The 72,089-nt window shown below is 36.5% G+C and overlaps 2 protein-coding genes across 2 annotated transcripts; both read left to right on the forward strand.

The window, feature by feature from the left end:
* The first annotated feature begins 17,245 nt into the window (after nt 1–17,245).
* Nucleotides 17,246–20,891, forward strand: LOC143619101 (uncharacterized). The gene is made up of 8 exons (XM_077091119.1): nt 17,246–17,370; nt 18,416–18,484; nt 18,577–18,606; nt 18,860–18,892; nt 19,036–19,106; nt 19,752–19,833; nt 19,974–20,043; nt 20,832–20,891. Exons 1-8 carry the CDS (start codon nt 17,275–17,277, stop codon nt 20,846–20,848), a joined length of 468 nt encoding a protein of 155 aa, XP_076947234.1. The 5' UTR covers nt 17,246–17,274; the 3' UTR covers nt 20,849–20,891.
* A 4,154-nt stretch (nt 20,892–25,045) lies between these two features.
* Nucleotides 25,046–35,010, forward strand: LOC143619197 (uncharacterized). Its single transcript, XM_077091193.1, has 15 exons — nt 25,046–25,173; nt 25,319–25,459; nt 25,554–25,682; nt 30,606–30,813; nt 30,919–31,065; nt 31,434–31,508; nt 31,637–31,708; nt 31,803–31,874; nt 31,968–32,039; nt 32,138–32,209; nt 32,655–32,885; nt 32,974–33,117; nt 33,453–33,524; nt 33,624–33,770; nt 34,738–35,010. The coding sequence occupies exons 1-15, from the start codon at nt 25,114–25,116 to the stop codon at nt 34,920–34,922; spliced, it is 1,827 nt and encodes a 608-aa protein (XP_076947308.1). The 5' UTR covers nt 25,046–25,113; the 3' UTR covers nt 34,923–35,010.
* Nucleotides 35,011–72,089: the final 37,079 nt, after the last annotated feature.

A 72,089-nucleotide genomic window follows, 5' to 3' on the forward strand; every position in this document is an offset into this window, starting at 1 on the left:
TAACTTGTCATTGGACCTGTTTAAAGACACAATGAATAATGCATGTGTAATGAAACAAAAAATTTTTAAAATGAGCATAAAAGTCTTAATTAATACATAATCCATGACATACTTGAAACAAAAAACCACAAATTAATAACATACTTGAAGCAAAAAACCACAAATCTATAATATACTTGAAACAAAAAACCATAGAAGAAAATCATAACCTCCATTAAAAATGTAATATTCGGTTTTGACGGGCATGAGTGAAATGTTGTGTGTAAATATGACTTTAGGTTTAGGACTTTAGGAGTATATATATATTTATTTTATAAATTTAAAATATACACAGGTTACTAACAGGTTAACAGGTCTTTAACCTGGTTAACAGGTCTTTAACCTGTTAAGACACGAATTTAAACATGTCTTAAACAGGTTGACCTGTTTAAGACACGAACCTGTTAAGCTCATACCAAAACCTGTTAAAACCCGTGTCGTGTCGTGTTAACAGGTCCGTGCCATAAATTGACAGCCCTAGTAAATATCTTTCTGATCGGAATTATTCTAATCATGTTAGGCATTTCTTTTAAATACATGTATATAATCATTAGACAATAATCTGTGACACGTCTAATTTTGCTTGTTTATCAAACTTTACTCTACTTCTTTAACTTATTTAACTAAATTTGTCGAATGAGCTAGATAGTAATCAGGTTGTAAATATGGCAATGAGTTGTAAAAATTGGGTTAATCAAATTAATGATTAATTATAGTTAAACTTTAAGCAAGTCAACTCGTTAATTAAACAAGTAAACCCAAACACAAGTAAACAATTCAACCCAAAAATAACACGTTTATTAAAGAAGTTAGTCTTTTTTTAGAATGAAAAAAGTTAAGAATAACAACCCAAAACATGTGAAGAATTTTTAGTCTGCTTATACCAAAATAACATCATCTAATCCCCCCCTCCCCCCAAACAAACAAAAAAAATAAACAATCTCTCTCTCTGAGATAAATGCTTATTTTAGAACAAATTATGTAAAGATATACGAGAATCACATTATGCACTTGTACGTATATTATGAAAATCACATACAAGACAATTACGTGACCATCACACTTTTTTCTCAACTATTTTGATTATCTTCTATGCAATGTGTTTTTTTATAACAAAGTTACAATACTCCTAAAACCCATATTTTTGATATTATGTGTATATAAGTAACATGCAAAATATCATAGATAAGCTATCAATTAAACAGAAGCATTTAATATATGCATGGAGCAGTTTCATTAACTTTTGTATTAAAACAGTTATTATTATTTGTTGTCTTAAAGCAGCTATTAAAAAAACTGTCTTATACATATATCAATTTTTTATTGTAGGTTCTATAGGTGATCCAACTATAAACAATCTTTATTGTGTGTGCATCCTCATTCTAATGTTAATACCTCACCATGATCAAGTTGTTAAGCATTCTAATAATCTTAATGTTCTTGATGGTGGTTGCTACAGGAGACGAAGAAAAACTAAAATCACGAGATTGCTTCGTCAAAGATATAAAGGATTGTAGACCGTCAACCGATTACTACATCCACCAACCCCTGAATGTTGCGATGAGTTAAAACAAAATATAGATTGTTTTGATGATTATCGTCAAGTTTATCCTCATTTAGGTTATGTTTATGCAGCTTGTTATATCAACTTTGATGAACTTTATTTACATGGCATTTAAACCGAAAACATTGATCTTTGATTCTTTCGATATGCATTTTATATTGAGATATAATCTTGAAACGAGTTATCGAAAGTTGAAGGGGCTAAGTGAAAGTATTTTATTACGTTTATTTTGGTATGTTTATTTAGTATGGTAAAAATATTAAGAGTTATTTAGTTTCCTAAATATGTTTTCTTGTTTTGCAAGTTGTTACTTTAGTATAAATAGATGGTTAGGGTTTATGTAATTTGCAAGAGTCAAGAATTATAATAAGAGAAGAGTCGATCTTGGTTGAGATCAAGTTTTGTGTTCGTGTTCTTGGGCCTGATTTCCAACAACTGGTATAAGAGCAAGCAAGGAAAAGGGTGATAGATGGAAAAGAAGTAGAAGTAGAAGCAAGCAACCAGGTGAAGCTAACCTTGGTTAATTTAGAGCCGCCATAAAAAAAGATCGAAGCATGCAGACAGGCAAGTTGGTGAAATTGAAAGCACGCCTAAGATTGGAAGCAACCTGTATGGTGAATTAGTTTTCAAAGAAGCAAGTACCACACACCTTACTTAATTAATTAAGGTTTGTGTGAAAAGTGAAGCAAGCCGAGAAGAAAGTAGTTTTCTTAGTTTTGTTTTATTCTTTTAACAAAAGTAGCCGTTGCAAGAAGGCAGCGGATTCGTTTTGAATCCATGTTTTAGAAAGCAAGTCTGTTTAAGCAAGTGGTAACAAAATCTGATAAGCAAGTAGGTCAGTCAGATCAACAAGTAGGTCTGTAGCAAGAAAACCCGACTAGCAAGTGGGTCAGGAGCAAGAAAGAAAACCCGATTAGCAAGTGGGTCAGGATCAAGAAAACTGGTTAGCAAGTTGGCCAGAGCAAGTTCGGAGCAAGTAACTTGATCATCTAATCAGAAGCAAGAGCAAGAAACCCAATTCGGGTTATAGCAAGAGCAAGAACGAATCACAAGAATTCAAGCAATAGCGAAGTGTAACACCCCGACCGATGGCGGATTATACATCGGGGCGCCACGTATTGTTTCATTACTCGTGACACTATTTGGGTGTCAATATTTATTAAATACATTTACCGCGCACGCGCAACACAATTTCACGAAGTAACATAAAATTAATCATATCATAACTCAAAATATTCAAATAACATAAACTTGTCTTGTTACATTTTAATCTAGGTCCAAAAGAAAAGAAAACATCCTATGTGTCCTCAAGCTTCCAGAAACAGCTACAGCAAACCTGAACATGTGTTAAAATAAAACGTCAACACTTGCGTGTCGGTGAGAAATCAAGTTTAATACATATAAATAGATAACAATATCTGCGCGCATCATGTGTATAACTGGTGTTCAACAAGGGTGTAATCAGATTGTGATCAAGCCTAATAGATCATAGCTCATAGTTCAACCCGTGCTCCCAATTGAGCACAAAAACAAGAAAACTGTGCAAGTGTAAACAAAAGAGAAATCATAAACGATAGTTCTCCCGTGTTCATCTAATGGATCCATGAAAACTGCGGAATAGGCCGACAAGACGGTTAATGATCCACACATACAAATAAACAGCCAAGTCTACGTCCATAACACATGGGGTTTTGCGCGACAAAAGTTTATAAACAAGTTTAAGACTCAAGTTTGTACGAACACATGAACATCCCAAAACATTAAAAATAAAAAGGGATTAGGTACGAGATTACTCACATGTAAACGGTGCGTTGAAAGGTAACGCAAGAACCAAACTTTCAACAAGCGAAGTTAACCTATAAATAGAGATTATTGGTTTAATGAATTGTTTTATGCCTTGAATATATGTTAGCATAGTAATATGTATCTTTAACAAATTATTATATATTATATATTACCGGAAATCTGGGCAGGACAAGGGAAAAGACGAAGGCAGAGAGAGGAGGCGGCTGAGGAACAACGGCAGAGGGCAAGGAGAAGAGAGCAGAGGAGAGTTTAAGTGTTTGTGTGTGTAGTGTTAAATAACAAGAAAATAGTATTATATATAGGGAAACCCTAGGGAACACAATCCCATAAAAAAAGAGGAAAAGATCTTATCAAATCAAGCAAAAGATATCAAAAGGCAAAAGATTCCAAAAGCAAAAGATACCAAAAGATATGGCAGCCGGGGAACAGGAAAAAGGGCTGACAGGTTACAGAATAAAGCATGGGAGGAGTCAGATAAAGGTACTGGTCAAGGCATGCAAAAGAAGATTTCAAAAGATTATGTCAGTCACTTTTTCTGCCAACCAATGGGGTTGGTGCGCATGCTGCGCCGAAAGTGACTATTCAGACAGAAGATAAGATATCACAAAAGAATACAGGCTGACCTAAACAGAAGAAAAGACTTAAGGTCTAGCGCGAGAAGACTCGAGCGCACGCGCGAGGGCGAAGGCAGACAAAACAAGCCTTAGCGCGCCGCGGGAAGAACTACAAATCCTTAGCGCGTCGCGGGAAGAACTATCATTCTTAGCGCGCTGCGAGAAGAACTACCATCCTTAGCGCGCTGCGAGAAGAGTTCGTCTCGCGTATCGCAGGAACAGCCGGTCTTCACGCAGGCTTCCTTGTAAGGAGTCTGGCGCGTGGAGCTGCGCAGACATCCTTAGGCGGGAAGAACCAAAGGACAAGCAAAGGGTTAAGAGAAAAAAAGGGGGGTTCAAGGCTTAAGGGTTAAGCAAAGAGGCGGGACGGCGACAAGAGAGAAGAAGAGGCGGGACGGCGGAAAGAAAATTATTATTAGTAAGTAATATAAAAATATATATTTATTAAATGTTAAATTTACAAAGATTAATAATCAAATTTTAAATTATAAAAAGAATCGGATTCGAAAACGGGTACCTGGGTCGGGTCGGACTGGGTAGTTGTCACAGTCTCCCCTACTTTAAGAAATTTCGTCCCGAAATTTATCTCGAAGTAGGATGCGCAGAGAAAAGGTGCGGGTACTTGATCTTCATTTGATCTTCCCTTTCCCAAGTGAACTCGGCTCCGCGCTTGGACTGCCAACGAACTTTAACAATAGGGATGCGACTGCGCTTGGTTTGCTTTACCTCGCGATCCATAATCTCAACAGGCTTCTCAACGAAATGCATAGACTCATCAACTTGAACTTCATCAAGTGGTATGTGAAGGTTCTCGTCAGCTAAACATTTCTTGAGATTGGATACATGGAACGTTGGATGCACATTGCTGAGCGCGGGCGGCAGGTCCAGTTTGTAGGCAACTTTTCCCACACGCGCGAGAATCTTGAATGGACCAACATAACGAGGCGCAAGCTTACCTTTCTTCCCAAAGCGAACAACACCCTTCCAGGGCGACACTTTGAGGAGAACAAGATCACCAACTAGAAATTCGAGAGGCTTCCGCCTGCGATCTGCGTAACTCTTCTGTCGGCTTCTGGCAGTCAGCAGATGATCACGGATCTTAGCGATTTTATCGGTTGTCTCTTGAACTAGTTCGGGTCCTGTGATTTGAACTTCACCCACTTCGCTCCAACAAATCGGTGAGCGGCACTTTCGACCGTAAAGTGCTTCAAATGGGGCCATACCGATGCTTGAATGATAGCTGTTATTATAAGAGAACTAGATCAGAGGTAGGTGTGAATCCCAATTACCTCCAAAATCAAGAACACAAGATCGAAGCATATCCTCAAGGGTTTGGATGGTTCGCTCAGACTGTCCGTCAGTCTGCGGATGATATGCAGTACTCATGTCCAAACGAGTTCCTAACCCAGTTTGGAGGGATTTCCAAAAGCGAGATATATAACGGCCATCGCGATCGGATATGATGCTCAAGGGAGTACCATGACGGCAGACAATTTCCTTGACATAAAGATGCGCAAGTTGTTCAACACGGTAGGTTTCACGAATGGGCAGAAAGTGGGCAGACTTGGTCAATCGATCCACTATTACCCAAATGCTATCATGTTTGCTTGCGGTCAAGGGTAACTTGGTGATAAAGTCCACTGCTATACTTTCCCATTTCCACGCAGGAATTTCAGGTTGTTCGAGCAAACCAGATGGGCGTTGATGTTCAGCTTTTACCTTAGAACAAGTTAGGCATTTAGCTACGAACACAGCAATATCCTTTTTCATACCAGGCCACCAATAAGAAAGGCGCAAATCTTTGTACATTTTGTCAGCACCAGGATGAACGGAATACCGAGATTTGTGCGCTTCACTCAGTATGACAGAGCGAAGATTCTCATCATTGGGAATCCAGATGCGATTGAGATAGCAGAGAATTCCACTCAGATTAGGGACAAAATGCGCTTCCGCGCCACACGCTAACTCGGCGCGAAGGTTGCCATTGCTGATGGATGCGCGCTGCGCGTCACGAATGCGTGATTCAAGATTGCTTTGAATCGGCGCGAAGTGAAGCTGCGTGCGCGACAAGATACAGTTAAGCTGGCAGGGTTTGCGGCTGAGCGCATCAGCTACCACATTAGCCTTTCCAGGGTGATATCGGATCTCACAATCGTAATCGCTGATGAGTTCGTTCCATCGACGTTGTCTCATGTTAAGTTCCTTTTGATCAAAAATATGCTGAAGGCTTTTATGGTCTGTGTAAATGATACAATTAGTCCCATAGAGGTAGTGTCTCCAGATTTTCAAGGCAAATACAACTGCACCAAGTTCGAGGTCGTGAGTCGTATAATTCTTTTCATGAATTTTAAGTTGTCTTGACGCGTAAGCGATAACCTTGCCTCGTTGCATAAGTACACAACCGAGACCTTGGTTGGAGGCATCACAATAAACGACAAAGTCGTCAGTACCCTCAGGTAACGCTAGAACAGGAGCTTCGCACAACAATCGCTTGAGCGTTTGAAAGGCTTCTTCTTGCTTCGAGCCCCAAACATACGGTTTGCCTTTGTGCGTTAATGCTGTTAAAGGCAAGGCGATCTTTGAGAAGTTCGAAATAAATCGCCGGTAGTAACCAGCTAAGCCCAAAAAGGAACGGATTTCGGTAGGAGTGGATGGCGTAATCCAGTTCTTGATTGCTTCAATCTTGGATGGGTCGACATGAATACCCATCTTGTTTACAACATGACCAAGAAACTGTACTTCATCCGACCAAAACTCACACTTGGAGAGTTTGGCAAAGAGTTGCTCGGTTCGAAGCTTTTGCAACACCAACCGAAGATGTTGCTCATGCTCGGCCTTGGTTTTAGAATACACCAGAACATCATCGATGAACACGATCACGAATTTATCCAAGAAAGGCCTACACACCCGATTCATTAGATCCATGAAAACGGCGGGTGCGTTGGTTAAACCGAAGGACATGACCAAGAATTCAAAATGGCCATAGCGGGTTCGAAAGGCAGTCTTGGGAACGTCCTCTTCGCGGATACGCAACTGGTGATAGCCAGAACGGAGATCGATCTTGGAGAAACAAGAGGCACCTTGGAGTTGGTCAAAGAGGTCGTCAATACGCGGTATGGGATACCGGTTCTTAATGGTGAGCTTGTTCAGCTCGCGGTAATCAATACACATGCGAAACGAACCGTCTTTCTTTTTAACGAACAACACCGGAGCACTCCAGGGCTAAGAGCTAGGGCGAATGAATCCTTTAGCGGTCAACTCTTGGAGTTGACTTGCTAATTCTTGCATTTCAGCGGGCGCAAGACGATTAGGAGATTTGGCTACGGGGGAAGCACCAGGAACCAGATCAATACGAAACTCGACTTCCCGAGCGGGAGGTAAACCAGAAAGATCATCGGGAAAGACTTCAGGAAAGTCACGCACGATGGGAATTTCAGAAAGTTTCTTCTTTCCTTCATCGGGTTTGACCACATGAGCTAAGAACGCTACACATTTCTTCCGCAAAAGTCTTCGGGCTTCAGTGCATGACATAAGTTTAAGACCGTTAGATGGTTTCTCGCCGTAGATATGCAGATCACCATTTTCTCGAGGAATGCGAATCATCTTTTTGGCGCAAATAACTTCGGCACGATTTTGCGAGAGCCAGTCCATGCCGATAATAACATCAAAGCTTCTAAGCGGCATAGGAATGAGGTCGATTAGAAAATCGTTTTCGTTAAGGTTAAGCGTGCAATCTTTGATTACGGAGTTTATTAAAATAGTTTCACCATTAGCCAATTCAACTGAAAAGTTTTCGCTTAAGTTTATGCGCGGTCGCGCAAGTTTTTGTTCAAATGCGCGAGAAATAAAACTTCTATCGGCGCCAGTATCAAAAAGCATAGATGCATATTGTCCGTTAAGTAAAAATGTACCATTAACCACGTCATTATTCGCTTGCGCTTGGTGCGCGGTTATATTAAAAGCTCGTCCGCGCGTCACTTGGTTCGAAATTTGGTTAACTGGGTTCGCTTGCGTAATCTGAACTTGTAGTCTCGGGCACGCGTTCCGGAAATGACTGGGATCACCGCAGTTATAGCACGACCTGGGTCGTGGATTAGGGTATGTTGGTTGTGGGTTCTGCAGGTAGGTTGGTGGTGTTTGCGCAATTGGGTTGGAGGGAAGGACTCTACAGTTTTCCGCATTGTGACCAGCGCGGCCACATCGGTAACAAAGTCGACACGGGACTTGAGTTGGGTGATGAAGTCTACAGGTTGGGCAAAAGGGTTGGTTTCCTGTGTAAGGTTTCTTAGTTGACGGGGCAGGGAGTGCGGGATTGGTTAAGGCATAGTTATGGACTACAGGGGGTGTTGGGTAAGTTGACAGTGGGTTAGGAGCGTATACTGGAGGTTGATAGGCGGGTTGCTGGACAACGTGCGGGTTGGTAAGCGCATAGGTTTGATGATTGGGTCTGCGCCTACGTTTGAGGTTGTTATGGGTTGAGGGTTCTGGTTTGGTTTCTGTTGGTTCTGGGACAGTCTTGGTGAGTTTGGTCTTCTCAGCTCCCCGCAGGAACAGGGTTCCTGCCCTGACATGGTTGTCGCTGAGCACAGCGGCCAACTCGATGGCGTCAGAGAGGGTTAGTGGGTTCCTGGCCCATACAGAATCTTGGATTTCCATGGGGAGACCCCCAAGGAACTTCTCGATGGCTCGGCGGGAAGGGGTAACTAGGTGCGGGACAAGCAAACTTAGTTCGTGGAAGCGCATAGCGTACTCGCGCGCTTCGCCACTGTACTGTTTCAAGTTCCAAAATTCCTCCTCAAGGCGCTTTATTTCGTTGGGAGGGCAGAATTCTCTAGTCACAAGTTCCTTGAATTCCTCCCAAAGCATGCTAGAAGCAGCCTCTACGCCACGCGCATGAGCTACTCCGTTCCACCAAGTAAGCGCCCTTGATTCTAGGACACTTGAGGCGTATAAGGTTCGTCGGTCTGGAGGGCATTGGGTATGGAGGAAGGTGTTCTCAATTTTCTCGAGCCATTGGAGCATTACGGTAGCTCCTTCAAGCCATGTGAATTTCGGAGGGTTACCCGCATTAAAGGATTTAATACTGTATCCGGAGGGGTTGGTATTATTTTGGTTTAAAGCTTGGGCTATCGCGGCGGCCATTTCCAGGGAACGTTGCTGCCTACGTCTGCGCGCGGCTTCTCTCCTCTGATGACGGCGAGATAGCGGAGGCATTCTATAAAAGTTTTAGTTTTTGTTAATATCTTGGTATGGGAAATCGTTTTAGCGCAAAGTATATCGTCGTAAAGCTTGTTTCGCGGAGTTAAATACTATCAAATTTTGAAGTAAGATATGAATTAAATGCAAACTTAATACAGGTAATAAATTCGAATTGAAAATCGACAATTCATGCATCACCATGACTTTCCGAGTTCTCAATTTAAAATATCGAGTAAACGAGCATTGAAGGTTGACAATTCATGTATCACCATGACTTTTCAAATCTTCAATTTAAAATATCGAGCAAATGAATATTGGAGATTGACAATTCATGTATCACCATGACTTTTCAAACCTTCAATTTAAAACATAAAGTTAATGGTAATTGAAAATCAACTATTCATGTACCACCATGACTTCTCGGATTTTCAATCCCCACAACAAACGAATATGCAAGTAAAGAAATAAATTGAAATTTAATAAAATCGAAATATCGCGAATAAACATGAAATCATGTGTTGCGTAAGCGCCAGCATATTTTATAAATATCGAGTAATTAACAATTAGCGCGCAAACATGAGATATTTCTCATGCGCGAGAAGGGACTCTGAGGTATTCTAGGTCGTTACGTCTAACCACCTATCCTAAAGTCACGGAGCTCTGATACCAATCTGTAACACCCCGACCGATGGCGGATTATACATCGGGGCGCCACGTATTGTTTCATTACTCGTGACACTATTTGGGTGTCAATATTTATTAAATACATTTACCGCGCACGCGCAACACAATTTCACGAAGTAACATAAAATTAATCATATCATAACTCAAAATATTCAAATAACATAAACTTGTCTTGTTACATTTTAATCTAGGTCCAAAAGAAAAGAAAACATCCTATGTGTCCTCAAGCTTCCAGAAACAGCTACAGCAAACCTGAACATGTGTTAAAATAAAACGTCAACACTTGCGTGTCGGTGAGAAATCAAGTTTAATACATATAAATAGATAACAATATCTGCGCGCATCATGTGTATAACTGGTGTTCAACAAGGGTGTAATCAGATTGTGATCAAGCCTAATAGATCATAGCTCATAGTTCAACCCGTGCTCCCAATTGAGCACAAAAACAAGAAAACTGTGCAAGTGTAAACAAAAGAGAAATCATAAACGATAGTTCTCCCGTGTTCATCTAATGGATCCATGAAAACTGCGGAATAGGCCGACAAGACGGTTAATGATCCACACATACAAATAAACAGCCAAGTCTACGTCCATAACACATGGGGTTTTGCGCGACAAAAGTATATAAACAAGTTTAAGACTCAAGTTTGTACGAACACATGAACATCCCAAAACATTAAAAATAAAAAGGGATTAGGTACGAGATTACTCACATGTAAACGGTGCGTTGAAAGGTAACGCAAGAACCAAACTTTCAACAAGCGAAGTTAACCTATAAATAGAGATTATTGGTTTAATGATTTGTTTTATGCCTTGAATATATGTTAGCATAGTAATATGTATCTTTAACAAATTATTATATATTATATATTACCGGAAATCTGGGCAGGACAAGGGAAAAGACGAAGGCAGAGAGAGGAGGCGGCTGAGGAACAACGACAGAGGGCAAGGAGAAGAGAGCAGAGGAGAGTTTAAGTGTTTGTGTGTGTAGTGTTAAATAACAAGAAAATAGTATTATATATAGGGAAACCCTAGGGAACACAATCCCATAAAAAAAGAGGAAAAGATCTTATCAAATCAAGCAAAAGATATCAAAAGGCAAAAGATTCCAAAAGCAAAAGATACCAAAAGATATGACAGCCGGGGAACAGGAAAAAGGGCTGACAGGTTACAGAATAAAGCATGGGAGGAGTCAGATAAAGGTACTGGTCAAGGCATGCAAAAGAAGATTTCAAAAGATTATGTCAGTCACTTTTTCTGCCAACCAATGGGGTTGGTGCGCATGCTGCGCCGAAAGTGACTATTCAGACAGAAGATAAGATATCACAAAAGAATACAGGCTGACCTAAACAGAAGAAAAGACTTAAGGTCTAGCGCGAGAAGACTCGAGCGCACGCGCGAGGGCGAAGGCAGACAAAACAAGCCTTAGCGCGCCGCGGGAAGAACTACAAATCCTTAGCGCGCTGCGAAAAGAACTACAATTCTTAGCGCGCTGTGAGAAGAGTTCGTCTCGCGTATCGCAGGAACAGCCGGTCTTCACGCAGGCTTCCTTGTAAGGAGTCTGGCGCGTGGAGCTGCGCAGACATCCTTAGGCAGGAAGAACCAAAGGACAAGCAAAGGGTTAAGAGAAAAAAAGGGGGGTCCAAGGCTTAAGGGTTAAGCAAAGAGGCGGGACGGCGACAAGAGAGAATAAGAGGCGGGACGGCGGAAAGAAAATTATTATTAGTAAGTAATATAAAAATATATATTTATTAAATGTTAAATTTACAAAGATTAATAATCAAATTTTAAATTATAAAAAGAATCGGATTCGAAAACGGGTACCTGGGTCGGGTCGGATTGGGCAGTTGTCACACGAAGCAAGAAATCGCAAGAGCAATAAAGCATGGCAGAAGACAAAGAAATTGGACCAGTTCGTGAGCAAAGGTAATGTATCCCTACAATGCCCTAAGTTGACAGAAACAAACTATACCATGTGGCCAATTCTGATGGAGCAAATCTTGAAGGCTTATGGCCTTTGGGGGATGGTTAATAAAGCAAAAGAAGATGAGAATAAGGTTGCTACAACAAAAGCAATGATTTTTCAAACATTACCGGAATATATCTTGATGCAGGTTGCACAATACCCGAGTGCAAAAAGGTGTGGGAATCAATTAAGGTTTGGTATATGGGAGAAGATCGGATTCAGAAAGCACGTTTATCAACGTTAAGGAACGAGTTGGAGACGTTGAAGATGAAGGAGAATGAGACTGTGAATGAGTTTGCAAGCAAGTTAAGTGCATGAGAGCAAAGTTTAGAACTCTCGGTTCTAATCTCAAAGACAAGGTGATTTGCAAGGAAACTAATTAATTTTGTTCCTAGGAAATTCCTACCAATCATAGCCTCTATGGAACAATATTCAGATATTGATAGTATGCCTTTTGAAGAAGCTGTGGGGAGGATAAAGACCTTTGAAGAACGTCTTAAATCCCTTTATGAACTATAAGAGAATGATCAAAGTAAGCTACTACTAGGAAGTTCAAGTAATCCAAGGGTTGATGATCCTGAAAGTTGGCACTATGGAAAGGGAAGAGGTGGTGATCAAAACCGTGGTAGGGGAAGAGGTTTTGGCAGAGGAGAAAGAGGACGTGGAAGAGGCATGGGACGAGGAAACAAAGACAAAAGTGGCTTTAGGTGCTATGAATGTGGTGAACTCGGTCACTTTGCATACGAGTGCACCAAGTGGGAGGAAAAGAAAGATGACAAGAACGAAGAAGCAAACCTTGTTCCAGATGATCACGATCCGGCTTTGTGGTGAAGAATGAATGAGTCAGTTTCAAGACTAAGGGGGAATATTGAGATATAATCTTGAAACGAGTTATCGAAAGTTGAAGGGGCTAAGTGAAAGTATTTTATTACGTTTATTTTGGTATGTTTATTTAGTATGGTAAAAATATAAGAGTTATTTAGTTTCCTAAATATATGTTCTTGTTTTGCAAGTTGTTAGTTTAGTATAAATAGATGTTTAGGGTTTATATAATTTGCAATAGTCAAGAATTATAATAAGAGAAGAGTCGATCTTGGTTGAGATCAAGTTTTGTGTTCGTGTTCTTGGGCCTGATTTCCAACATTTTAAGGTAAACATGTAATAGATTAAAATATAACTGTGGGTAGAGTATCTGACAATTGCGTGTGTTGTCTGTTGTGTTTTACGTATTTGCTGAAGACTTTAGCAACCAAAAGCATAACATGTAACAAATTTAATACAAATATCTCATCAGCTAACAGTTGCCTAGGAAACATCCATAGAAAGTAAAAATTTCATACCTTATGAAAACTTTGATCTTAATGAAGTAGATATACTATGACTAACGATATCCACAAGTCAATGTGGCTCACGGGTTGCTAGCCCGAACACGCGACACACAAAACTGATCCGAGTTTGGTTTTCTTTGGCTAATAGCTAACGCTTGGTTAAAAGTGTAACAAAAACTAGTTTCGGGTTAAAGTTTTGGTTTCGTTTGGTTAAAAAGTTTTTATGAAGTGTCGGGTCTTGTTGGTTAAAAAGTGTAAAAAAAAACAAGTTTTTTATTACTATAATTTTATAAAATTTTTTGAGGGGCAAAAATGATTTTTGATTAACATTGAGAGGCAAAAATGATCTTTGATTAACTTTGAGGGGCAAATAAAAAAAAAGGTTTGTTTAAATATTGGAGGAAAATTAAACCACAGGGTCACAAAAATAAGATTTTCTATAGCACAGGGAGACAAACGAGACCATCAGAAAGGAGCATAATAGTCATTACAACATCATGTTGGACAAAATACTGACGGCAACATTGTTTTAAAAACCGGTTTTTTACGCATACCAGACCGTGCTAAAAAATGGTAGAACTGGTTGAACCGTATTGTATCGGGAGATTCAACCAGGTAAAATAGTTTACCTTGTAATTTTATATAAATACAACTTTAATTCAAAGAATTACCCAAATGCACATGATTCCATAATAAAAATAATCTAAAATTTTAATTCATAATAAAAAAACAATACAAAAACACTCAATTTTCAAACAAAGGTTTTTCTTTTCTTTTATTTTATTATATATATATATATAATTATATATATATAAAAGTGTGCAGTAAGTTTATGACATAAGAGTGTTGTATGCATCGAGTTCACGATCGACATTCTTAGTTTAGTGGTTTTAGTTTTAATCGCTGGGTTAAAAGTAATTTTAAGAAATTATGGGCAGTAAATAAAAAATCTTTCGGGCTTAACACCGGTTTGCCGGTTTAAACCGGTATTTTAGAAAAAACAACCGGTACGATACTTAGTAAACCGTCCAAAGATACCGGGCTAAAAATACTGGCATGTGAAATTTGATATTACCCGTTCAACTGGCTGGTACGAACCGGGGACGGCCGGAAGAGTTTATCCGCGGGAAAACACAAATCATAATTTTCTCACAAAATCAATTCAAATTAGAGAATTCATAAACTCCCGCTTCCAGAACAAAACCTACCACCTAAGTTACCATTTTACCCTCCATTTCATTTCAAGAATTAGGGTTGTTTCCATTCAACCGCATACACTCATTATTATTCCGGTAATAATAATATCTCTTCTCTTTGTTTCGTTCTGCAATTTAGTCTTATTATTGTAGCTTATTAGGGCAATTAGGTCATTTTCCTTGGGGTTTGTTATATGTTATGATTATCTGTAATTATATGCTAATTTGGCTATAGATTAGTTCAGTGATGGGTTTGATGTTTGCTGCTTTGAAATTAGGGCTGAACCGAGCTAACCGGAAGTAGAGGTGGGCAAATAAACCGGTTTGAAACCGATTATATAGAAACCGATTGAAATTTGAAACTGTAGGTTCTGAACCGGTTTGTAATTTTTTTTATCAAAACCAGTACCAACCCTGAAGAGGTAGGTCCCAGCAGAGACCAGTTGGTCCCGCAAGACTCACCTTGAACAGGGACGTCTGCGCAAAGGCCATCTGCTCCCGCAGGACCCACCATGCTCATAGAATCTTACGCGCAGTACGCAAGCTGTACACGCAGGGAAAGCCTCCCAATGGTGAAGTACCCCGCCTGTTCCCGCAGTTGCGGATACAAGCCATCAGGGAAGGCTACCCGCAGACAGCAGGGCTACACGCACAAGGCAATAGCTACTTCAGTAGTCACATGAAGGAATGAGCAAGGCGGGAACAATCCCGCCAAAATGAGCCAGTCCGTATGATTCTGAAAGATCTTTTGTACTATACCTACCAAGGTATGGGTAGGACAGACGATCTGACCAGAACAACCCATGAGCCAATCACAGGGTGACAGCTCACCGACAACAGTACGAGGAGGAGCACCCTCTAGTACTGTTTGTCACTATTAGCCGCTGCCTACTCACCAACCCTTACTGAGGGGCGTGCGCAGTCTACAGTTGGTAGAATAGTGTTACTGTTGGCCGTAACCTATTCACCAACCAGCATGGCCTGCGTATAATCCACAGTAGGTGGGACGTGCATAATCTACAATTGGTGGAATAGTGCAGCCGACTTTGTTACTGTTGGCCGTAACCTATCCACCAACCAGTATGGCCTGTGCATAATCCACTGTTGGTAGAACAGGAATACTATTCAGCCGGCTGTACCTTCTAGGAAACCTACCTTCGGCTATAAATACTCCAACATCTTGGAATGGTAAGATCTCTGCTATCCAGTTATCTAGCAATCTCTTAATATACACTTATATTCAGAGCAATCTAGTCTGATTCTCACGCCGGAGGGTGGTCACAAGGAGGAACCCCCCCCCTTCTCAGTGACGAGCTTACGGTGTTTGTTTTGCAGGTCCCCTGAAGAACAACCGTCTCTGTTGGACCTCATTCTCGTGGGAAACATTACTTAACCCCCAGATTATCTATAATCTGTCCAGGGTTCACTTAGTGTTTCTTCAAACCCGAACTGAAACTGACAAGAAACCGGTTTCAAACTGAACCGAAATCGATCATAAACTGGTTTTGACATTTGTTGACCAAACCAATCCGGTTTTGAGTTTTAAACTGGTTTGTGCACGTCTAACCGGAAACACCAAACCGAAAACACCGAACCAAAGCATTAACCGGCGGTTAATTTTTGTTTTTTTTTGAAAAACTGAATTTTCGGTTTCGGTTATTTCTTTGTAAAAAACTGAACTGAAGCATTAACCGGCGGTTAATTTTTTTTTGTTTTTTTGAAAAACTGAATTTTTGGTTTCGGTTATCCATTTATAAAAAGCCGAAAAAAACCGAACCGAAGCATTAACCGACAGTTAATTTTTTTGTTTTTTTGGAAAAGCCGAATTTTCGGTTTTTGTTATCCATTTTTAAAAAACCAAACCGATTGATGGTGATGAAGATTATGAAGATAGAGACTAAACTTTGAAGACGAATAAGATGATGAATGAAGATTAGGATTAAACTTTTAGTGTTTTTTCGATTAAGAACTTTTGTATTTGTATGGTTCAACTTAACACGCGCCTATTTTTGTTTTTTAATTCGATATATATGTGGTGCTCTAATACGTTCTTACAAGCTTAAAATCATCATTTTCATTTTTAAAATATTTTTGCAGTGTCTACACAGAATTGGAAAAAAAACCCGACTATAACCGAAACTGAAAAACCGAAAACCGATCGGTTTGCATATTCAAAAGGCCGATGACTTCGGTTTCGGTTTCGCCTAATAACCGAACCGAACCTTGCTCAGCCCTATTGTGAAACTTTCAAGTTTCATATTTTGCCACATGGTCAAGAAGAAATGTTTCACATAGTAATTGTGAAACTTGTAATTTTCATGGTTAATTATCATACGTGTGTTCTTGAGCTGTTATGTTCTTGAGGGGTGTAAACGAGTTGAGCCCAAGCTCTGCTCGTGAGTTGTTGTATCAAGCTTGGGCTCGACTCACTTATTATTTATCAATTATATCCACTTTTTATTATTTTTATATATTTTAAGAAGAACCTTAAATGAGCCTAAGCTCGGCTCGAGCTCGTTTAGTACCTTAAACGAAATCTCGGCTCGAGCCTGGTTGTGAAGTGTTAACATAATACATAGAAGTCCAACATAGGTAAACCTTAACGATACACAAAGTTCGTTAAGGCTCAACGGGCCTAACCGAGCTTCCCATACAAAGCTCAAGCTTGGGATCGATAACCATACGAGCTTTATTTGAGGCGAGCTTCAAAAAACTCGGCTCGTTTTGAGCTTTTTATCGATCCGAGATTGAGCAGCTCGGCTTGTTTGCACCCCTAGTTGTTAGGAATCAAGATACAAAATCACGTAATTTCATTTATTTTTTTTTAATTTTTTTTGGTGAGTTTCAGATGGATAGTGCCAAACAAAGTGAAGGTTCCATGGTGAAGAAAGGTAGTAGTAGTAGTGGCGAAAACAATTTGAAGCGGTCGTTTAAGCTCGGTCTGCACGCCATTCTCACCACTTGCTCCAAAGAGGTAGTTATATCTGCAGTCTGCTTAATTTTATATCAAATCCAATGAGATTGGTTTGACAAGTTAAATTTCTATAGATATGATTGATTGATGTTGAGAGTCTGAGTTATATTTAGGGATTCCAAACAGCCAAACTATAGTTCACTCGTAGTTTTTAGGGGTGTAAACGAGACGACTAGGCTGGAGCTCGGCTCGTTCTGACTTACGAGAGCTCGAGCTTGAGCTCGGCTCGTTTTAAGCACTTTTTTTAAAGCTTGAGCTCTGTTGGGATCGGCTCGTTTATTATTCATCAATTAACTTATATGAATTTTTAAGTATTTTTTATACATTTTGAGAAAAAAGTTTAATTTAAAAGAGTCTAAGCCTGGTTCAAGCTCGTGTAGTACCTTAAGAAAGCCAAAGCTTGGCTTGTGCTCAACTATGCAGTATAAAGATAATACATAAAAGTCCAAAATAACTAAAAAATACACAAGGCTCGATCTTGGGCTCGGGCTTGATAACTAAGCAAGCTTTATTTGATTCTAGCTCAAAAAAACTCGGCTTGATTTGAGCTTTTTATCCACCTGAGGGCCGAGCTCGAGTAGTCTGCAAGCAGCTTGGTTCGTTTGCACCCTTAATAATTTTGCACATCAGGATATCGTCCATTGTTAGCAACTGTTTGCATTAAAAATTTAAAATACTGCACAAGTCTTAAAAAACAACTCCAGTGCTAGTAATAATAAATCTTTACACTATTATAGTTATAGGCAGTTGTGCTAAATTTGGTGAAACACTCTGTACATTACACTAATACTAAAAAAGTTTCCTTTTTAACATTTGATTAACTGTACAAACATTATGTGTGCATGCGTTTAATGTGTAATCGAGCTCTTTCGATTGAAAATATGATGTATAAGTAACTTTAAAGCATTATTTTAAAACCTAAACCTCGCAAATGTAATTTAACTGGTACGATATTTCTAGTAGCTATACTAAAAATATGAAGTGTTCGTCGAAAGAAATGGTTGGTGAATTTATGTAACATCTGGTTTTGTCTAATATTATGAAGGAGTTCTGCAAAGCGTTTCCAAGATTTAATCAAGCAGAGAAAGAGCTTCTTCATCGACTGTATATTCAGGTCGCTCTTTACAACCATTTCTGTCTTCTTATTCCAAGTACCTTCCTTTTTGCTGGTTGTTTAACTCGGATTTGTGGTTATTAATATCACAGGTTATTGTGTCTGTGCATCAGAATATTGAGGTAAAAGTGTTTCTGTTCATCAAATGCTCATTATGTTCTAGGTCGATTTTGTTATAATATTTTTTGTTTATTAACATATAGTGAGGGCAATTTAAAAAAAAAAAAAACTAGTTCTTTCATGAAACTATGATATATTCATATAATGTTTAAAAAAACTAGAAGAAGGCAATGAAGTAATATTTTATTCTTAAGAGCTATGTATGTTTTCGGTTTGTTCAAAGCCTTATGCCTTATATTACTTGCCATTTTGCAGGATGAGTTTGAAGCTTTGTGTGAGGAGACTAAGGTATTTTTTCTACAAATACAACTTCATATTTGCTAGAAAATATAAATATTAAACAATAAGAAAGCCACTTGGGCTGTAAAATTATAATAATAATAATAATAATAATAATAATAATTATTATTATTATATTTGAATTGATGCAGGTGGGAGACATTCTAGGTAGGGTAGAGGAACTTGTGGAAGAACAAACCCTTGATCCTCTATATCCGGAAAAGTATGCATCTCATATTTTCGATCATAATAAACGCTCGCTGCTGCTTACTTACATACGTATATTCATTCATTCATAGGCATGTAAACGAAATGAACGAACACAAACAAGGGCATGTTCGTGTTTGTTCATTTAACTTAAACGAACATGAACACCTGATCAGATAAATATTTGTGTTCATGTTCGTTCGTTTAAAAAATGAACATGTTCGTGTTAGTTTATGCTTCTTCATTTAGAATCTAAGCGAGCAGTTCAAGTTCATGAACATAATTGAACAAAGATAAACGAACATAAATGATTATACGTAAACGAATGCAAACAAGCATAAATGAACACAAACGAACAAATATAAAACACATTCGGGCCATATAATTTGTAAAATGCAAACAATATTTTATAATCTTCTATTAACATGTAAACGAACATAAACAATCATAAACGAACGTTCACGAACATAAATAAACGAATGAAACATGTGTTCATGTTCGTTCGTTTAATTAAATGAACAGAAATTTTTTGTTCGTGTTCGTTCGTTTATTAAATGAACGAACATAAACGAACTTCCCACCGACCGGTTCACGAACAGTTCACTGAAAGTTCGGTTCATTTACATGCCTATAATCATTCATATGATATATGTGTTTTCAGGACAAACTTGAATGATGTCGCACACGTTCTGTCCACGTTAAAGAAGAATGAGATCCAAAGTCTTACAACTTTGCTCCATGAAGTATGCTTCAACTCCTTAGTTCATCTGCATTCATATTTTTATAGTTTCAGTTACATAATATCACTTCTCAAAATACAGATGTAATCTTTTTGCATATTTAGTTGTTGTTTAAGGCATTATATAGTTTTGATGTGTTCCAGTCAGAAGCACAGAACCAGTCATTGGGACGTCGCGTTGAACTCTTACGCAAGGAACTACAAGATTCCTCAGGTACTTTTCACTTTGTCTTGCTTAAAGTTACTAGATTCAACCCAAATGGTGGTTTTGCGCTAACAGCACACAAGCGTCTTTATAGTACCTTAAACGGGCCAAAGCTCGGCCCGAGCTTGTCGCGTTTATTCTTTTTTAATTAATTTATATATGCTTTTAGTTATGTTAATATATTTTGAGAAAACCATAAGCGAGCCTAAGTTCGGCTTGAGCTCCTGTAGTACCTTAACGAGCTGAAGCTCGGCTTGAGCTCGGGCGTGGAGTGTGAAACTAATACATAGCAAGCTTCACATACAATTCGGCTCGTGAGCTACTCGAGATCGGCTCGTTAAAAGCTCGATTGAGCCCGAGCTTTACTTATCGAGCTCGAGCTGGCTCGCGAGCCTAAATGAGTGTCATTTATAGAATTTTTTAAATTATTAATTAATATATATATATATAATGTTATGAAAAAATAAATAAAAATAACTAAATTACAAATATTATTTTATACATAAAGTTATAATCGAAAAAAATATATAAAAATAATTATAAATATATATAATAAGTAGTAAACGAGCAGAGCTTGAGCTTTGAAAATAGAGCTCGAAACGAGCCGAGCTCGAGCTTAGTCAGGCTCGGCTCGTTTGCACCCCTTGATACAAGGCTTGAGCTTGAAAAAGCTCGGCTTTGAGCTTTTTATCGAGGCGAGTTCGTGAAGCTTGCAAGCAGCTCGGCTCGTTTGCGCGCCTTTACATTAAACAAGTGGATATGTAACAAATATATATATATATATTTTTTGGTTCCAGGAATGGTGAATAATTGAACAAGAGTGGATAGGATTGTACTATTGTGTGTCATGCCATCTTATTTGTACTAGTATACATTCCATCAAGTTATTATATATCTTTGTTAAACTACACATCATGCCTGCTTATGCTTTATTTGTTTTTGCCCAAGCCCAATTTAAAACGACCTGGTTTTGACTTTTGTTGACCATACCTTCCAGTCCCGGTTCCTATAAAATACCTGGTTTGTGTGCCTCTACCCTATTATAGTTGTTCGGTTTTGGTCAAACTTTACCAATATGACGAATCTGTCCTTATGAACACAGTCAATAAAACCAATATATGCATGTATATAAAACACATCCATTATGTACATATATGATAGTACTTGTGTAAAATAAAGGGTAAATAACATGTGTGTACTTTTCACGGTTGAATGCATACAAATGAAATCCTCATTCAAAACTCAAAAGACAACAAATGACACGAACTCGCAAAGAATGATAACCATGCACATAGTCAAACATAAATGTAAAACCACTTTGAAAAATAAATGAACACGTAGATTAGAAACGGGCAACATACTTAATGACGCAAGTCGGACGCTACAAGATATAAACAAACAACAGTCAATAACATATATCATTTTGCTAACAAGTAAAAACCAAAGATGAACACATCAAGTGTGTGAAACGGCAAATATTCAAGCAGCAAAGACACAAGAATATAAAAAACAACAAAGCAAATCAACAAATAATAACTGATTTTTCAAAACCAATAGCATATATAACACTAGTAACATGATTTATACTCACAAGAGCCAAAAATAAACATATCAAGTCACAAAATATTCATGCATGCCAAGTAAGATTCAACAACCAAACATAAAATATAAACAAACAAGGGCAAAGTAAATCAACAAATACACGGTAATTTTACATAATGCTGTAAAAAATATAGAGTTGTCCGTTTTTTTTAGTTCATTAAAAAATAACCCAAATTCACAAGTTTTGAAACTAAACCTGTTTATAGAAAAACATTTGAATTTGAATTATTTTTTTAGGTTTATCCTTTATCTCTTTGTTGCCTCTATAAATAAGTAAATGTTTTTAACCGTCATTATTTTAATCAAGGAATTTATTTGGTCTCTCTCTCTCTCTCTTTTTATTTTTTATTTTTTTATCACAATGGTGATATCGGGTGTCTTGAATAAACTGTATCATTAAATCTTCAATGCATTAATTTAGAATTTAACTAATCAAAGAGTGTACCCGGTTTCTCTCCATCCCATCCCGAATGGCGGGTTAAAGCTCGGGTCTCTTCGATTTGTCCTCTATATGCGCTATGGAAGTTTTTACATTTAGTTATAGATGTGGTTATAACCCAAATAAATTTGGGTATTTTGGTTGTATTCAACAGCTTACCAAGCTTTGTTTTGTAAATGTAATTGTTGTCTGGGGTGAGCAATAACCTAGCTGTACCAAAATCTGATGAAACTGAACCGAAATTAAACGATACTCGTAATTCTGTTATCGGTTACTTTTAATATGTTTATGTATTTTATATCTACATTTCATGTATATATATCTCAAATACATGTATTTATACCTTAATTTCAAATATTTATGTCTCTATTAACCGAATTAACTTAATCGAACCGCAAACTCCTCTAATTGTTGTGGCATTGAAAACCGTAATTCTTGAAAACCACAGGGAGGCAACAAGAATGTGATAAAAGCCCACAATAGTCATTTCAGTTTTCTAGTGAAAACACCTGTTGATAGAATGATTCAAAAGGCCTCGCCAAGAAACCATGAGGACTCATTCACGTCAATTTAGGTTTAAAGGGATCATACGTCGCCCACCCAGAAACCACATAAACACAAATAGGAATTCCCTCAAATATTTATCACCGAACCCACGAAATTTAAAGGAAAAAAAAACCCAACATATGAAAAGTTAAAAGAAAAAAAAAACAACAATGGTGAGCTTGTTCATGCGGTTTCATGGTTTAAAACCAAACACCTACGGAATTTTTCTTTTTAGAACGACGACAGTCTACGGTCTGACAAAGTGGTCGCAGGTTGGCTTAAAACCCCGTTTTGACTCGAATGTTATTTGACAACAGCAACAATAGTCCTTGAACGTAACTCAAACAGCTTAAAACCATGTTTTGACTCGAATTCAATCCGACGAATAAAATAAAAAAAAATATCCACCTCCCAATAAAAATATCAGTAAAAACTGGATATAGATTTTAGTGTTGAATAATAATAATAATAATAATAATAATAATAATAATAATAATATATACACGTGGGACCTGTTTAAAGCTTACCCTTAGCCCCGTGATGAGAGTTTAATCATCAAACTCCAAGCCTCCATGTGTTGATCATCTGCAGGTTCGTTCATTGCTTCGTTACACTCAATATACATACACTCACACATAATAACATACACGCTTCTTCTTTATTATTATTGTTGTTATTAATTAATATTAATATTATTATTATTATTCTTCTTCTCTTCTTCACCCACCCAATTCAATTCAATCTTTTAATCAATTTATTTGAATAATTGGAATTGATCAAGATTTTCTTGTTATGTAGGTTTGATCATCGAATACCCTTTTCATTTCTGTTTGATTCTTTGGTTCATGATTGTTTTAATTTGATTTGGGTGTAATTTTATTTGTTTTAATTTGGGTTTTTTTAGTGATGATGGTGGTGGTAATTAACTCTATATGTTTCTTGTTTATGTTCTTTGATTACAGATATATTTTTTTATTAAATTCTTAAAAAAGTTTGGATTTTTTTTAGTAAAGTTGCAATTTTGACCTTTAATTAATTCAGAGGTTTCAGGAAAAGTGGATGATGATGACGATGGTGGTGGTGATTAAGTGATTATATAACTGGTTTTTTTTTTATAAATTATGAGCTTATATTGTTCTTGTTCTTTAATTTCAGATTTTTTAAAATAATTGTTTTGTGAAATCAGGGTTCTTCATTTGCTGGTTTTAATCAATTTTGACTAAGAAAGTTTGAATTTTTTTAGTAAAGTTTCAATTTTGATTTATAAAGTTTGATTATTTTGTTTAGGAATTGTTCTTGTTCTTTAATTTCATATATTTTAAAAAAAAAATATTGTTTTGTGAACCCAGGGTTCTTCATTTGCTGGTTTTAATCAATTTTGACTAAGAAAGTTTGAATTTTTTTTTAGTAAAGTTTCAATTTTGACTTATAAAGTTTGATTATTTTGTTTAGGAAAGTTGTAATTTTGACTTAAAAGCTGTCTCCTTTTAATTTAGGTATCTTAGTGATGATGAAGATGATGGTGAATTGGTGATTAACTGATTGTGTATCTGTTTATATATCTTGTTCATGTTCTTTGCTTGATGCTATTGTCAGTGATAAGCTGGAGAAAATTGTCAATTTTGATTTAAAATTATTGTTTTTTTTTAAATTTGCAAATTTGACTTTTGTTTGACCTTAATTCATCTTCTGATGAGTTTAGTTTCCAGAGATTTCAAGAAATATGGAAAATTTCTTGTTATCTATACAACCTGTTACTTAACTTATTGTGATTGGTGTACCAAAATTTAGTCTAAGCATCTGAATTAAGATTAGTTTATCCCAGTTGGTAATATTAAGTCACAATAATCACTTAAATTTCAGGTTTTTTTTTGTCAATATATGTATGTTATATGAAATTAGGGTTCTTTGTTATAGGTAATGCTAAAAAGTTTGATTTTTTTTTTGGTGAACTTGTCAATTTTGACATTAAAAAGTTTGAATTTTTTCAGTTAGGTTGCAGTTTTGACTTATGTTTTGCTTCAAATCATATATAGAACAGTTTAATCACTTAATATAATCAATATATATATGTTATATGAAATTAGGGTTCTTTGCGATAGGTAATGCTACAAAGTTTGATTTTTTTTTTCTTTTTTTTTTTGGTGAAGTTGTCAATCTTGACATTAAAAAGTTTGAATTTTTTCAGTTAGGTTGCAATTTTGACTTTTTTGTTTTGCTTCAAATCTTGTATATAACAGTTTGATCACTTAATATATTGCAATCGGTGTAAACTTATCAATTACACCTTATCAAACAATCTCTAACATAAGCATCTGAAATACGATTATTTGATTCCAGTTGGTAATATTTAAGCCACAATAATCACTTTAATCTGCAGTTTTGAAAGGTTTCTTTACTTATTAAATCCGTGTAAACTCGCAGGTTAAGGAAATGACCTCAAATGCTGAATAACCTACATTAGCTGTAGCAGTTTTTAAGGCTAAATTACCATGGGAGGAGCTTGTTCTAGAAAACGAGACCCGCAGTCCGACGAGGAGAATGTACAGAGAGTAGTTTCTAGACGGTACTCGAAAAGCGGAAGCTCGAAATGGCTTGGAACGTCGTTGTCCCGAACAAGTGTAGATAATAAAGAAGGAACCGCGTTATGCCCGTCTCTCATGGAATTATGCATTTACAAAATTTCTGAATGTACAGAGAGTAGTTTCTAGACGGTACTCGAAAAGCGGAAGCTCGAAATGGCTTGGAACGTCGTTGTCCCGAACAAGTGTAGATAATAAAGAAGGAACCGCGTTATGCCCGTCTCTCATGGAATTATGCATTTACAAAATTTCTGAAGTATGCTATCTTTTTTTTTTTTGGTAAATTGATCAAGATCAAATAATTAGATGTAATAAAGATTAAAGATTGTATTTTTATGGTGTCAAAACAGGAAATTGATCAGTATGGGACCTTCTCAATGCTTCCAAGAGATATTAGTCAGCAAATTTTTAACGAATTGGTTTGTTCTCAACGCTTAACCGAAGCATATCTCGAAGCTTTTGAAGATTGTTATCTGCAGGTATCTTTCTAATAAAGAATAGAAATTTGTAAAAAGTGATGACGTGGATGCCACGTCATCATTTTTGCACGAATGGGTGCCACGTCAGCTGTTTTTGACACAACTGGCACCCTATATAGGGGTGTCATTTGTGGCAGGTTCGTGGGTTGAATTGTCAACCGAACATGAGCCATATTTTTATTTGTCTCGAAAACCACCCAACCCGCACACAGTTTCGAGCACGCCTAGTTTGTCTAATCGTGTCAAACGGTTTGGTGGGTGGTAACCAAGTTGTAAACATGCTAATCGAGTTGGCGGTTGTAAAACATGGGCTAAACAGGTCCTAAATATTAGCAATAATAATATCCCTCCAAAGATATAATTCAAATTATTTCAAATCCACAATCTGTAACTTATGATCCTATTTTAAATAGTTTTGAATAGGTTTATTTAGTCTTTAATGTAGCTGATTTGTAGCTTGTAATTGATTTCATTTTCTTGTATTTATACCCTTCTATTGTTAATATCAAAATTATCTTTGGTTGATCATTTCATATGGTATCAGCCAGGCCTTCCTTTCTCTACTTCTAATTCCAGTAATATTATAGTATTTCTAATATTATAATATCTCTGGCCAGTCCTGCTTTTCCAGCCACCCTAATTCACTGCCCAGTTCTAAAGTTCTAATTTTCTGGCCACCACAATACACCTTCAAAATGTCAACACAAAGCAACAGTGACTTGTCCACCATCTCTCAACTTCCCCTCTCATCTTCCCACATACATGAGAACACATTTTGCTTTTGCAGCTTAGACCCAAAACTCCCCAAAACAATGGCACAACATAAACCCAGCACATGCTCGTCCTTTTTTAGGGAAGTGTCAATTTTGTTTCAAACAAGGACACTCCTTGACATCATGTTATGTATTCAAGAAACAATTCCCTCAAGTTATACTCCCACCACTTCCACGACATGGATCAACAAAACCACAAGCTCACCTAATGGAAGCTTCAACAAGTTCATCCAACGCTACTTGGCTTTTTGATAGTGGTGCGTGTCACCACATCACTAATGACTTAAAACACACTCTCACTTCATACACCTTACAACGGTACCGATGAACTTGTCATCGGCGATGGTTCTTCCCTAACTATCACTCATGTTGGTTCCTTAAGGATTAATTTTCATAATACTTTTGTTATCTTAACTAACGTCCTTTGCGTTCCTTCCATATCCAAAAACATTCTCTCTATTTCACAATTATGTATTGATAATAACATATTATTTCAATTTTTTTCTTCCAACTTTCTTATCAAGGACTCCCGCTCCAATCAAATTTTACTCCAGGGAACGGCTACCCGTGGTATCTATGAATTTCGTTCTATATCACCACCATCTGTTTTTCATATCCAACAAAATCAATCCACTTCATGGCATCATCGCCTTGGACATCCACATTCTCAAGTTTTACAAATTTTAGCATCTACTGTTCCTTAGATTAAAAACTCAGAAAATAATTGCAATGCTTGTTGCATTAATAAAAGTCACAAGCTTCCATTCCATGCTTCATCTCTTTCATCTACCCAACCATTACAATTGATTTTTTCGGATGTTTGGACATCTCCCATAACATCTTTTGACGGCTTTAAATACTATATTATATTTGTAGATCATTATTCTAAATATATTTGGATTTATCCGTTAAAGCACAAATCCGACTCTCTCACCACTTTCATTAGATTTCAACGTCTTGTTGAAAACTACTTTCAATTAAAAATTAAATAATTATTCTCCGACAATGGAGGAGAATACATCAAATTCGCTTCTCATCTTGCTTCTTGTGGCATTTCTCACTTAACATCTCTACCACACACACCCGAACATAATGGCTATGCCGAAAGGCGCCATCGTCATATAGTCGAAACGGGTCTTGACTTACTCTCATGCTAAAATCCCATTAAAATTTTGGCCCTTTGCTTTCACTACCGCCACCTATCTCATAAATCGTCTCCCCACCCCTACACTAAAAAATAACTCTCCTTATTATTGCCTATTTAAAAAAATTCCCAACTATGACAAACTAAAAAATTTTGGATGTCTAGCCTACCCTTGGTTACGACCATATTCACCACACAAACTTCACACAAGATCTATTCCTTGCATCTTTTCATTGGTTACTCTTCCTCTCAAAGTGCTTACCATCTTCTTAATCCTCTAACCAACAAGATCTATACTTCCTGACACGTACACTTTGTTGAAACAGAATTCCCATACACCACTCTAACCCAAACCGACACACAACCAACTCCAAAAATTGATTCTTGGCTTCATATACAACTACTCCCTACTTCTCAATCATCACCTCAATCTCCTTCAACCACCGACACCACAGCTCCTCCCATTGAAACTTACACTCGCAAATCCACCCAACACAATAATCCCACACAGCCTGCCTTCTCTAAATACCGACAGGTCTAACCATCTAACACCAACTCTTCTACACAGCCTTCCACACAACCTGATCAGCATCAAACCAACCCATTACCACCGACTCAACCGAACACCACTCAGCATGATCAGACCCAAAACAACCCGTCCCAACCACCACCACCACCACCACCACTCACCTCTATGCCCATCACCACTCAAACAAACTCTCAAACTACAGACCATCTATCCCCTAAACCCACTAGAAAAACAAGAAATCCCAAACCCAAAATATCTTTTTTATGCTCTCTCTCAACCCTTTCCAGAACCTACTACCATCACTCAAGCACTAAAACAACCTCAATGGCGCAAAGCCATGGAAGACGAACATTATGCCCTTCTTCGTAATAATACTTGGTCACTTGTTTCTCCAGATTCCGTGCCTAATATAATTGGTTGCAAATGGGTTTACCGCACCAAATTCAAACCTAATGGGTCTGTTGATCGCCTTAAAGCACGTCTTGTTGCAAAAGGTTTCAATCAACGTCCCGGTCTTGACTACAAAGAAACCTTTAGTCCGGTTGTTAAACCGGCTTCTCTCCGTCTCATCCTTTCCCTAGCCGCTTCCCATAATTGGTGCCTACGCCAATTAGATATCAATAATGCCTTTTTACAGGGAACACTCACCCCTCCCGGATTTGTTAATCCTTCATTTCCAAATCACATTTGCAAACTACATAAAGCCACGTCAAGCTTCTCGTGCTTGGTATGATGAACTCAAATCCTTTCTTCTCTCAAATAAATTCAAACCTACCATTTCCGACCCTTCTCTATTTATCAATCACTCATCTATTCCCCCATCCCGTCTACATGTCCCAACCTCCCGGATTTGTTAATCCTTCATTTCCAAATCACGTTTGCAAACTACATAAAGCCACGTCAAGCTTCTCGTGCTTGGTATGATGAACTCAAATCCTTTCTTCTCTCAAATAAATTCAAACCTACCATTTCCGACCCTTCTCTATTTATCAATCACTCATCTACTCATCCAATCTATATTCTAGTCTATGTTGATGATATCATCATTACAGGTCCTAATTCTTCCCTTGTCAACTCCTTTATCTCAACCCTTGCTAATCGTTTCTCCTTAAAGGATTTAGGCAATCTCTCTTACTTCCTTGGTGTTGAAGTTATTCACCAATCTAATGGTTTATTTCTTTCCCAATCTAAATACATCCATGATATTCTCCTTAAGGCCAACATGGCCAACATGAGTGAATGTAAACCAGCATCCACACCTATGTCAACCTCAGTCCATTTAACCACCACCGACGGCACCTCTCTACCTACACCTACTGATTACTGTTCATTTGTGGGGACACTACAATATTTGGCATTAACCCGACCTGATGTTTCTTAAACCGTAAACAAACTATCACAATATATGCATAACCCTACCGACATGCATTGGGCTGCCCTCAAACGGTTACTACGATATCTACATGGTACAATCCACCATGGCCTTCTTATCCGACGTAACTCCCCATTACAGCTTCACGCCTTCACCGATGCTGATTGGGGTGGTGACAAACAAAATTATAGGCGTACCACAGGTTATATCGTTTATCTTGGATCAAACCCGGTAGCGGTAGCGGTAGCTTGGAGCTCAAAACGACAACCCACAGCTCGTTCCTCCACTGAAGCCGAATTTAGAGCTGTCGCATCAACAACAACGAAGTTCAATGGATCATCAATCTACTGTATGAACTCGGCTTTAAATCCACGGTCACTCCTACCATTTATTGTGATAATCTAAGTGCTACTCATTACTCTGCAAACCCAGTTTTTCATTCACGAATGAAACATCTAGCAATGGATTTCCACTTTGTTCGTGAAAAAGTACAAGAAGGCTCTATACGGGTTACCCACATCAAAGGTGATGATCAACTAGCGGATGCTCTAACCAAGCCTCTACTAAAAGACCGCTACCGAAATCTTCTGTCCAAGATTGGACTTATTTCAAGATTGTCCATCTTGCGGGGGCATATTAGCAATAATAATATCCCTCCAAAGATATAATTCAAATTATTTTAAATCCACAATCTGTAACTTATGATCCTATTTTAAATAGTTTTGAATAGGTTTATTTAGTCTTTAATGTAGCTGATTTGTAGCTTGTAATTGATTTCATTTTCTTGTATTTATACCCTTTTATTGTTAATATCAAAATTATCTTTGGTTGATCATTTCATACTAAACGGGTTAGTGGATCGACCTGTTTAGTTAAACAGGGTTGGCGGGCCAACCCGTTTAACTAAATGGGTTAAAAAGTCAACCCAGTAACTCGTTTAGGGCCTGTTTAACCCATTTTTTTACAGCCCACCAGCTCGGTTAACACGCTTACAGCTTGGTTATCACCCGCGAACCCGTTTGACACGTTTTCAGAAAATAAGTAGCATCATGGTATTAGTAATTTAGAATATTGTTACAGTTTACTCTTATTATACTTTTTTCAGGACATAAATTTAGGCGAATACCCGGGCGTTGATGATGCATGGATGGATGTTATTTGTTCTCAAGGATCATCTCTACTGACTGCAGATATTTCTGGTTCAGATGTCACAGATTCTGGGTTATTAAATATTAAAGACTGCAACAACATTGAGGCCTTAAATTTGAATTTTTGTGACAAGATTTCAGATGCCGGGCTTGGCTGCATTAGTGGTATTTTTTACACACTCAAAATTAAAAAATATTGAACCTTTCTTTATTGAACGCCTTATAAAACCTTGGTTTACTATTTGTTCTGTAATAATGTTAATTTTTCAGGTTTTTCAAACTTGACAAATTTGAGTTTGAAGAGGAACAATAATATTACCGCGAAAGGAATGAGTTCGCTTTCGGGTTTGGTCAGTTTGTTAAAGCTGGACTTGGAAAGATGTACAGGGATACATGGCGGTCTTGTTCATTTAAAAGGTACTTTTTTTTTGGTTAAAACTTGTAGTTATAATTTTTATTTTGTTTATCGTATCAAAAACGTTTTCGGTTTCTTGGTTGTGTTTTGAAAGTGAATGTGTGATTGCATAATTTAAACTTGAGATGAACAACTATGATATTAGCCGAAGAACTAATTCAACAAGGGTATATCAGTAATTTCCACCACCCTTTGAATTTGATAATCAGTTTTGTTTCAACTATAATATCATACTGACTATTTGACACCCAAATAATCATAGAACTTTTATTCTAATAAAATACGGAAAAAAAAAACATTCGTGTTTTGTTGAATTTAGCTGATGTATATAACATAGCATGGGTATTTTGGGAATTTTAATATTTGGCAGGTTTAAAAAAACTCGAATCACTAAATATCAACTGCTGTAATTGCATCACGGATGCGGATATGAAGCCTCTTTCAGGTACTGTTCTTTAGAATATTAATTATGATTTTCATAATTCAAAATTTTATTTTAATACATTTTTGTAATGAACTTGAAAGAATTTAAATATCATGTTATATACTAATAATTTTTGTTTTATGTTTCAGATCTTACAAGCTTGAAAGAATTACAAATTTCATGCAGCAAGGTCACAGATAACGGTGTCGCCTTCTTGAAAGGTCAATCAAGTTTTGATTTTTAAACAGGACATATTTTATTTTCCGTTATATAATGATGAGTATAAATTATTATGTGTTTGTATTTGTTTTTCAGGCTTAAACAAGCTTTCATTGTTGAATATGGAACGCTGCCCTATAACCGCAGCGTGCTTGGATTCGCTTTCAGGTTAATTATATAAAGTTATTATATTTGTTTGTGTTTAATTCATTATACCACCGGATAATTGAATAGTTTTTTTTGTTTATAATAATTATTCAGATCATGGTGCTCTGCTTTATCTGAATGTAAGCAGATCTAGTCTCACTGATGATGGGTGTGAAAAGTTTTCAAGTAAGCCTTTTTACTGCTGTGTTTTATTTTGATTTTTTTTATATTAAGTTTTTTAGTTACAAAATTATAGAAAATAAATAAATGAGAATATGTTGCAGAGCTTAAGTCTTTAAAGGTGCTTAATTTGGGATTCAATGATATATCAGATGCTGTTTTGGCACACTTGAAAGGTGATATATCGTTACACACAACCAGATATGCGTACATATATAACCACATATAGGATATATATACATAATATACATATAGACACATACATACATTTATACACAGATACACCATACATCTATATAGGATATACATACACACACATACACATAGTATATAGGATATATATACATAACACACACACATACATCTATACATAGATACACCATCCATATACATACATATGTATATGCACACATACAGATACATATACATATATTCACCATACATATATACGCATACATACATATATGTATATACACACACATACAGACATACACAAGTATATAACATATACTCATTTAGGCTACATAGTTTCCTAGACAGACTCACATAGTTTCATAACTTCAAATTTTATGTTCATATATACATATACATATAATATATATTCATTTTGTATGTATGCAGTTCTAAAAGATTTGGAAAGCTTGAATCTTGATTCATGTAGAATTGGAGATGATGGATTGGTTCATTTAGCAGATTATTCTTTCATTAAATCATATTTCTTTTATTGTGTTGGAAAAGTTAATAAACTACTAATTTTTAATAAAAATTCCCGGTTTTCAGGTCATAATCATTTAAAATGTTTGGAGTTATCCGATACAGAAGTTGGAAACAGCGGTCTTCGTCATCTCTCCGGTTAACGTATATTCTTATACCGAATTGTGCATACATCTTATTTGACCTGTCAAAACTCAAATTAGTTTTTGTTTTGACATATTTTCAGGTTTAGTGAATCTAGAAAGCTTGAATCTTTCATTCACTGTAATTACAGACGGCGGTTTACGAAACTTGGCTAAATTAACATGTCTTAAATCACTTAATTTGGATGTTCGTCAAATAACCGATGCGGGTCTTGCAGCTCTTGCAGGTATGTTACGTTGACCGAGTCAAAACTGGTTGGGTTCGGTTGACCTTGAATAACCTTTGTTCAAAATTATTATTATTATTATTATTATTATTATTTATTTTTTTATTTTTTTTTGTATGTAGTTAAATGTATCAAGTATGATTGTAAATTTGTAATATTACTTTTCACAATTTTTATAATAATCTATATGTTTATGATTTTATGACTACATATAAAACACACACACACACACACATATATAAAAGTATATTATTTATGTAAATAATAGGCTTGTTTAGACTCTTTAAAACTAAAATAATGACGCATTTTGATATTCGAATTCGTGTTATATGCAGGTTTGACCGAGGTGACTCATTTGGATCTATTCTGTGCAAAGATAACGGATACTGGAACGAAATATATACGCAGTATGCTTACATTTTAATCTCAAATAATTTATTTTTACAGAATTAGATTATTATTTTATATTATATTAACATTAATCTGTGATTTTGGTTTTTGTGTAGATTTTACAAAGTTAAGATCCTTAGAAATTTGTGGTGGAGGGTTAACTGATGCTGGTGTGAAGAATATTAAAGATCTTAAATCTTTGGTGCTTTTGAATCTTTCGCAGAACCACCACCTTACCGATAAATCTCTAGAATTTATCTCTGGTAATTTTTCTTCTGTTTTTACAATTTATATGCAACTGCTAGAAATAGAAAAACTGAACTTTTAACTAATTATTAGTTTTAGTTGAGAAACCGAGTTCGTTTTAACTGATTCTATGCGTGTTAGTTGCTAATGTGGCATCGGTTGATGTAGAGGTGCACAAACCGGTCTAAAACTCAAACCGGTTTAGTTTGGTCAACAAAAGTCATACCCGGTTTATGATCGGTTTTGGTTCGTCGGGTTGAATTCAGTTTCTTGACCAGATTACGATCAGTTTTGGCTGGTTTTTGTTCAGTTAACCGGTTTTGGTGGAGAAAATTACCAACTGGTTCCGAACCAGTTCTACATAATCGGTGTCAAACCAGTTCGGTTCGGTTAGCTGGTTTATTTTCCCACCTCTTGATGCGACACCAGCTGTCCATTAGATCTTAGATTCTAAAAAAGGTTTCTTATTTTTTAATTTTTTTATTATGTTTAAAAGTAATTACTGAATTACTCATATTATATGCCGCATGTGGGATATATTAGGGGTGTGCATGAGTCGGTTCTGTGCTCGAACCGAACCAAAAACTGAAATTTTGGTTTTTATGATTTTAAAAACCATTCGGTTTTGGTTGTTTTTGACAGTCGGGCTTGAGTTTTTTGGCCCGAAAACGAAGGCTGAAATAATGAATTTGGCGTAAATTTGGACTGAATTTTTTGGGTTTCACTATTTATTAATTTATATAAATTACTTAAATTCGGTTCGGTTTTTTCGATTTTCTAAACCAAGAGTCAGGTTTCCAGTTTGAATTACATGCAAAACCGAAAACATACCGAAAGTTTGGTTTTCATGAAAACAAAAACAAAAACAAAAGCGTACGGTTTTCTGCGTACGTGTTTTTTTTATTTTTTTATTTTTTTTTTTTGGCTACAGATTAATAAAGACATAAAGTTGGTTTCTTTTTCACTCAACCTTTGAAACTGCAGAACTGTCACAATTGGTGTCGTTAAACGTGTCGAGTTCTCGCGTATCAAACACAGGGTTGCAGCATTTAACAAAACTAAAGAACTTGAAGTCACTAAGTTTGGAATCAACTAAAGTAACTGCAAACGATATCAAGAAGCTCCACGAGTCGCATCTCCCGGACTTGGTGACGTATCGGCCCGAGTAGACGACGACGGGTTTGGGTCTAATAAACGAGTTTTATGATTTGTTGACCTGTAAATAATGGTGGTTTGTGTTTTATGGTTTTGAATGCATGCATGTATGCATGCATGGTGATGATGTTTTATGGGTGAATGTGAAGCTGCTGCTTATTGCCATTAAAAAATATGGTGGAAGTTGTAATGTAAATAAATGGCATCCTGACCTCTACATTCATCTCTTTTTTAATGTTTTTGTAAATATTTTATTTTGTTTATAAAACTTGCTTTATTATGTTTTATCTTGTGTTTGGTTTTGCTTAGGGCTGTTAGCAAGAATCTGGGCCTAACTGGTTCAAAAAGCGCCGAGAACGGTCGTGAGCTTTTGAGAACGGTTCGGTTAGGTTTCACCGAGTTATTGAAAAAAATTCTCGTTTTCAGATTTTTTTCGCTTCGGGTCCATACGCCTCATTCCTATTTTCGGTTTGTCATTTATGCTTGAAATTTTGCTCGAAATGATTTGGCTGGAAAAAAGTTGGTTCAAAATAATGAATTTGTATCTAAATACTTTAGGTTTTAGATTTTTTGGTCTCGTTCTTATAAAAAGCGTTTGCTTCCAGATTTTTTCGCTTCGGGTCCATACGTTGCATTCGCTATTTTCGGTTTGTCATTTATGGTTGAAATTGCTCGAAATGTTGGGTTTGCATTTGTTATTTTCGGTTATTTGTTCGGCTGTAAAAAAGTTGGTTCAAAATAATGAATTTGTATCTAAATCTTTTTGTAAGTAATAAACTAACTAATTATTACACTACACATTTAGCTTAATACTCGGTTATTAAATTTTATAACCTAGTTAAAAATTCATGATTGAAGATGAAAGTTTATAAATTCGAGTACGTTTGGTTTATTCGGTTAAAATTACATGTAAATTAGAAACTGTCACGTTATTACGACGTAGTGAATGGCCTACACTTACAAAAAGTGTCATCACGTAAACAAATGGATATTCACTAACTTTTCACTTAACGCGTAATAATCAAACTGAAAAGCACAATAATTATTTAATCTTTTTTTTCAATTAAAATATTGCGGTTATTTGATTGGTTAGAATAAGGTGTTAACAGCCTAGTGTCGTCCAAAGGGTCCCTGGGCGCTCTTCGCCCTTTGAAGCCCAAAGTAGGCCAACGTGGTCTCCATTACACATATCTTAAGACTTAGGGTCTGTTTGGTATGACGGAATGGAATGAACGTGGTAATAGAATGGAATTAATGATTACTTTGCATTGTTTGGTAGGTAGGAAAAAAAGAAAAAATAAAATTAAAATGTTAGTGAGTGGCGGTGGTGGTGGTGGGAGGTAGGTGTCGGTCGTGACATTGGTGGGCGGTGGTTGGTGGTGGTGGGCGATGGGAGATGATGGTGGTTGGAGGTGGGTGGTGGCGGTAACGGTGGAGGTGGCAGGCGGTGATGAGCGGTGATGGTGGGTAGTGGGCGGCAGGTGGTGGTGGTGGTGAGGGACAGGGGCGACTGTTGATGGTGGCGGCGGGCGAGTGGCGGTGGTGGGCGCCTAGCCTGGCACTGATGGCGATGGTTGGTGGTGGTGGTGGCGGTAACGGCAGCGGTTGACGGCAATGGTGGTGGTTGGTGGCGGCGGCGGCGGTGGTGGCGGAAGGGTGGTGAAAGTGATGTAAGGTGAAAAAGGGAATGGAATGAAAAAAACATGGGGTATGGATGGAATGAAAATGAGGTATTTTAGAGGGAATGGAATGGACTAGGTAATGGGTCATTCCATGCATTTGGTCAACCAAACACACTTTTCACAATGGATCATTCCATTCCGCCCTCTGTTCATGCATAACAAACGCTACCTTAGTGGGATTCTGGGCCTTTAATACCAGTCTATGTGCCAGTCCAAGCCCCAACATAGGTGTGCTTATGAGATTTAATAGGGATTGAATCAAAATATGTTATTTAAGACATGTAGGGCCGGCTCTCAAGGAGGGCATGGTGGTTGACGGATCCCGGCCTAGCACCCCGTGTTAGGTCCGAATTTTTTTTAACAAAGTTATATTTAAGTAGTTATATTTAAAATTTTTTAACAATTCTTGGAGACGGCCTGAAGACATGAATTGGGAAACAAGTTAGATATACACCATTCACGTTCTAACATCCTACTTTTTCTTTATTTGATGGAAGGTAATGGTCGATTTATTGACGAGTCAAGGACTTTCCTTGGTCTCCACTGGGTCAGCCATTTCGTATACAGGTCAATGATTCATCATAGTAGTCACAACTCCTAACCAATAGTACGCGAGTAGCGCAAGCATTTATGTTGCAAGACGTCTTTTAAATGTTCAAGGCCTCGTGAATATCAATCAATCAATCATACCCAGTAAAATCCCACCGACAGCAAAGCTATAAGTAGGGTCTGGGGAGGGTGGGATGTAGGCACACCGTACCTCTATCCAAAGGAATAAAGAGGTGGCTTCCAGAGAGACCCTCGGCTCTAAGTACATGTGTATGAAGCAAAATAAAGGAAATCAAAGTTTAACAGCTATATAAAAACTACTACTAATTATAATAAAATTAATAATAATATTAATAATAAGATCACAGTTTAACAGCTATATAAAAGCTAATAATAATTATAATAATAATAATAATATATGTAAGGGAAATACCATTATGGTATGTGACCTAAATAAGTTAAGTTTAAGCCCTAAGGTATTCAATTCTCTCTAAAAATCCTTAACTTTAATTCTACTTCTCCACGAATTCCTATCCTCAACCATGTCCTCGGAGAGGTTTAGGTCTATTAAATCATGCCTAATCCTCTCATCCCAAGTCAATTTCGGTCGTCCTCTACCCCTCCTCCCCTCTATAGTAATGTTGTCTACGGATCTAACAGGATTCGTCGTCAGTCTTCTCTTTACATGTCCAAACCATCTCAATCTCCACTCTCTTATCTTGTCTGCTATGTTCGCCACCCCTAATCTCTCGCGAAACACAACGTTTCTTATTCGGTCTAGCCTTGTGTGCCAACACATCCAACGTAGCATTCTCATTTCTGCTACCTCCATCTTCCGCACTTGAGCCTTCTTGATGGCCCAACAATCTGTTCCATATAGCATTGCAGGTCTAACTGCCACCCTATAGAATTTTCCCTTTAGTTTAGTCGGGAAACTCTTGTCGCACAATATACCTGTGGCTGCTTTCCATCTACACCATCCTACCTGAACTCGGTGGGTCACATCACTGTCTAATTCCCCATCGCTCTGTACAAAAGATCCTAAATACTTGAACTTCGTTACATGCGGGACCACCTGCCCTTCAATTGTGATCTGTGCGTCTTCATTGTCGTTTATCCCACCAAAATCACAGTGGAGGTACTTCGTCTTAGATCGGCTAATCTTTAAACCTTTTGTCTCTAAGGTTGTTCGCCACTCCTCAAGCCTCATGTTTAGATCTTGTTTTTTCTCAGCAAGTAACACAATATCGTCTGCGAACATCATGCACCACGGGAGAGTCCCCTGAATCGACTTTGACAGCTCATCCAAGACTACTGCAAAGAGAAACGGGCTCAACGCTGACCCCTGGTGAAGACCTACCTCTACAGGAAAGAAATCAGTATCCCCCACTGGCGCACGGACACTTGTTTCACTCCTGGTATACATATCCATAATTATCTCTATGTATTTCCTGGGCACTCTTCTACCCTCCAAGCACTCCCAGAGCACCTGTCGTGGCACACTGTCGTAGTCCTTTTCTAGGTCAATAAACACCATATGTAGATCACGCTTCTTCTCCCTATACTTTTCCATTAATCTTCTTATAAGGTATATTGCCTCTGTGGTGGAACGCCCCGGCATGAAGCCAAATTGGTTGACCGTAACCTGAGTTTCTCTTCTAAGTCTAACCTCAATCACTCTTTCCCATAGCTTCATAGTATGACTTAGTAGTTTGATTCCTCGGTAGTTACCACAACATTGGGCGTCTCCTTTGTTCTTATAGATTGGAACTACAACGCTGCTCCTCCACTGGTCTGGCATCTTACCTGATTTGAGAATACTATTGAACAGAGTAGTTAACCACATGACTCCTTCCTCCCCCAGACACTTCCACACCTCGATGGGTATGTTGTCTGGGGCAACCGCCTTAGACCTTCCCATCCTCCTCAGTGCATCCTTCACCTCTTCTCGTGTGATCCGTCGGCAGTAGCAGTTATTCGATTGTTGTCGTTGAAAGTTTGTGTTGTCATGTTCTTCTTGGTAAGCTCTCCCATTGTTAAAAAGATTGTGGAAGTAGGTTTGCCATCTTAGCTTGATGTCCTGCTCCTTGACCAGTAGATGCGTGATCTAGTAGGCCAAACGGTTAAGCACACTTGAGTAGATGCGTGATCTAGTAGGCCAAGGCCTCGTGAATGAGTAGGCCAAACGGTTAAGCACACTTGAGTAGATGCGTGATCTAGCACGCGCTGGCGCACATATTGCTTTTAAATTAAATTGAATAAAGAAAATAGAATAAATCAATCATAACATCAAATAAACATGGTAAATTTTTGATTTCACCCTCACAGACAACCTCAAACGTGAAAATAGCGGGTCTTGATCCTCGACGAGACATGTTCATGAAAATAGCCGGTAAAGGCAATAATAGAAGTTTTATCAAATTCATAATTGAAAATATATTTAAAAGTCTTCAACTATTCTAATTATTATAAATGTTGGAACCTATTCCGGGTGAAGGGGTAATGTTCCTGACAATTACGAGAATGGAGATCAAGAGTGAGTAGTGAGTAAAGAGTGTTTTGTATTGATAGTGAATGAATTACAATGTTGATCTCTTCTTTATTTATAGAGGAGAATGTTTTTACACATTGCCTATTGGTTTATTTATCCCGGCTGAGTCCTTTGGTTTGACCTTCTTTCCTTTGGGCCTTGCTGGTTCGAAGATCTTTATCCCTTGGTTATTGCCTCCTATCCCGGGTCATGCGTGTATTGGGCCACCCGCTAGATCGGACGTGCCACATAAGGTTTCCCTCGCAAATGGTTTCCCTCCAAACCATCTTCTAGAATCTCATTGTATTATTGGGCCTATCCTCGTTGGGCTTTGTTGGTATTACTGGGCTGGAGCCTGTCCGTGAGGCCATCTCATGGGTAGGCTCTTCAATAAAAATATGAAAAATTTACATGATCTCCAAATAATTGGATGCTAGTAAGGCCGGCGATTCTCTTGGTTGTGAGCAACCTTTGTGGAATAGCGCTCACTCGTCTGTCCCACATATTTATTACTCCCCTCGTGTCGGAAGCAAGTACCCTATTCAACATAAAACTAAGAAAAAATAAAAACATACTAGGACTTCAGGTAATTATAAATATTAGTGTTTATTTATTTATTTTTCAAACCTCATCCCGTTGTTCAGAAAAACTATGTCAGATAATTCTTCGGTCTCACGATCAGAACTCTTCCTTGATACCTGTAGACTCATAAACAAGAGAACCTGAAGTTATCATGACCATAGCTGATTTGGGTATAATGTGTTCTGCAAGGTGCTTCCCATGTATGATATGCGTGGGGAAATACCACCCCAATCTTCCAAAAAAAAACAAATCTTAGGTTAGCGAAATAAAAGTTAACGGCCGTGATATAGCTACACCGCCTCATCTGATTTCACACCATTCAGCCACAAAACAATCTAGTGGCCATTCTGACCACAGACAGTCAAGCTGAAAAATTTGTAGTCATAATGGCCGAGGAGCCAATATCCGGATGACCGTTCTGACCTTGGGCAGTCAAACTATGAAAGTTTTTGGTCAAAACGTTCATCTGACCTCTACCTGGAAGTTTTTAATAAGGACACGCAATTTGTTTAATTTTCTTGTGCGAGTACATGAAAAAAAACAAATTTTAATTTTTTTTCATGATTTTATCAACCAACAGACAATTTATTATCAATTTTCGGTAACTGGTGTCACATTATTAGAAAAAAAAAGTAAAATAAATTTATTTACAAGTTTGAAAAATGACCTTGAATTAAGATCTGTGTATAAAAACCAACTGTTAAACGTCATATCAGAAGCTACATAGCACATATATATGTATATCTAAAAAATGACAAATAAGACACATTGGAAATCAGAACGACATGCATATTCGTGGGTTGATCTGAACACAACCTGTTTGAGACAATTTATTATCTTTCTTTTTTTCTTTTTTTTTTTTCATAAATCAATACTTCAATTCAGAATTACAAAAAATCCAAATTTATACAAAACAATGACATTTTTTAAATTATAAAATCTTATGTTAATTACTTTTTTTGTTTTAAGATACCCAACCAATTTAATTTATTACATAAAACATATTTTAAAAGGCAAGAAATGCGTTAAACGGGTCGACCCACAAACCCACCGGTTTTGACCTGTACACGACCCAATTAGTTAAATGGGTTCATAGGAGCGACCCCAAACCCATTTACACCAAACCAAAAGATGCAAATTTCGTGTTACGTTCTGGTTGTATCACAACACACAATACAGACCAACAAATTCCTCTGTATTTGTATGGATCCGGTCAAAACAAGTTATAACAATTACTAAAAATCAACGTTTATAAACCAAGGTGTTAGAAGATTTGATCTTGGTTTAAACCACCAGCACGCTTACCATCTTCATTCTCGACAAAATGCAAATCATCAAACGGTGTGATTATGGCCAAAGGTTTGATTCTTATCATCCTGTAAGTAATGCAACAATCTGTGTTATAAACAATAGCAATCATGTTTAAAACATAAATTTAAAAGGAAAAATGCATTCCAAAATGGATCCAGGACCACAGACAAAAGAACTCACAATTAACAATGATGGTTCATTACAAACGATGCTTCGCCACCAAGAGTAACGATGAACTTTTACCCAAGCCAAGTACTTCAATTGATATATTCTAATTTGAGATGTTTTTGCCTCAATGCGTAGATGGCTATATACTCGATTTGTTTACATATATAAGAAACCTTACATGCTTTATACCCATAACAACTTGTTTACAACCAGCTGATGACTTGTCATAGCCAATCAAAGTGTGCCACGTTGCAACTCGTGCAATCATAGCGTGATATGTTGCACCGTTTACTCATGACTTGTCATATCCAATCAAATTTTGACACATTGCAACTCGTGCAATCATAGCATGGCACGTTGCACCTTTTTGTCACAATGACACATTTATTTCCACTTGTGTGTAGATTTTCCACCTTGACTTTTATTAACTTCACCATATCGCACCATTATGATTAGCTTTATAAACAATGGTCCTAACAAAATCTCCCTAAATTAATTTATTGACTTAAATTTTTAACATTCTATATTTATCATAGAACCCTCCATTCAATATCAAGTCATCATTAAACCATATATATAACATACCTAGTGAAACCAAGTAGAAATGAAAAAAAAATATCAAATAGTAAATAAATTGATGGAAGAAGCAAATGAAACGCACACATTCATTTATTGTAAGTGATCAAGATGTCGTGGTCCAATAAAAATTAAAGTAATTATGATATTTTAATTACCTATACGAATACGGATAAGTAAGGTCGTTTTCATAGTGAATTGGTGGAAATTGATTAGTTTATAAACTAAGTTAACTAAATACTTATGCAAATTGTATAATCTTTAAATTATTTTTATAATAAAGCAAGGAACTTGATTATGATTAAAATTTATATAAAGAAAATGTAACCCTTCCGGATTTCCGGTTCCAAGATCCACCAAAACCTTTTTAAGTAGGTAGATCCCACAAATATATTTTAGGGCTTTTAATTGGAAGAAGGATACGGGTTACCTGATGTAAAACTTACCTCCAATCGATGATTCAAATGGATTAATTTTTGTTAATTAGAAATTCAAAAACCTGAATTGAAACACTGTTTTGTCGTTTAGATCACCGTTTCGAGATAAGTTTTACATCAGTTGACTCGTATCCTTCTTCGATCAAAAGCCCTAAAACATCGGTTTGAAACTCGGAAAAAAAGTAACGGTGTTAAGTGTTTTTTAACGAAGGACCATTGAGACAAAAATAGTTGAAATGTTGGACCGTTGATAGTAATTTTTAAAGGTGGGATTATTATCGGCCAATACACAAAAGGTGGGATTAGTTATTTCCAATTTTCCATTTTAAGATTAACCTAACAAAAAACCATTTTACTTAAGGCCCAAAATTTTTCCACATTCGGCTTAAATTTTTTTAACAATTCTCGCAAATGGAAGGGTGGCAAGTTGATGGAAGGCAAACTAGGGTCTGCTTCATCCTATATTTTTTCTTTATTTGATGGAAGGTAATGGTCGATTTATTGACGAGTCAAGGACTTTCCTTGGTCTCCACTGGGCCAGCCATTTCGTATACAGGTCAATGATTAGTCACAACTCCTAACCAATAGTATGCGAGTAGCACAAGCATTTATGTCGCAAGACGTCTTTAAATGTTCAAGGCCTCGTGTATGTGATGAATGAGTAGGCCAAACGGTTAAGCACACTAGGGTAGATGCGTGATTTGGCACGCGCTGACGCACATATTGCTTTAAATTAAATCGAAACCTAACAAAAAAGGTGGCATTATTTATTTCCAGTTTTTCATTTAAAAATTAAATTGTTTAAACCTAACAAAAAACACTTTTACTTAAGGCCCAAAATTTTTTCCACATTCGGCTTAAAATTTTTTAACAATTCTCGCAAATGGAAGGGTGGCAAGTTGATGGAAGGCAAACCACGGTCTGCTTCATCCTATTTTTTCTTTATTTGATGGAAGGTAATGGTCGATTTATTGACGAGTCGGGGACTTTCCTTGGTCTCCACTGGGTCAGTCATTTCGTATACAGGTCAATGATTCATCATAGTAGTCACAACTTCTAACCAATGGTATGCGAGTAGCACAAGCATTTATGTTGCAAGACGTCTTTAAATGTTCACAAGGCCTCGTGTATGTGATGAATGAGTAGGCCAACGGTTAAGCACACTTGAGTAGATGCGTGATTTGGCACGCATTGATGCACACATTGCTTTAAACTAAATCGAACAAAGAAAATAGAATAAATCAATCATAAAATCAAATAAACATGATAAATTATTGATTTCACCCTCCCGGATGACCTCAAACGTGAAAATAGCGGGTCTTGATCGTTGACAAGACATGTTCATGAAAATAGCCGGTAAAGGCAATAATAGAAGGTTTATCAAATTCATAATTGAAAATATATTTAAGTCTTGAACTATTCTAAATATTATAAAAATGTGAAAAATTTACATGATCTCCAAATAACCGGATGCTAGTAAGGCCGGCAATTCTCTTGGTTGTGAGCAACCTTTGTGGAATAGCGCTCACTCGTTTATCCCACATATTTATTACTCCCCTCGTGTCAGAAGCAAGTAATCGGTGAGCAACCTTCCATTACGATGACTGCGTAGAGATTCAAATTTATGCACCGTTAAGCACCCCGAAGATGCCAACTTAGTTCCCTGCTAAATGTAAATAGTTATTAAGGCATACGCGCAAATCCTGGCTCTAAATATGCAAAACATGCCAAAATGAGACCTAGATGGCGATGGGTGATAATAATAAAAATACACACAATGCCATAATCATCAGCTAACTAACTGCTAGATTCTTAGATACTTACGGTACTTCCGGCATGGTATTTATGACTAAAACAATCACTTGGGATGGTAAATGTGACCCATGGGTTGTATTAAAATGTATATAATGGGTCAGAATGGGTCAAACTGACCGTTAAGACCATGGGTTGGAGTGTTGGCAAAAGCTTTTAGTGTTCGGCCAGTGTGGAACCACAGAAGGAATTCAATCACTACTAATTGGTATCATTATTTATGCATCAATGACGATAGATGCACTCGCCATAGTTTCAGCATTACGGCAAAGCCATGTCAAATTTCACTCCGTCTACCCAAAGCACCATTTATCAATGGAAATTTATTATAATAACCTATACAAGTTTTTTTTTTTTTTTTTGTTAAATCTAAGTGGCTTTTGGTGAATGAAAATGTAATTATTGGCTTTTAAATGATATTGGTTTTTTTGGTAATTGAATGTGTTGTTGATTGGAATTGAATTTGAAAGTTATAGTCCTACTAGGATATGGATGTTGGTGGTTCTTCTTCTTTTTTTTTTATTCTTTTTTATGTATTTGTGTTATAGGAACCACCTGACTCATCATGATTTTAACTTCGGTAACGAAATGGCTAGAATGATATTCACATCCATCTTTAGCCGTTCTTTTTATTCTCCACCCGACCGAATTCAATTTCTTCTTTGATTTCTCAACTAAGCATGGGTTTGAAAATTTTTTAAAATTAATGCAATCTCCATTAGTAATGGCAACTTGAAGAAACCCTATAGCGTTAGTCAGGGAATGTAAGACTTAAATTATTGGGAATGTATAAGTTACCGTTACTCTGAAAAGTTGTCATTAGCAATGGAAACTTATGACAGGTTGCCGTTAACAATGGAAACTTCTGACAATGTGCCGTTAGTAATGGCAACTTCAGCTAAGTTGCCATTACTAATGGCATCTTCTGATATCACTTCTTTGCTTTAATTCACGGGTGTTTGTTTGGAACAATAAATAAGATGAATATATATGCATAATCTTTTTAATAAAAACATACATATTTTACCATACAAAATAAAGATGCATGCATGTATTTTTTTAACGTTCTAATAATACATACATCCTTTTAATTATGTTTAGTTATTATAATATAAGTAGATTGAGGGAGACCGTTATTTTTAAAAGGTGTTAATAAGAATTAATTTTGAAACTTGCTTTTTTTTATTTTATTTTTTTTAAGTCAAGACTATGAACAAGCATAAAAATCGGTACCTTTTCAATTAACTCGAGTAACTCAAAACTCACTTCGTTGAGCATAGTCAATAACCATGCTCCCATTGCATTTAGAAAATATTAACATATTTTGTAATTTTCTTTACATGTTTGCTAGTTAAAGATAATACACTTGGTGTGTTAAAATTTAAAAGTTAATTAATAAAAAAAAAAGATAACATTCATAACAAACCATAAAGCATACATTAAAACCCTAAATTCATAAGAAACCTTAAAGCGTACGTTAAAACCATAATACATATACTAAAAACATAAATTCATCAATACTCCTCCGCACCTAAACCATCAGAGTCGGAGTCGTGATCTTCAACCGGAGCATTAGTCGCAGCCGCAAACGTGGAATCACGTCTAAGAAATGACCACAAGGTGATGTGTTTGAAACCTGGTTCATAAACTCGTTTTGATACCGAAAATGTGCCTCTATTAGTGCTCCTGCTCTAGGCAATTCCGCACGTGCAGCTACGTAGAATTGGTTGAAATGCTAATGACAACTTTTCAAAAGTTGCCATTAGTAATGACAACTTGACAAAAACATGGCAGAAGTCTCCGTTAGTAACGGCCACTTATACATTCCCAATAATTTAAGTCTTATACATTCCCTGACTAACCCTATAGGGTTTCTTCAAGTTGGCATTACTAATGGAGATTGCATTAATTTTGAAAAATTTTCAAACCCATGCTTAGTTGTGAAAAGGATTTCTTAAACAATATCATGAAGCAAGTGACATGGTCAGCCTGCTCGGGTGCGTCAGCAGTGATTAATCTGTATGTGTTGACCTTTCTGGTTTGACCAGGTCGAAAAGCCCGGCCCAATGCTTGATGTGTAACCGACGGGTTCAAAGGAACATCCAATATTATAATCCTAGATGCCCCAACAAGTGATATCCCTTCACCACAAGCTTTTATGGATCCAAAGAAGACTCGGGATTCAGACGAGTTGTTGAACTGGTCCATTGCTAGCTCACGTTCATCGTTGTCGTGGCCTCCGGTTATCATGAAGATCTGTTTGCCAACACTCCAACCCATGGTCTTAACGGTCAGTCTGACCAAGAACTTTAGGGGCAGCATATACTGGCCGAACACTAAAAGCTTTTCGCCTGCAGATACATTTCTTGAGTTTTTATTTTTATTATTATTTTTTTTAATGGAACGAGAAAAACGGAGGAAACTTTTTAGTTTTTTTACCTTTTTAGTTTTTTATTTATATTTCGAGTTATGATTTTTTAATTATTTGTTTTGAATTTTTTAATGAGGGGTTTTTGAAATGGGTCAAAATGGGTTGAGATTTAGACCCCTCATTGAGAAATAATAAAAAAAAAATTAAAAAATCATAACTCGAAATATAAATCAAAAACTAAAAAAGTAAAAAAACTAAAAAGTTTCCTCCGTTTTTCTCGTTCCATTAAAAAAACTCAAGAAATGTCAACCCGTTTTGACCCGTTTCAATCCTTTTCTTATTAATTTGACCCATTATATACATTTTAATACAACCCATTCAACCCATGGTTCACATTTGCCACCCCTAACAATCACTGATGTTATGTTTTCCCAAGAAATGAAGCCAAACTATACCTTTGTATCAAATTCCAAAGCAGACACACCCAATTTGAACAATATACTTTCTGAGCGATTAGTGAATCCACCTCCAATTCTGAAATTGAGCCAAAGCAGTAGAAGTTTTAAATTTTGGATCAAGATGATCGTATATTTTACTTAGATATATATCATGTTTGTTTATAATGAATGATATATAAGAAAATGCAACAACATAACATGAAAATAGAGTAGTAACAGTACTAACAATGTGCCGACGTCTTGCAGTCCATCTTCAGAAAAAAGCCTATCCAGCTGCAAAACATCGTTATTTATGATCCGTTAATTGATCCAAACCTAAATTGTGGAGTTGTGAACTAGGCTTGTTTAGTTTGGGAAAAGATGCTAACCGCATGACCATAGCTGATTTGGGTATAATGTGTTCTGCAAGGTGCTTCCCATGTATGATATACTTCGGGAAATACCCCAATCTTCCAAAAAAAAAACAAATCTTAGGTTAGTGAAATAAAAGTTAGTGAATTACTAAAATGATTGTTCTGACCTTGGGCAGTCAAACTATGAAAGTTTTTGGTCAAAACGTTCATCTGACCTCTATCTGGAAGCTTTCTGACCATAAATGGTCAAAACTATGAAATTGTTTTGTTTTTCTTATTTATCAAAACCTATATGTAAATGAGATACCGCTCAATGCTTATATTCGAAGAGTAAAGATCCACAGACAGGGTAACAAACAACACAAAACTAATGATGCACAAGTAAGATAAAATAAAAATTTTTAGAGGTAAGATAGTTCAGAGTCGCGCTATTTTAGTAAGGACGCGCAATTTGTTTAATTTTCTTGTGCAAAGTACACCAAAAACACAAATTTTAATTTTTTTTTTCATGATTTTATCAACCAACAGACAATTTATTATCAATTTTAGGTAACTGGTGTCACATTATTAGAAAAAAAAAGTAAAATAAATTTATTTACAAGTTTGAAAAATGACCTTGAATTAAGATCTATGTATGAAAACTAACTGTTATATGTCATATCAGAAGCTACATAGCACATATATATGTATATCTAAAAAATGACAAATAAGACACATTAGAAATCAGAAAACGGCATGCATATGTGTGGGTTGACCCGAACACAACCCGTTTGAGACAAAAGTTTTTGTTTTATCATCTTTCTTTTTTTTCCCCCATCAATCAATACTTCAATTCATAATTACAAAAAATCCAACTTGATACAGAACAAGGACATTTTTTGTTTTTAATTTTGCCTTAAGATACCCAACCAATTTAATTTATTACATAAAACATATGTTAAAAGGAAAGAAATGCGTTAAACGGGTCGACCCACAAACCACTGAACATGACCCAATTAGCTAAACGGGTTCACGGGAGTGACCCAGACCCATTTATGCCCAACCGAAAGATGCAAATTTTGTGACACATTCGGGTCGTATCACAAATTCACACAGAACTGTATTTGTATGGATCCGGTCAATATAAAAGTTAACAATTACTAAAAATCAACGTTTATAAACCAAGGTGTTAGAAGATTTGATCTTGGTTTAAACCACCAGCAGGCTTACCATCTTCTTTCTCGACAAAATGCAAATCATCAAACGGTTTGATTGTGGCCAAAGATTTGATTTCTTATCATCCTGTAGGTAATGCAACAATCTGTGTTATAAACAATAAAAATCATGTTTAAAACATAAATTTAAAAGGAAAAATGCATTCCAAAATGGATCCAGGACCACGGACAAAAAGAACTCACGATTAACAATGGTGGTTCATTACAAACGATGCTTCGCCACCAAGAGTAACCATAAACTTTTACCCAAGCCAAATACTTCAATTGATATATTCTAATTTGAGATGTTTTTGCCTCAATGCGTAGCTGGCTACACACTCGATTTGTTTACATCTATAAGAAACCTTACATGCTTTATACCCATTAACAACCTGTTTACAACCAGCTGATGACTTGTCATAGCCAATCAAAGTGTGCCACATTACTCGTGCAATCATAGCGTGGCACGTTGCACCGTTTACTCATGACTTGTCATAGCCAATCAAATTTGACATATTGCAACTCATGCAATCATAGCGTGGCACGTTGCACCTTTTTGGTCACAATGACACATTTATTTCCACTTGTGTATAGAGTTTCCACCTTGACTTTTATTAACTTCGCCATATCGCTACCATTATGATTAGCTTTATAAGCAATGGTCCTAACAAAATCTCCCTAAATTAATTTATTGACTTAAATTCTAACATCCTATATTTATCATAGAACCCTCCATTCAATATCAAGCCATCATTAAACCATGTATATTGCATACCTAGTGAAACCAAATTGAAATTGAAAAAAAAAATCAAATAGTAAATAAATTGATGGAAGAAGCAAATGAAATGCACATATTCATTTATTGTAGGTGATCTAGATGTCGTGGTCCAATAAAAATTAAAGTATTTATGATATTTTAATTAACTATACGAATACGGATAAGTAAGGTTGTCTTCATAGTGAATTGGTGGAAAGTGATTAGTTTATAAACTAAGTTAACTAAATACTTAAGCAAATTGTATAATCTTTAACTTATTTTTATAATAAAGCAAGGAACTTGGTTATGATTAAAATTTATATAAAGAAAATGTAACCCCTCCGGATTTCCGGTTCAATGATCCACCAAAACCTTTTAAGCAGGTAGATCCCACAAATATATAGATATGGTCTTGTAAATGGTAATTCAAGTGATAATTAAACACAAGTTTTTAATATGAACTCGTGTAATATAATTACCAAATTATAAATGCCACTTACCTCTCATAGTTACCAAACCGCTCATGATGCAGGAAAACAAATGCAAAGGATAAAAGATGGACAAATGGAACATAAACAATTCACTTAAATAAATCAAACCAGAAGTATTTTTCAAATAAAGAAAAGCAGTCCAATGAACTAAAATAAACAGGGTTCACATAAAAAAACCATCCACATGGAGGTGATTACAAAATATATAGTCACTAATATAATAAGGGATATTGGATTTTAATAATTCAAACTTTGTTCTATTGGTCAATATTAATTCCAACTTACGAAATTCCATACATTAATCTCAACTTGCACTCTATTGGCCTTCACTGAGCCTTTTTTTAACGGAAACTAACCTGATTAGTTTTAGAGCAAACTATGTCATCTTCTAAGTTGAGGGAGACAAATAAAAAACGTAATTTAACTTAAAAACTCACCACCACAGTACGCTACCACCGACACCGCTGCCGCCACCGCGACCGTTGCTGTCACCACCTCCGTCGCCTCCACCCCATCTGTTTTTGAATGGAGGGTTTGGAAATGGGATATTGGATTTTAATAATCCAAACTTTGGTATTTTGGCCGACAATCATAATTATATAACTTTTCAAACAGGCGGAGGTGGTGGCGGTGGGGGTGTTGGCGTTCACGGCAGCGGCGGTCACCGTTGTGGCGGCAATGGTCGCGGTAGCGATGTCGGTGGCGACAGTGTTGGTGGTGGTGGCGGCGACAGTGGTGGCGGTGACTGTTTAAGTTAAATTACATTTTTCGTTTGTCTTCCTCAACTTTGGAGAAACAGGTGGCGGCAGCGACGAGGAGGTGGTGGTGGTGTTGGCGGTGGTCATGACGATGTTGGCGTCGGCGGTGTCGACAATGGCGGCAGTTGTGGTGGTGGTGGCGGAGGCGGCGACGGCCGTGATGGTGAGTTTTTAAGTTAAATTATATTTTTCATTTGTCTCCCTCAACTTGGATAAATGACATATTTTGCTCTAAAACTAACCGGGTTAATTCTTGTTAGGAAAAAGGCTCAGTGAAGGCCAACAGAGTGCAAGTTGGGATTAATATAAGGAATTTCTTAAGTTGAGATTAATATCAGCCAATAGGCCGAAGTTTGGATTATTAAAATCCAATATCCCTATTAATAATAACACTACTAAAACTTTTCATTAAAATTATAACTTGGACCATGAAGTTTCCAATGAGAATCTTAGTTATTTAATCTTAATGAAAATTTTTATAGTGTTATTAATTTCTTTATTATTGTGAGTGACTAAATCTTTTGTAATCACCTTCGTGTGGAGGGTTCGTTTATGTGAACCCTGTTTATTTTAGTTCATTGGATTACTATTCTTTATTTGAAAAATTCTTGTGGTTTGATTTATTTAAGTGAATTGTTTATGTTTCATTTGTCCATCTTTTATCCTTCGCATTTGTTTTCCTGCATCATGAGCGGTTTGGTAACTATGAGGGATAGGTAGCATTATAATTTGGGAATTAGATTGCACGAGTTCATATTAAAAACTTGTGTTTAATTAATCACTTGAGTTAACCATTTACAAGACCATATCTATATATTTATGGGATCTACCTACTTAAAAAGGTTTTGGTGGATCAATGAATCGGAAATCCAGAGGGGTTACATTTTCTTTATCTAAATTTTAATCATAATCAAGTTACTTGCTTTATTATAAAAATAATTTAAAGATTATACAAACTTCTTAAGTATTTAGTTAACTTAGTTTATAAACTAATCACTGTCCATCAATTCCTTATGAAGACAACCTTACTTACCCGTATTTGTATAGATAACTAAAAGATCATAGTTACTTTAATTTTTATTGGACCACGACATCTAGATCATTCAACATTTGAAACTGCAGAATTGTCACAATTGGTGTCGTTAAACGTGTCGAGTTCTCGCGTATCAAACACAGGATTACAGCATTTAACAAAACTGAAAAACTTGAAGTCACTAAGTTTGGAATCAACTAAAGTAACCCACAAACGATATCAAGAAGCTCCACGAGTCGCATCTCCCGGACTTGGTGACGTATCGGCCCGAGTAAATGACGACGACGGGTTTGGGTCTAATAAATGAGTTTTTATGATTTGTTGACCTGTAAATAATGGTGGTTTGTGTTTTATGGGTTTGAATGCATGCATGGTGATGATGTTTTATGGGTGTATGTGAAGCTGCTGCTTATTGCCATTAAAAAATATGGTGGAAGTTGTAACGTAAATAAATGGCACCTGACCTCTACATTCATCTCTTTTTAAGGTTCTTGTAAATATTATGTTTTGTTTATAGAACTTTATTATGTTATGTTTTAACTTGTGTTTGGTTTTGCTTGGGGCTTTTAGCAAGAATATGGGCCTAGGCCCAGCTAAAATTGGTTCAAAAAGCCCCGAGTACGGTCTTGAGTTTTTGAAAAATGTTAGGTTTCAAATTTTTGGGTCTGGGAGTTCTTAAAAAAACCGTTCGTTTTTAATTTTTTTTGGCTTCGGGTCCGTACGCCACATTCGCTATTTTCGGTCTGTCATTTATGCTTGAAATTTTGCAAAACGGTTAGGTTTTAGATTTTTGGGTGTCGGAGTTGTTAAAAAAACGTCCGCTCATTTATGCTTGAAATTTTGCAAAACGGTTAGGTTTTAGATTTTTCGGTCTCGGATTTGCTAAAAAAAAACATTCGTTTTCAGATTTTTTTCGCTTCGGGTCCCTACGTCGCATTCGCTATTTTCGGTGTCATTTATGCTTGAAATTTTGCTCGAAATCTTGGGTTTGCATTCGCTATTTTTGGTTTGTCATTTTGCTCGAAATGCTTTGGCTGGAAAAAAGTTGATTTAAAATAATGAATTTGAATCTAAATCTTTTTGTTAGTAATAAACTAATTGATTATTATGCATTTAGCTTAATACTATTTATTAAATTTCATAACCTAGTTAAAATTCATAATTGAAGATGTAGGCTCATAAATTCGAGTATGTTTGGTTTATTTGGTTAAAATTACATGTAAATTAGAAACTGTACAACGTAGTGAATGACCTACACCAACAAAAAGTATTGTCACGCAAAACAAATGGATATTCACTAACTTTTCACTTAATAACGCGCAATAATCAAACTGAAAAGCATGATAATTATTTAATCTTTTTCTCAATGAGGTTATTTGATTGGTTGAAATTAGATCTGGCTTCACCTATCATCCTCTTGGTGGTGTTTACAGCCTAGCGTCGTCCAAAGGGGCTCTGGGTACCCTTCACCCTTTGATGCCCTCTTGTGGTGGTTTAACATTTACAAGTAGGCCGAGGTGGTCTCTATTACACATAGTCTTATACTTAGTGGGATTCTGGGCCTGGACCCACTTAATACTAGCTTCTGTATCACTCCAAGCCCCAACATAGGTGTGTTTACGAGAGTTAAGAGGGATTGACATCAAAATATGTTATTTAAGACATGTAGGGCCGGCTCTCAAGGAGGATAGGGTGGTCGACGGATTCTGGCCTGATGATGTGCGTCAGGTAACCCTCATAACTAAGCTTTAAATATAAAACGAAAATCCTAAAACCACACACAACCGGCAAGTGTACCGATCGCAAGTAGTTTAGACCTAGGAAGTCCGAGTATCGAACACGTGGACACATAAGGACGCTAATGATCACCAACTCTAGACAAGACCTACCTAAGAATAATATTTAATTGATTTTTAATTACTTAACTGGACTAACTAGACTGACTGACAAAAGTTACCAAAAATAGAAAACTTAACGACAAACTAACTGTGTTAACTTTGGATGGAGAAAAACGTCTACCTAGGTCTGAATCAAACTGTAGGCCTAACAAGCAAATAGATTGGATGACCTCTAGACACCGATTCCTAAAGATGACACGACTAAAGATCGCTCAGTCTCATTGGATCACCTCTCGGTCTCACTCAATAAACCTTAACTACTCTTAACCGGCTAAAATGACCAAACCGGGAAACAATTGTTAACGTGTTCTAATATTGACTCACCTCTCGGTCTTACCAACACTCGACCCTAATGGCAATGAATACTACACACCCAAGGATAGAGGAACAATTCAACTTAAACCAAAATAGATCAACTAGTCGCTCAAAACACCTAAACCTGATAAGAAACGAACTCGCTCTCGCGCAATTCTTATTCTAGCATGCAAAGGTAATGAGACGACCCTAACTTCTTATCACCTCTCGGTCTCTAAGGAGGTGTCTAATCGCTATACTTTAACCACAAATTCATGCAACAAAACCCTACGGTTGTACCTACCGCAAACAAACCCTAAACACCAAGTCTAGAATCAAACAAGCACCGATCAATCAATACAAAACTAATCAACCAACGCAAGAGGTTTAAGCAATGAATTGCCAAAATTTCCAGCCCTTAAACACAACCTATTTCATGTCGAAATCAAACTTTACAATAACAATTAAGGTCTATCAATCAAACAATCCAATAAACTCATCAAACACTAACAATAATCATCATTCCTAGGTAGAATCAACAAGTTTAGCCTCTAATCATATTTGGACAGCAGCTAATCATCAATAAAAACATCATATAACTCATACCAATCATCTTAACAATCATTCAATGATAAAAAATAATCAATAACAAGTCAATCTCTCAAGCAATTGTAAAACAAATTAACAACTGAACAAGAAAATAAAAGTTATGAACAATGTTTAAAGAGGAAGGATATAAGGTTGATTTCGGGTTGCTTTTGGCTGTAAAAACTGATGAGAAACGTGTCCCTAGGCTTGTTCTTGACCTCCTTCTTCTTCCTAGCCGTCACCACCTCCAAACCCTAGCATTTTCTTTTCTTTTTCCCTGCGGAACTGATGGGCTGCCATAGGGTTTTTTATTTTTTTATATTATAATATTATTGTAAGACTTGGGCTTTTCCAACATGTAATCGGGCCGGGCTTTGAGTTGTTTCTTGAAATCGTGTGTAAAAGGCCCGTAAACTCCTCGAAAAGTCTGGTTTCTTCATTCTTTCACCCTTAGCCTACAAGATAATTAAAACTATGTAAAACCTATATAAAACAAGCTAAAATACATAAAATACAATATAGTAACGTATATAAAAGGTGCGGAAAATAAGTGTGTTTTACAACACATCACCTGACACCTCGCTAGGCCTGAATTTTTTAAAAAAAAGTTATATATGCTTTTATGAAAATATATATATATATATATATATATATATATATATATTTATGTTTAACTCAATTACACAACCACTAATTGGTCTAGTGGCAAAGGGTGTTGACTTCCAACCAAAAGGTTGCGGGTTCTCGTCTCATTTGAAACTTGTTTAAGCTTATTTTTATACAAAAAGGTTTTTACACAACCCAAATCATAATCAAGTAAGTTAATTTAAAAAGGCAAATTGGAAATAAATAATCTCACCTTTTGTGTATTGGTCGATAATAATCCTACCTTTAAAAATCATCAACAACGGTCCAACCTTTCAGCTATTTTTGTCTCAATGGTCACTCGTTAAAGATCACTTAATGCCGTTACATTTTATCCGAGTTTCAAACCGATATTTTAGGGCTTTTAATCGGAAGAGGATACAACTGATGTAAAACTTATCTCAAATCGATGATTCAAATGGATTAATTTTTCTTAATTAGAAATTTAAACACCCGAATTGAAACACTTTTTCGTCGTTTAGATCACCGTTTCGAGATAAGTTTTAAATCAGTTGACTCGTATCATTCTTCCGATCAAAAGCCCTAAAACATCGGTTTGAAACTCGGAAAAACGTAACGACGTTAAGTGTTTTTTAACGAAGGACCACTGAGACAAAAATAGTTGAAAAGTTGGACCGTTGGTAGTGATTTTATAAGTGGGATTATTAACAGCCAATACACAAAAGGTGGGATTGGTTATTTCCAATTTTCTATTTAAAAATTAAATTGCGTAAACCTAACAAAAAACCTTTTTACTTAGGCCCAAATTTTCCACCTTCGGCTTAAATTTTTTTAACAATTCTCGCAAATGGAATAAAGAAAATAGAATAAATTAAATTGAATAAAGAAAATAGAATAAATCAATCATAAAATCAAATAAACATGGTAAATTATTGATTCACCCTCCTGGACGACCTCAAACGTGAAAATAGCGGGTCTTGATCCTCGACGAGACATGTTCATGAAAATAGCCGGTAAAGGCAATAATAGAAGTTTTATCAAATTCATAATTGAAAATATATTTAAAAGTACAACTATTCTAAATATTATAAATGTTGGAACCTATTCCGGGTGAAGGGTAAGGTTCCTAACAATTACGAAAATGGAGATCAAGAGTGAGTAGTGAGTAAAGAGTGTTTTGTATTGATAGTGAATGAATTACAATGTTGATCTCTTCTTTATTTATAGAAGAGAATGTTTATACACATTGCCTATTGGTTTATCTATCCCGGCCGAGTTCTTTGGTCCGACGTTCTTTACTTTGAGCCTTGCTGGTTCGAAGATCTTTATCTCATGGTTATTACTTCCTATCCCAAGTCATGCGTGCATTGGACCACCCACTATATCGGACGTGCCACATAAGGTTTCCCTCGCAAATGGTTTCCCTCCAAACCATCTTCTAGAATCTCTTGTACTATTGGGCCTATCCTTGTTGGGCTTTGTTGGTATTACTGGGCTGGAGCCTGTCCGTGAGGCCATCTCATGGGTAGGCTCTTCAATAAAAATATGAAAAATTTACATGATCTCCAAATAATTGGATGCTAGTAAGGCCGGCGATTCTCTTGATTGTAAGCAACCTTTGTGGAATAGCGCTCACTCGTCTATCCCACATATTTATTACTCCCCTCGTGTGTCGGAAGCAAGTACCATATTCAACATAAAACTAAGACAAAAATAAAAACATGCGGTGGGTACTAGGAATTCAGGTAATAATAAATATTAGTGTTTATTTATTTTTCAAACCTCATCCCGTCGTTCAGAAAAGCTATGTCAGATAATTCTTCGGTCTCACGATCAGAACTCTTCCTTGATACTTGTAGACTCATAAACAAGAGAACCTGATGTTATCATGACCATAGCTGATTTGGCTATAACGTGTTCTGCAAGGTGCTTCCCATGTATGATATGCGTGGGGAAATACCCCAATCTTCCAAAAAAACAAATCTCAGGTTAGCGAAATAAAAGTTAACGGTCGTGATATAGCTACACCACCTCATCTGATTTCACACCATCAAATGACCAGCCACAAAATAATATAGTGGTCATTCTCACCATAGACAGTCAAACTGAAAATTTGTAGTCATAATGGCCGATGAGGTGATGAGCCAATATCCGGATGACCGTTCTGACCTTGGGCAGTCAAACTATGAAAGTTTTTGGTCAAAACGTTCATCTGACCTCTATCTGGAAGCTTTCTGACAATAGATGGTCAAAACTATATGTAAATGAGATACCGCTCAATGCTTATATTCGAACAACACAAAACTACCATTTTCGGTTTCTATCTACATAAAGTTCCATAACCAAGTTTAAGCAAGAATTTAATCTAAATCCACAAAAACCACTAGAAAGTTATTAAAGATTTTCCAAATCAAGTCTATACGAAATAAAGCTATTTGTTTTTATTTTTTATTTTTTATTTTTATAATTTTTTTTTTGCAGAGTACACGAATTAGAAACCAATTTTAATTTTTTTTATGATTTTATCAACCAACTTCAAATTAACTTGAAAGAAATATGTTAAATGGGTCAAACCACAAACCCACCGGTTTTGACCTGAACACGACCCAATTAACTAAACGGTTTCACGGGAGCGACCTGAACCCATTTATTCCAAACCGAAAGATGCAAATTTCGTGTTACGTTCGGGTCGTATCACAAATTCACACAGTATAGACCGACAAATTCCTCTGAATTTGTATGGATCAGGTCAAAACAAAATATAACAATTACTAAAAATCAACGTTTATAAACCAAGGTGTTAGAAGATTTGATCTTGGTTTAAACCACCAGAAGTCTTACCATCTTCTTTGTCGACGAAATGCAAATCATCAAACGGTGTGATTGTGGCAAAGATTTGATTTCTTATCTTCATGTTGGTAATACAACAATCTGTGTTATAAACAATAGTAATCATGTTTAAAACATAAATATAAAAGGAAAAATGCATTCCAAAATGGATCCAGGACCACGGACAAAAAGAACTCACGATTAACAATGGTGGTTCATTACAAACGATGCTTCGCCACCAAGAGTAACCATAAACTTTTACCCAAGCCAAATACTTCAATTGATATATTCTAATTTGAGATGTTTTTGCCTCAATGCGTAGCTGGCTACACACTCGATTTGTTTACATCTATAAGAAACCTTGCATGCTTTATACCCATAACAGCCTGTTTACAACAAGCTGATGACTTGTCATAGCCAATCAAAGTGTGCCACGTTGCAACTCGTGTAATCATAGCATGGCACGTTGCATCGTTTACTCATGACTTGTCATATCCAATCAAATTTTGACACATTGCAACTCGTGCAATCATAGCGTGGCACGTTGCACCTTTTTGTCACAATGACACATTTATTTCCACTTGTGTCTGGATTTTCCACCTTGAGTTTTATTAACTTCACCATATCGCTACCGTTATGATTAGCTTTATAAACAATGGTCCTAATAAAATCTCCCTAATTTAATTTATTGACTTAAATTCTAACATCCTATATTTATCATAGAACCCTCCATTCAATATCAAGCCATCATTAAACCATGTATATAACATACCTAGTGAAACCAAGTAGAAATGGAAAAAATATCAAATACTAAATAACTTGATGGAAGAAGCAAATGAAGTGCAGACATTCATTTATTGTAAATGATCTAGATGTCGTGGTCCAATAAAAATTAAATTACTTATGATATTTTAATTACCTATATACGAATACGGGTAAGTAAGGTCGTCTTCATAGGGAATTGGTGGAAAGTGATTAGTTTATAAACTAAGTTAACTAAATACTTAAGCAAATTGTATAATCTTTAAATTATTTTTATAATAAAGCAAGGAACTTGATTATCATTAGAATTTATATAAAGAAAATGTAACCCCTCCGGATTTCCGGTTCAACAATCCATCAAAACCTTTTTAAGTAGGGAGATCCCACAAATATATAGATATGGTCTTGTAAATGGTTTACTCAAGTGACAATTAAACACAAGTTTTTAATATGAACTCGGTGCAATCTAATTACCAAATTTTAAATGCCACCTCCCCCTCATAATTACCAAACCGCTCATGATACAAGGAAAACAAATGCGAAGGATAAAAGATAGACAAATGAAACATAAATAATTCATTTAAATAAATCAAACCCACACGTATTTTTCAAATAAAGAAAAATAGTCCAATGAACTAAAATAAACAGGGCTCACATAAATGAATCATTCACATGGAGGTGGTTACAAAAGATTTAGTCACTCATAATAATAAAGAAATTAATAACACTACTAAAACTTTTCATTAAAATTAAGTAACTAAGATTCTCAGTAGAAAACTCCATGGTCCAAGTTGTAATACTTTTTGCAACCACTTATAATTGTTATTTATAGCTCAAAACTCTTTAGCGTTTTGTTTTGCTTTTCACTCCAAGTGTTCTGCAAATATACCAAAACATATTATTTCAATTCTCATAAATAAAACGCCATTTGATTTAATTTCTTTAACAACAAATTTTATATAAAAAGATGATGGTTAGAAAAGACTAACTAAACAACACTAAAACAAAATTACACGAAAGAAGAGGGTTTTGAAACTACCTGGCTACGAAATAATAATGTTTTTGTTTCTAGTAGCAATCCATAAAAATGAAAATGGACAATCGAATAAAAAATGAACTTCATCTTCAAATCATTTCCAAATCACCCACCACATTATATAAATATTCCTTACACCATATTTTCCTTAATCTTAGAATAATTACACTGTTCGAGCCAATTTTGTATGTTGCATTGTGGAAGTAACTAAAATATGAAGTTATTTGCGAAACGAGATCCAAGCCTTTTCCAAAACACAAGATGTAATAGAACCACTAGCTTGGTCTAGTGGCAAAGGGGTGTTGACTTCCACTAAAAGGTTGCGGGTTCTCGTCTCATTTGAAACATGTTTTAGCTTATTTTTATACAAAAATGTTTTTACACAACCCAAATCATAATCAAGCAAGTCAATTTAAAAAGACAAATTGGAAATAAATAATATAATCTCACCTTTTGTGTATTGGCCGATAATAATCCCACCTTTAAAAATCGCTACCAATGATCCAACTTTTCAACTATTTTTTTCTCAATGGTCCTTCGTTAAAAATCACTTAACGTCGTTACATTTATCCGAGTTTCAAACCGATATTTTAGGGCTTTTAATCGGAAGAAGGATACGGGTTAACCATGTAAAACTTATCTCCAATCGATGATTCAAATGGATTAATTTTTGTTAATTAGAAATTCAAACACCCGAATTGAAACACTGTTTCGTCGTTTATATCACTGTTTCGAGATAAGTTTTACATCAGTTGACTCGTATCCTTCTTCCTATCAAAAGCTCTAAAACACCGGTTTGAAACTCGGAAAAAAACATAACGGCGTTAAGTGTTTTTTAACGGAGGACCATTGAGATAAAAATAGTTGAAATGTTGGACCGTTGGTAGTGATTTTTAAATATTGAATTATTATCGGCCAATACACAAAAGGTGGAATTATTTATTTCCAGTTTTTCATTTAAAAATTAAATTGTTTAAACCTAACAAAAAACACTTTTACTTAAGGCCCAAAATTTTTTCCACATTCGGCTTAAAATTTTTTAACAATTCTCGCAAATGGAAGGGTGGCAAGTTGATGGAAGGCAAACCACGGTCTGCTTCATCCTATTTTTTCTTTATTTGATGGAAGGTAATGGTCGATTTATTGACGAGTCGGGGACTTTCCTTGGTCTCCACTGGGTCAGTCATTTCGTATACAGGTCAATGATTCATCATAGTAGTCACAACTTCTAACCAATGGTATGCGAGTAGCACAAGCATTTATGTTGCAAGACGTCTTTAAATGTTCACAAGGCCTCGTGTATGTGATGAATGAGTAGGCCAAACGGTTAAGCACACTTGAGTAGATGCGTGATTTGGCACGCATTGATGCACACATTGCTTTAAACTAAATCGAACAAAGAAAATAGAATAAATCAATCATAAAATCAAATAAACATGGTAAATTATTGATTTCACCCTCCCGGATGACCTCAAACGTGAAAATAGCGGGTCTTGATCGTTGACAAGACATGTTCATGAAAATAGCCTGTAAAGGCAATAATAGAAGGTTTATCAAATTCATAATTGAAAATATATTTAAAAGTCTTGAGCTATTCTAAATATTATAAAAATGTGAAAAATTTACATGATCTCCAAATAACCGGATGCTAGTAAGGCCGGCGATTCTCTTGGTTGTGAGCAACCTTTGTGGAATAGCGCTCACTCGTTTATCCCACATATTTATTACTCCCCTCGTGTCGGAAGCAAGTAATCGGTGAGCAACCTTCCATTACGATGACTGCGTAGAGATTCAAATTTATGCACCGTTAAGCACCCCGAAGATGCCAACTTAGTTCCCTGCTAAATGTAAATAGTTATTAAGGTATACGCGCAAATCCTGGCTCTAAATATGCAAAACATGCCAAAATGAGACCTAGATGGCAGATGGGTGATAATAATAAAAATACACACAATGCCATAATCATCAGCTAACTAACTGCTAGATTCTTAGATACTTACGGTACTTCCGGCATGGTATTTATGACTAAAACAATCACTTGGGGTGGTAAATGTGACCCATGGGTTGTATTAAAATGTATATAATAGGTCAGAATGGGTCAAACTGACCGTTAAGACCATGGGTTGGAGTGTTGGCAAAAAGCTTTTAGTGTTCGGCCAGTGTGGAACCATAGAAGGAATTCAATCACCACTAATTGGTATATTTATTTATGCATCAATGACGATAGATGCACTCGCCATAGTTTCAGCATTACGGCAAAGCCATGTCAAATTTTACTCCGTCTACCCAAAGCACCATTTATCAATGGAAATTTTTTATAATCACCTATACAAGTTTTTTTTTTTTGGTTTTTGTTTTTGTTTTGTTAAATCTAAGTGGCTTTTTGTGAATGAAAATGTAATTATTGGCTTTTAAATGATGTTGGTTTTTTTGGTAATTGAATGTGTTGTTGATTGGAATTGAATTTGAAAGTTATAGTCCTACTAGGATATGGATGTTGGTGGTTCTTCTCTCTGTTTTTTTTTTAATGTATTTGTGTAATAGGAACCACCTGGCTGTCATCATGATTTTAACTTATTTCGGTAACGAAATGGCTGGAATGATATTCACATCCATCTTTAGCCGTTCTTTTTATCCTTCAACCGACCGAATTCAATTTCTTCTTTGATTTCTCATGGAATCGGGTTGTCCAATCCGCCATCCCGATTCCATCGTACAACCTCTCTGCGATCTCACCCAATCTGCGTATCTTGATCCATATTTCCTTCCATTCACTCTGTCCACCCTAAGCATCATTTATCGATGGAAATTAATTATAATTGTTAATGTATACTTTTATATATAAAATCTAAGATTTCATTTGAAAAATTGTGGCTTTTGGTGAAAAGAAAGTGATTTTGACTAAACTAGACACGAATTCAAGATTTATTAATTATGTTAATTACAGATTTGTCAAAAATGGTTTTGAATGTTCCGAAATACTTTTAAAAATATTTCCCGAGTTATAAATTGGCATTAAAGAGATTAAACTGATTTTGAAGGTCTTTTAACAAAGCTACAAAGGGTCAGGTTAAAATTGCAAAATTGAGCAATTAAGGCTCAAATATATTCCTAATTAAGTGTCAAAGCATGACTAAATTAAATGCGATGCATGATTTGGAATAGTTGAGTTAATTGGTCATGTGGGTGGTTGATGAAATTAGTCATAAGGTTACTTAATTGTATCTGTACTCAAAGAAGCATTGAAGCATAATTATTAAGTTTTGCATGAACATTAGATGTTCAAGTTCAATTAAGCAAGAGCATGTGAAATTGCAAGCTTATTATTCTAAGATGAGCACATAAAGCTTTCCAAACCAGTATACATCAAACGGCTCGGATTAAGGATAACTATGATTTATTGCCTAATCCGATCCTCAATTTTGTGCAAGATGCGTACGGATCTTGTGTATTATGAGGCCAAGTCTTATGTGACCTTGAGATTTGCATCAAGAGTCATGACTTTAGTAACAGGAAACTAAATTTCCATCTTAGATCAACTATGATTCTCACTCCCATATTTCAATAAATTTACAGTGTGTGAATTATGCGTCTTTGTGCGAGTAGTTGGTAGTGTTTAATATATGAGATCATTTGTTCAAAATGTGGTTGATCAAGTAAGTGATCAAATAACCAATTTGATTCATTAATCCCAGGGATTTTAGAACTATGTTAATGTTGAAATGGCATTGCAAGATCAAATATAAAAGCTAAAGAGTGTGACAGATCTCAACTTCTCAAGGCCTAACTCCATTGCCAAAACAGGTCTCTCCAATCTATAATACATTCGCTTCAAGATCAACCGGGTGACAAAGGACCGTATCGTATTTAGGGTTTTTATTTTTTGTGGTGGTGCAGTGGAGAAGTAGGTAACCAGAACCTAAGGCTTTGATACCATGTTAGACAATGGTAAATACTGGATGATCTCCATTCATTATAGGGTTACAACATATAGAGCTAAACCGGCGTGGGCTTGATACTAAAACCCTAAATACTGTACAGTTTACCCTTAATGTAAAAATACATTAATGATGAATCGGCCAACGAGAATCAGTATAAGTATTGGAATTGCTAGAGGTTTTGTTCTTCTTCTTGATAAATCAACACTCAAAATAGCAACATGGGTCATAAAACCATTATCTTAGTTTGAGTCTCTTGACAACAGAATTGCACATTAGCTGTCTGGTTTGGAACTAGACTTAACTTTCTTCTCAATGTATGGCCATTTTACCCCAATCTCACAAACCATAAATTTTACAATTTCAAACGGTAAAATTACGAGTTTTTTTACAGAACTAATATCATTTTAGAAATTCTTTTCACAACTAAGCATGGGTTTGAAAATTTTTCAAAATTAATGCAATCTCCATTAGTAATGACAACTTGAAAAAATCCTATAGGGTTAGTCAGGGAATTTAAGGGAATGTAAGACTTAAATTATTACGAATGTATAAGTTGCAGTTACTAACGGCAACTTCTGCCATGTTTTTGTCAAGTTGTCATTACTGATGGCAACTTCTGAAAAGTTGTCATTAGCAATGGAAACTTCTGCCATGTTTTTGTCAAGTTGTCATTACTAATGACAACTTCTCAGAAGTTGTTATTAGTAATGGCAACTTATGACAGGTTGCCGTTAACAATGGAAACTTCTGCCAAGTTGCCATTACTAATGGCAACTTTTCGGTATCGAAATGAGTTTATGAACCACGGTTTTAAACACATCTCCTTGTGGTCATTTCTTAGACGTGATTCCACGTTTGCGGCTGCGACTAATGCTCCGGTTGAAGATCGCGACTCCGACTCTGATGGTTTAGGTGCGGAGGAGCATTGGTGAATTTATGTTTTTAGTATATGTATTATGGTTTTAACGCATGCTTTAAGGTTTCTTATGAATTTAAGGTTTTAATGTATGCTTTATGGTTTGTTATGAATGTTGTTTTTTTAATTAATTAACTTTTAAATTTTAATACACCAAGTGTATTATCTTTAACTGGCAAACATGTAAAGAAAATTACAAAATATATTAATATTTTCTAAATGCAATATGAGCATGGTTATTGACTATGCTCAACGAAGTGAATTTTAAGTTACTCGAGTTAATTGAAAAAGTACTGATGCTTGTTCATAGTCTTGACTTAAAAAAAAATAAAATAAAAACAAAGCAAGTTTCATATTAATTCTCATTAACACCTTTTAAAAATAACGGTCTCCCCTCAATCTACTTATATTATAATAACTAAACATAATTAAAAGGATGCATGTATTATATTAGAAGTGTAAAAAATGCATACATGCATCTTTAGCTACTGACATTCATCTTATTTATTGTTCCAAACAAACACCCGTGAACTAAAGCAAAGAAGTGATATCAGAAGTTGCCATTAGTAATGGCAACTTGGCAGAAGTTTCCATTGTTAACGGCAACCTGTCATAAGTTTCCATTGCTAATGACAACTTTTAAGAAGTTGCCATTCGTAATGGCAACTTGACAAAAACATGGCAGAAGTTTCCATCGCTAATGACAACTTTTCAGAAGTTGCCATTCGTAATGGCAACTTGACAAAAACATGGCAGAGTAACGGCAACTTATACATTCCCAATAATTTAAGTCTTACATTCCCTGACTAACCATATAGGGTTTCTTCAAGTTGCCATTACTAATGGAGATTGCATTAATTTTGAAAAATTTTCAAACCCAGGCTTAGTTGTGAAAAGGATTTCTTAAACAATATTAACTAATATTGTTTAAGAAATCCTTTTCACAACTAAGCCTGGGTTTGAAAATTTTTCAAAATTAATGCAATCTCCATTAGTAATGGCAACTTGAAGAAACCCTATATGGTTAGTCAGGGAATCTAAAGGAATGCAAGACTTAAATTATTGGGAATGTATAAGTTGTCGTCACTAACGGCAACTTCTGCCATGTTTTTGTCAAGCTGTCATTACTAATGGCGACTTCTGAAAAGTTGTCATTAGCAATGAAAACTTATGATAGGTTGCCGTTTAACAATGGAAACTTCTGCCAAGTTGTCATTACTAATGGCAACTTCTGATATCACTTCTTTGCTTTAATTCACGGGTGTTTGTTTGGAACAATAAATAAGATGAATGTCATAATAAATACCATGCATGCATTTGTTTTACCAATAAAGTTAAAGCTATCAAACATTCAATATAAGTAGGTAAGGTGTGTGTGGGGGGGGGGGGGGTTCTCATTTTCCCGACTTCAACGGCTTCGGCTAAATGAACAGGAGGACGACATTACTTGCTTTCATTTACCTTACGCTTGAATAATTATTGCATTACGATTGTTGAATCGCGAGTTTCCTATGTATATGTATACACAAAAACTAATGAAAACTCACCAACTTAATTGTTGACAAAATATATTATTTTCAACGTGTTACAGGTTGAATCGATGGTATGCTAAGGACGAAGATCATTAGTTTGCCTTAGGATATTTGAAATAAAGAACTTGTTTACTTTTCGATGAAGTGTTATCTTTTGTTTTTATTTATGAGTAATATGTGTACTTTGATGATATGAAATGCATTAAATATAATTATTGTCGCTTTAATAGCGTTACGAGCTTTGAATGATCTGTACGTTACACACGGGCATATTCCGCTTAAAGCCGGGGTGTTACAAGCGGTGCCACTTCTCACATGACAAACCAATCAGGTAACTTCTCGTCCTATTTTAATAATTGCAAAACTCGTAATATAATCGTTGGAAACGGGTCGACAAGGTAACCAAACCCTACCTCCCCCATTCCCACCCCTTAAATTAACGAATGTCCTTTACGCACCCAATCTAATTCATAACTACTATGTGTACGACGCCTAACTATAGATAATTGGGTTTTGATTAAATTTGATCCTTTTGGTTTTTCTGTGAAGGACCTCAAGACGCAGACCCATATCCTCAGATGCAACAGTACCGGTGATCTCTACCTCCTCATGCCACAGATGCTCTCCAAAGTCAAAACACACTTAGCAAATGTGGCGATCACGCAAAAACTGTTGCATCAACGTCTTGGCCACCCTGGCACTCAACCTTTACAAACCCTCAAGAAGTCCTCTTTTATTTCGTTTCCTAAATTTAATAAAACTATTTGTGAACCATGTATTTTGGGGAAAAGTGTTAAACTCCCGTTTATTGATTCGTGTACTCGTACCTATGCACCTTTTGACATTGTTCACAGTGACCTTTGGACCTCACCGGTTTTGAGTTCCGGGGGTCACCGATATTACATTTTGTTTATTGATGATTTTTCTGATTTCTTATGGACCTTTCCCATTGCTAGAAAATCACAAGTCTATAATACCTTTTGTCACTTCTATAATCTGATTCACACCCAATTTGAAAAACGAATAAAACAGCTTCAATGTGACAATGATAAGGAATATGTTAACAATTCTTTCAACCATTTTTTCCACCAACACGGCATGATTTTCCGCTTGTCATGTCCACACACCTCCTCTCAAAATGGGAAAGCGGAACGTAAAATCCGCACAATCAATAACATGGTTCGTACCTTACTCGCCCAAGCCAACCTCCCAAATACGTTCTGGTACTACGCTCTTGAAACCGCCATATATTTATTAAACATAATCCCTAATAAACCCGCAAACCTCAATAATCCAACCACAATTCTGTATAAACGTTCCCCCTCTTATGACCATCTCCGCGTGTTCGGGTGCTTGTGCTACCCTATCAAACCCCTGAACACCATTCACAAACTCCAACACCGCTCTAACGCGTGTGTCTTCCTCGGCTAACCACCAAACCACAGGGGATACCGTTGTCTAGATCTAACCACTCGCCAAATGATAATCTCGAGACATGTGATCTTTGACGAGCAAACCTTCCCATATGCTACCACTCCACCTCCACCGAACGACCCATACCGTTTTCTAAAAAACCCACCTCATCCGAGCATGTGGAACCATGTGCACTCCTCGGTCCTACCTTCCACCACTCACGGTGGTACCCCACCCACTGCCTCCGCTCCCCTCACACCTATCTCTGATCCCCCACAGAACCCCATTCAGCCAGTCCCTTCATCCCCAGCGGCTACCCATTCTCCAGCCCCTCCCTCCCCCGACATCCTAACCTACTCGAGACGAAACAAACAAAATGATAGACAAACAGCCACCTCTCAGCCTCCTGCCCCAACCAACCAGACCCCACCTCCCCAGACTACAACTCGTACCATGCGCACCCGCACAATGGACGGGATTTCCAAACCAAAACCCACGTTTAACCTTCACACCGCCACCATTGAACCCCTACCTAAATCGCCCAAAACCGCCTTGTCCACACCCGAATGGCGAAACGCTATGAACAACGAGTACGATGCACTTATTAAAAATGGGACGTAGGAGTTAGTCCCGCGCCAATCTGACATGAATGTTATTTGATGTTCGGTTTATTTGTACATATTTATGTGTGTTAACTTACCCGTTTTACTCGTTTAGTTTAGGAACTATGGTACTTCATACATGTTTATTGTGTTTCAGGTCACAGGTACTTAACGTGCTTAATTTGGACCTGTACGAGCATGGAATGAAGACCCGGGATGTCCAGCACGCTTACCGAGGCACTCATGTGGACTTGCTGACTGAGTGACCCATCGCGTAACGCAATGGGTGTGGGAGGCAGGGCATCGCGCTACGCGATGCCCTTGATTTAATGATGCTTTGACTTTTGGTCCATCGCGTAGCGCGATGGACTAGAGGACAGGACCATCGCTACGCGATGGTCCGTATAGACGGGAAATTTAGGGTTTTATGTTATATTCGTTTTGACGACCCTAGACGCCATTCTTCACCTTCCGGGCGATTTCCAGAGTATAAGAGCAAGTCCCGATCATCCCCAATCATCTCTAAGTGTCCTACATGGCCTACCAGATCATAACCAAGGCCCGAGAGATGCCAATGCGCTGCTAGCTTCTTCAAGTCATACCCGGGATGTAGAGTATTGTATCTTTCAGTTTTTCTCATGTATTTAGAATGAATTGATTGTAATGATCTTTGATTAATATATGAGTATTGATGTCTAGTATTATTGTGCACTCAGTCGGTTTAGGTTTATTTCGATCAGAACGATTATGGTGCCAGTTGCTATGATAATTGCTTATAGGATTGTTTTGACTAGTTGAATGTGATGAAGCATACGTTTTCCCTTAGTTGAGTCACACTGGCATGGACTGTTTGATAACCAGTTCCGTGTGTTAGTAAGCGTTGATGCCTAAGGTTTATCTAGTTAGTCAATCGGTGTTAATCAGTGATTGTTAATCTGTTAATGTAACGATTCCGGCAAATTCAGGTATACCCTAGCCGGAATATACCATTTATGTGTTATTTAATACTGAATATATATAAATTATAATGTGTTTATACGAGTATATAAGATTCACAAGTATGAATTATACTCGAATGTACAGCTAGTCGTATTGGAATTACGATTAACCGATGAACGATTATTGAAACCCGATCGAATCGGGGATTACATTATAGACGAAATATATGATGTTTAGTAAGGTTTACGAAGTATTAAGGCTACGGGATAAGTGAATTATAGCACAGAAAAAGGATTTCGATTTATTGGTACGTCGGTACGATAAACGAAACCTTTAACATCAAACCAAGCAAGAGAAGATCGATCAAGCCGAAAAAGATGCACAATGACCGACAATATGATGTGTTGAGTCAATAAATGTCATGGTTTAAGTTTTTAAAGTTTTTAAATCGGTTTTATATAAATTTTATTTTTAAGCCGAAAAACGACCGTTTTAGCCTCGTTTTAAGCCGAATTAAGTGTTTAACCGAAAAACGAACTGAACCAGATTATCCACAACATTATCCGGATTACACAATCCAAATGTGTGGCCAAGGTTGGAGATGTGGGCCCCACCCCACACCATACAAGGACCGATCGGTCCATGTGGTGCACACACACATTTCATTTTCTTTTTTCTAAACTCCCAACTCCACATTTCTCTCCATCCTCCACACATTCAACCAAAAACCCTTGTTTTTTTAAGAAGATCCATAAGGTATAAACATGTTATTATGGTTTAATCGTGGTTTTTAATTCCAAAATCTTGAGAAAATGATGTTTCAAGTGAAAAATGGGTGAAAACCCGAGATGAAACCGATTCTTGCATGATCAAGTGATGTATACAAGTTATACAAGGGATCTTGGTCCAAGAAAGGAGTTAAAAGAGTCAAAAACGAATTTTTACGGTTAAAATCTTTGTTTCGATGTCTTAACCGAAACCATGAAAGAAATGGCTTGATTGTGGGTATAACTTGCTTGGTGTGGTGTTATTGTGCTTGTAGGTGTTATATCTAGTTGCTAGCAAAGGCTAGAAAGCAAGATCTTTGCGATCTAAAGCTAGAAACACAAGGTAGTTCGGTTTTTCGTATGATTTGTGTTATTTGGACAGATTGTGGTAGACTTAGAGTTGGGTCATGAAATTTCACAGAGATGATCTACACATGAAAATATGAGATCTGTGAAATTTTGGTAATTTTTGGATAAAGGATGAATATTTGGTGAATTTAATGCTCGGTTTTGGCTAAAAATGGTGAAAAATAGCTAAACATCATGAAAAATTCTAGAAAAATTCAGATAAGCTTTTTATAACATATAAAAGTCACACACAAAATTTCAGGTCCATTGGAGAAGTCTAAGTAGGCTTTTCGGTAAAACGAGTTCTAGGGTTTTCTAGCTCGGTTTTGGTGAAAATGGCATGAAAAATGAGTTTTTGGTTCTGTAAAAATTACTGGGAACTATGTGGATGGCAGGAGCCATCCCAGAAAAATTTGGGATTTTTCTAATGTCGTTTGGTATTTTCGACATATTTGGTGTTTAAATGACGTTTTAAAATAGATAAATAAATGTTAAATATAAAAATTAATTCTGGAAATATTTTTATAAAATTCCTTACTGTCAAAAACTGATTTGTGCAAAATTTCAAGATCCGAGACTAAACGGATAATTATTTGTGCTAAACAGAACATAAAAACAAACTTTTAAAGCTTAAAACGCGTAAACCGGCAAAGTTCGCCTAAGCGAGCTGACTGGTGTATAAAAACCCTAAAATGGACTATTTTCATGAAACTAAGTTAATCAAGTAAAAATAAATCATCCGAAAGTAATTCGGATGATTTGGGTAATTTTACCCGATTTAGCAGTTTCCGGTATACTAAAGACGGAAACGGGCCCCGCGGCCAAACGGGGTGTCTAAACCGAGCTCTAATTTCACCATTTTAATTAAAATACCAGTAACAACTATTTTCGGGTCGTATGTGACCAAACTCATTTTTTGAAAACATAAAGACGGTTAACCGTGCTAGGCACGCAAAACGAGAAAACAAACTAATGGTAATTTTAACTAAAGAACTCTAAGTGATATCACAATCTAAGTCCTGAGAAGTGTTTCGGGGTTAACATTGTCCCCAGATCGTGTACGGTACTGGGTTAACAGTGTCCCCAGACGTACCGGTTAACACGAATTTAAGTTATATTAATAGAAATTGTGTAGTAACGACTTAGGGATCGTATTACAGATCCGGACCGGTAGCTGTGCACAGTGTTACATCTTTGCTCACAAAAAGGTGAGTTTCACGAGCCCCTTTTTATTGAACTGTTTTAAATATTTTCCCGGGACGGAAAGCATGTTTTTATCAAAGTGTTTAAGTACATGCCGATCGCATGGAAATGAATGTATTTATATAATGTTTATTGTACGGGAATCGTACGGTAATGTATTAAGATGGTAATTGTCTGAGTTGCTAATATTGTAAGGCCCGAAACAGTGTTCTGGGTTAACAGTGCCCCCAGAGTTTATTAAATGTGTTTCTGGGTTAACAGTGTCCCCAGAGGCTATTAAATGTGTTTCTGGGTTAACAGTGTCCCCAGAGGCTATTAAATGTGTTTCTGGGTTAACAGTGTCCCCAGAGGCTATTAAATGTATTTCTGGGTTAACAGTGTCCCCAGAGGTTATTAAATGTATTTCTGGGTTAACAGTGTCCCCAGAGGTTATTAAATGTGTTTCT

Source organism: Bidens hawaiensis, unplaced genomic scaffold, assembly GCF_021521415.1.
Source record: "Bidens hawaiensis isolate Kalapana, Puna unplaced genomic scaffold, B.hawaiensis_p1.1 tig00002414_1, whole genome shotgun sequence".
Classification (NCBI taxonomy): domain Eukaryota; kingdom Viridiplantae; phylum Streptophyta; class Magnoliopsida; order Asterales; family Asteraceae; genus Bidens; species Bidens hawaiensis.

What these genes read in the sequence shown, in the direction of transcription:
- LOC143619101 (XM_077091119.1), top strand. Translation starts at nt 17,275, where the DNA reads ATGGTGAAGAAAGGTAGTAGTAGTAGTGGCGAAAACAATTTGAAGCGG. An exon ending in CTTTGTGTGAGGAGACTAAG is followed by an intron (nt 18,893 to 19,035) that starts GTATTTTTTCTA and finishes GAATTGATGCAG; the next exon opens with GTGGGAGACATTCTAGGTAG. An exon ending in TTACAACTTTGCTCCATGAA is followed by an intron (nt 19,834 to 19,973) that starts GTATGCTTCAAC and finishes GATGTGTTCCAG; the next exon opens with TCAGAAGCACAGAACCAGTC.
- LOC143619197 (XM_077091193.1), top strand. Translation starts at nt 25,114, where the DNA reads ATGGGAGGAGCTTGTTCTAGAAAACGAGACCCGCAGTCCGACGAGGAG. An exon ending in ACGAGGAGAATGTACAGAGA is followed by an intron (nt 25,174 to 25,318) that starts GTAGTTTCTAGA and finishes CTGAATGTACAG; the next exon opens with AGAGTAGTTTCTAGACGGTA. An exon ending in GGATATGAAGCCTCTTTCAG is followed by an intron (nt 31,509 to 31,636) that starts GTACTGTTCTTT and finishes TTTATGTTTCAG; the next exon opens with ATCTTACAAGCTTGAAAGAA.